At 44.2% G+C, this 71618-nt stretch overlaps 2 protein-coding genes across 4 annotated transcripts; both read left to right on the plus strand.

Annotated features, from left to right (window-relative positions):
• Positions 1 to 28941: 28941 nt before the first annotated feature.
• On the plus strand, positions 28942 to 40202 carry CBY2 (chibby family member 2). 3 transcript variants are annotated; one of them, XM_061171166.1, is made up of 3 exons: positions 28942 to 29016; positions 29327 to 29407; positions 39000 to 40202. In XM_061171166.1, exons 1-3 carry the CDS (start codon positions 28942 to 28944, stop codon positions 40200 to 40202), a joined length of 1359 nt encoding a protein of 452 aa, XP_061027149.1. The 3 variants fall into 3 exon arrangements, with proteins under 3 accessions (XP_061027149.1, XP_061027150.1, XP_061027151.1); XM_061171167.1 differs by lacking the exon at positions 29327 to 29407; XM_061171168.1 differs by lacking the exons at positions 28942 to 29016; positions 29327 to 29407 and adding an exon at positions 30075 to 30128.
• A 22171-nt stretch (positions 40203 to 62373) lies between these two features.
• On the plus strand, positions 62374 to 62865 carry LOC133076295 (non-histone chromosomal protein HMG-14-like). Its single transcript, XM_061170853.1, has one exon. The coding sequence runs from the start codon at positions 62472 to 62474 to the stop codon at positions 62775 to 62777; it is 306 nt and encodes a 101-aa protein (XP_061026836.1). The 5' UTR covers positions 62374 to 62471; the 3' UTR covers positions 62778 to 62865.
• Positions 62866 to 71618: the final 8753 nt, after the last annotated feature.

Below are 71618 nucleotides of genomic sequence, written 5' to 3' on the forward strand. Positions count from 1 at the left end.
TGGCCGCATGACCCTGGGCAAGTCACTTACTCTGTTCCTCTTCCTTCATCCATTAAAATGAGGACAGTGACATGCTCATAGGGTTATGTGACGATTCAATTAAATCTTCATACGAAATAGAGTATTCCAGGCACATCACAATCTAAGTATTTAATAAGCCACTTCATATGTTCATTGATTCTCATCAAGCATTTATTGAGCTCCTTCTGGACATTGACAGTCAGATCAGGGGCAACTCCTACCTCCAGAGTTCATGACCCGTGGTCTTAGTTTTTTCTCGAAGTAGCTGGGAGCATGGAACATTCACCGGAGGTGTGCTCCCGGTTTAAGTGATTGGCTGAATTGTAATGAGCCTGATCACATGGGCCAACGGGGTGGCAGCCCCCGAGGACAGGCCAGGGGACAGACGTAACTAACAGCACTGTGTTGTTACCCGAATGCTGTGTTTGGGGACCTCCAATCCCCGAGCCAGTTGTCTTGGTTAGTGAGACTGTGCTTCCCACTCGAAGGTGCCGCTGGTCCGTAACGCTTATTCCACCATCGTCCATTCACAGAGTGCTGATGACGGTCGTTCATTAGTCCCCTGAGAGGGCTCTTCTTCGGCTCGAACTGCAGAGAATGGGACCCGCGCTGCTGATTGGGGAGGGCAGACGCATAATCACTCAGCTTGTATTAGCACAGAGCGGGGAAAGTGACAAGTCTGCAGTTCCTGTTCTTACAGAGATGTTGAGCTGTGTCGAACCAGCAATTTGGCCAGAGAAGAGTCTGCAAGACTCCAAGTAAATTTGTCACTTTATGTTCCCCTCCTTTTTGCTAAGTGTGAATGCAAGTTTGCAGTTGAATTTCAGATATTCTGAAATTGTGTTTCTTTCTTGGCATTCATTGATGCTACACTGAAAGCAGAGTGGGAAGTACAGTATATTTTTCTTTTGCACCCAAAATGAATCTTGGAACTACATCCATAGTATATATCTTTCTTCAATTATCCTCTTTGCTTTGGCTTTTCAGTCTCCTGACCCAGACACCATCCCATCTCATTTAGTTCCTGAAGTTTCTGTTTAGCCATTGCTACTGCACCAACATTACCACATGAGTTGTACCCAGACTTTTAAAATAGGAGGCAAATGTATTTTTTTGGAGTCGGGTAAATAATGTCTGATTTTAGGATTTGTCCTGGCATTCTTTAGGGTCAGAAAAGACTTCAAAGACAATATTCAAAAGAGAGGGCCTTGAGAAGAAATCAGAAGATATCTTTTAGAAATACAGTCTTAAATTGCCACTGTATTTCTGCCACTGCCCAGAAAGGGCAATGTTTCAGATCAGAGGAGGAATCAGAGCTGTCCCAAGGAGGAATTTGCCTGTGGAATTCTAACCGAGCTGAAAATGATGTCGAGTGACAGCAGTCAGATCAGAGAAGAGCGAGGAGCAGTCACCATCAGAGGCAGGTGACAAAGTTATGGGCTGGAGCCCGGCGTCTCCTTGAGATAGATAATGCAGGCTTCCAGAAGGTGTAGTCTTAAAAGGGTTATGAAAAGCCATGACAGCTTGATGGATGTGGACATCATATATATATTTTTCCAACATAAAGAATGGGATCCTATAAAAGCATTTCCTAAGTAGGAAAAGGATGATCTTTGTGTGGACAAACTGTGGATGCCTCTGGGCCCCGTGTCACTTGCTACTGGCTCTCCTCACCATATACCTGTTTACCCTGCTGTGCTGTTGGGTGTTTCAGGCCTCCTTTTTTTGTTGCTGTTTTTTTTTTTTTAATTTTATTTATTTATTTATTTATTTATTTATTTATTTATTTATTTATTTATTTATGGCTGTGTTGGGTCTTCGTTTCTGTGTGAGGGCTTTCTCCAGTTGCGGCAAGCGGGGGCCACTCTTCATTGCGGTGTGCGGGCCTCTCACTATCGCGGCCTCTCTTGTTGCGGAGCACAGGCTCCAGACGCGCAGGCTCAGTAATTGTGGCTCACGGGCCCAGCTGCTCCGCGGCATGTGAGATCTTCCCAGACCAGGGCTCGAACCCGTGTCCCCTGCATTAGCAGGCGGATTCTCAACCACTGCGCCACCAGGGAAGCCCTTGTTGCTGTTTTTTTGTTGTTTGTTTGTTTTGGTGGCATGTGGGATCTTAGTTCCCCAGCCAGAGATTGAAGCTGTGCCCCCTGCAGTGGAAGCACAGAGTCTTAACCCCTGGACCGCCAGGGAAGTCCCTCAAGCCTCCTTTTAATGGCAGTGGTGATGATGTGTTGTTTTCAGCCTTCTTGGAGTCTTTCTGCATCTTGAGAACTCTTTTTTATCTGGGTTATTGGAGCTAGTGATATCCATGCCCCCTCGCAGAAGACAAACTCATGAGCCTAGCTGCAGCTCCAGTCAAAGGCCGGGCAGGTGCCCGAGTCTTGGCTGTTCGTTGGAAAGCCTACAGCAGTTCCTTGCCGCCGTCAATAATGGTAATTATAGTTACAGAGCCCTGGCCCCTGAGGAGCTCAAAGCACTTACTGGACGCTGCGGCATTGATCCTCATAACATGAGTATAATGGGCAGGAGCAAGCGTTGTCATCATTTTATAGATGGCACACTTCACCAAAGGAGGCAGAAATGACTTTCCGTTCACGTGGAGCAGGTTATGGTGGCGAGGTTTTATGGATTCTGACGTGCGCGCTAATCGCCTCGCTAAAATGCACCCCTCTGCCCCCCGCCGCCCTAGATCAGCCTTTCTCCAGAAGGATGTCATCACAGGCACATCGCAAAGACTTTGCTCCACAATGCAAAGTCATTTAAAGATAATTTAGTTCTTTTTCTTTTATTTGTATTTTCATGAAACAAGCTATAGGGTAGCTTGTTGTAAAAGTTATATCCAAGTAAGGGTAAAAGAACAAAGGCATAGCTTTGTCACCTACCTCCTGACGGTGACTGCTCTCCCTTCTCTGATCTGACTGCTGTCACTCGACATCACTTTCAACTCGGTCAGAATTCCACAGGCCAATTCCTCCTTGGGCACGGGGTGGGGGGCAGTGGTGGGACAGGGGTGAGATAGTGGAGGCAGAAAATGTGTGCCAAAGCCAGTTAGTGCAACTGAGCATAGCATTTAGCTTTGCGATTCCTGGCAGCCAAGGCTAAAAGGAAAGCTAGACAACGTATGAAGGTCTCTATCTAATAAAATAAAATGTGCTGTGAGACGAGAGGAGTTCAGGTGTGTGAGCTCAAGCAGACAAGTTAGCCTAGGAATAAAAGTTTAATTTTGCACCTTATGAAGGAACATCTTAAGGCCAAATCACAAAGCGTGGCTGCTCACCCCAATACACCACACATGCATGCACGTGGACGCACACACCACACACACACCCCCTTGTGTTCCTGTGCTTAAAAGTTGAAGGTGAAATGTGGTTAAAATTAGCATCAAGGGCAGACTTGAAAGGGGCAATGGGATTAGAAGGCTGTAAGTGGCCGCTTGGTGACTGACAGGTGGAAGGCAGTGGAGGAAACACTTTTGCCAGCCTCCATCTTTCTGCAGTATTCCATGATGAACCATAGATTCTTCTTACATCAGTTCTTTCAGTTTCCTTCTCCCTGACTTGCAGTACTGCTTGCTTGTGTAGAATCTCCAACTGTGAATGACCCTTGGGGGCAGTTATATCAACATATACCCTAGGGGCAAGCTCTGCTCTCCAAATGAATACCAAATTCCAGAAAGGACACCTTGCAAAATAACCAGGTCTCCAAACTCCCTGCAAATTGGAGGCTGTTTAAACAGTGTTTAAAAAAGAGGCAGCTGGGCAGTTCTGTCTTTCTTGTATATGCTCTTTACGCTGAACTGTCTGAGAATAACCTTGAGGGTTATGCTTTTAGAGGCTTAGCTTTTTCAGTTCTAGAAAATGGATGAGGATGTATTGCCCAAACGAAACACTGATGTTCCCAAAGTGTTCAGAGATCTCGAACATTCTTTCAAATGTCATCTTCATGAGCAATGCCCCGTCCATTAAATCCTGCCCATGGTGTGTGTGTGTGTAAGAAAATTTGACAGCTAGAAATGGAGCAGAAAAGGAAAAGATTAGTTAATGTCGCCTTAGATAATAGTGCCTCTCAAGCCACTTGCCGCCTTTATAACCAGGGGTGAAAAACAACTTGATTTCAGTATTATTGATATTATTTCTGTCTCTTGAAGACCTATGAAATGAAAACTAAGCTTTAAAAGCTTTGCAATTAATTGCTGCTGAGTTAAGTGTTTTTTTCAAACACCTTTGTGCTGACACATAGTTTAGAAAATCAATCAGGGAGATGAGGATTAAAAATATGGGTCTAAAATACTCCTGGCTAATTACAAAATGCTGTAATAAACTATGAATGGCCCAGAGCACCACGGAGAGGGGCCGAGGCTAGTGTGGAGAGCTGCTGGAGAGCTAGTGTCACAGCAGGGACAAGGGCAGAGGCAGAGAACAGGGCAGAGGAAAGGACCCTGTCTGCCCCGACGAAGCATTTCTTATTACTCACAGTCAGTCCTGGCATAACATTTTCTGTAAAGACTGAACCTGCCAAAGTGTGGGGAAAGCCAGTAAATTTAGAATTGGGGGCAATATTTATGCCTTTCATAAATGAACGGACACTGTGTCGGTAAATAAGGCCAAGTTTCACGCCTCGCCCTTGACAGTATTATAAAAGATGTAAGTTGGTCCCCTGCTTCCTCTCTACCCTTTTCCCCCTAATTGACCCCCTTTGCATTAGGCTCTCAGTTTTCTCCATTCAACAGGACATGCCTTGATAGCAAACCATCACACCTTTACGTTACCGAAAGTGAGGTCCGGCTACTTGCCGCTCAAAAGCCAGTAAAGAGGCAAGGTTGGTGGAAAGGCAAGTTTGCTTTATTTTGGAGGCTGGCAACCGGGGTGGCGGGGTGGCAGGGGGCGGACTCCACAGGCCTCCCCTCCCCCTGCCTCCGACAACCCGTGGGCAAGAGCTTTCGTAGACAGAGCGAGGGGGCTCCATGCAGAAACAGCACAGTCAGCTCTGACTCTCATCTCGAAATTAGTCATGCGGTGGTCTGACCAGCGTCATCTTGATTGTTTTAAGTACAGTTAGTCTTCAGTTCCAGGGTTGGTTTGTTCCCATTTCCTTGAGGCCAGTTCTTAGAATCGTGGCAGCTTATGTCATGGCTACAGTCTGGGCATCATGTAGTTAACTTCTTCCACCTGATGGGGGTTTCAGTGTCTACAACAGCTCACAGGATAGGGCTCAGAATATTATCTATAGCCCTTGAGGAGGAAGTAAAGGTCCTTGACTTTGCTTCATGACTAAACTATTATTATTTGGTCTGGTTTGACTGTTTTCCTTTGTTTCTGCATTTTCTCACTTCCCTGATTAAACTTACTGTTTGGCTAAAGTTTTTCCACAGACAAAAGGCAGGCGGAGGACATGGGGGGCAAGCACCATAGGGTCCTGTTCCATTTCCTTTAGTGTGAATTTAAGCCTGTATTTTCCTTCCCAAACAGGGAGATAACACTCCCAGGAGGGCCAAAAGTTATTCTTGGGAGGCAAAAAAACCCTTATTCTTGTTATGTGTAAAGCTCAGATAGATACACAATGCACAAACAGATTCATAGTATCTGTATGTCTGTGGCATTAAAATTCCATAGATGGCAGTGGGGGGGGGGCAATTAGGAAAAAAATGTTTAAGGCTCTGGAATGGGAGGGGGTGAGATCCTGAAAATAAGGTGGGAAAATACTTCTATAGATTGAAAGGCTTTGGCCTAAGTTAAAGTAGGCGGCCATTTCCCAGATGGCCAATGCTTCCACAAGACTCTTTGCCAGTCTTTCATCTGGGGGTAAGGAGATTGAAGAAATCTATTGAGAACCATTGCCTTGTCTCAGTCATCCGTGAGTGGGGATAGGGTTAAAATTAGAATTCATCGTGCAGTGAGTGAGTTATTCCTGCCCAGGAACTGAAAAATTTCAGAATCATCCAAGAGGCGTTGGGAAGAAAAGAAGGAGGAGGAAAAAGAAGAGGAAGAGGAGAAGAGGGAGAAAAAGAAGAAGAAGCAGAAGTAGCTGTGACTTACTGGAATTTGCTTTCCTGTGAAGATCATTTACCCCTCTTTCTTGGCTTTCTGTGATTGAACACACTGGACTGATAAAGAACACTGTCTTGGGAACAGAAATTCGGGAGGTAAATGCCTGCCTCCTGTGGTCTCCCTTGCAGGAGTTTAAGCACATCCTTCCCACTGCCTGGCAAAGTCCAGCTCTGGGCTCCTTCAGAAAACAGTGCAAAGCTTCCCTTCCCCGCCTTTGGCATCTTCTGTCTAGTTGGGTCCTCAGTTTGTCCTTAGTCCTTTCTTTTAGCTGAACAAGTTTCCTGGTGCCTGATCTTGTGTCTGCATCAGCCAGGGACATATCGCCAGTCAGTGAGTTTTGATAAGTCTTACAGATAAATAATCAGCTCTCCAGTCACCATCAGGGCATCCAAGCAGCACAGTGTTCTTACAAGGATTAAATTAGCACCAAACTTTAAGAAGTGAAGGAAGAAGTATACAGGAAATTACTAGCCCGTAACTCTAATTCCCTACCTGGTAAATTGCTGAAACAATCAATGGCACAAATAGTTTGGAAGCCCCCTTGAGAAGTGAAGGTGATAAATGTGTTGTAGTCCCATAATGGAGGGGATGGGGTCTGCAAATGGAGGCCCTTCTCAAGGGAGACATTGAGGGGCTGCCATGGTAACCTTGGCAGTGTGCTCCTCGTGTCTTGCAAGTAGGTTTGGAATGTATTGGGCTAATTGGTTGGAACAAGCAAAGCGAAGGGTTCACTGAAGGATTGTCTGAGGCTTTTCTCCAGTGGGTCACATGAACAGAAATCCATATGTGTTCAGGCGACATGAATTTTTTATTGGTAACAATACTGAGTTGGGAGAGTCCCTTCTGGGCAGTGAGGATCAGACTTGATTCAAACACGAATCAAATCTGTTCCGGGCCTTATTCATGCCTCCATGTTGGTCATTAATCCTTTATAGTGTCCCAAGTTTATGGTATGCTCTTAGTAATATTGGACATTAAGGACTTAAGTTTGCATGATTAATTACATTGAACTTGGTTTATACTAACTAATTAATCTATGTTGGCTGGCGTGACATCTGGTAGTGGTCAGTCATACAAGGATAATGGTGGACAGATGGTCAGGTCCTATGGCCCATGTATCCATGTGGATCAGAGTTTGGGGGAAACAGGTTTTTTTTTGCTCAGAATCTCAAATAGGATGTCTCTTAGAGACAGGTGGGTTTGATTAGTCATTCTCAGATCCTGTGTTGGATGCATGGGTCTTTGAGGGTGACAGCTGAATGACAGTTAGGGATCCCTTTGGGCACACTGTCTAAAAGAGGAAGCTGTGGAATAGTGCCACCATCACTGCCTTCAAAGCCGGAAAACCTGGCTTCAAACCTCAGCACTGCTGCATTTGAATGACCTTGGACAAGTTATTGCATCTCTTTGACCTGAGTTTCCCCCTCTGTTAAATGGAGATAATTCTACCACTCTTAAAAATGAGATTTTGTATTTGCATGTTAAAGATCCTGGCATATCATAGGCATGGAATAGGTGCCTTGGTCTGACTTTTAAAGAGGCACGTGTGCATCCTGGAAAAGGAGTCAGCGACATTGATTCTCAGGGACGGATGTGATGCTAAAGGACTCATAGGAGAAGAGGCCCATGTCTGTTTTCTCGAACTGATTTAAGGAATCTCTGTGCTGAACGAGGCATCCTCTTCCATTCCTCGTCTTTCTAATGACCAGGCAGAGATGGTCCAGAAGTAGTATGTGTCATTTCTACCCACAGAGTTGGATAGCACTCAGTGACCTGGCCTCACCCTAGCTCATGGGGGCTGGGAAGTGCAGGTCCTGGCTGGGCTGTCACTTCCCAGAGACATGTTCATTCCATGGAGGTGCAGGAACACACTTCTTTGGTGATCTGTAAGCTGTCATTGACAAAAGTAGTAAATGCAGAAGGTCCAAGAGTCATGGAATAATGGGAATTAAGGGGAAAGGAAAAAAAATGTTGGTTAGTCTACCAAAAACATCTTGCTACAGTAATAAACAGAGCTGTCTGTCTCTAGAAACTGGCCTTTTAGCCACCCTCATAAATAAGTGCTTTTAAAGTCAATTCTCTGGGAGTAGTTAACAACCACTTGACAACCACCTGATCTCTCATTCATGGCAAGCATTTCATTGCAGTTTGGGACATATCTGCTGGGCACAGTGGGACATACCTGTAGAAAAAGGAGTTTTGGCTCTGATAGGATTTGTAAGGTAGGCATATTTTTCTTCCTATTTATCAATCTGGGAAATTGATAGAAGACATTTAAGAGCCTTGGTTCAAGGTTACATGGCAGATTAATAGACTGTCAGGGAGCTGGACCCAGGAGTCTAGCAATGCCAACCACAGCCCTGGGGACCCATTCACTACGTGCATTAAACTAGGCTCCACTTTCCAACTCCAGCACCTGCAGTCAAAGGAAGTCCTTTTGTGACTCTGGCCATGTAAGTAAATAAATGCCTTCCGCTCCCCCTGCCCCGCCTCCCAAGCTTCTTTTCATATTGGGTTGCATTACTTATGTGGAAAATAACTTGCCATTTAACTGTGCTGTGTGGTTGGAAATTCTGAGCTGCTTCCTCCATGTAATTCCCTAGGAAAATGAACAGTGGCTAGAGCCAGAACCTGCATAGCAGGCACACGCACGGTCCCGGCTGGGTGTACGTCTTCTGTTTCCCCTCCTTCCAGGTCCAGTGTTCATAAATAGCATTCTGTATTCCTGGACATAACACTTTTCTTCACACCCTCCCTATTAAGAGTTGAGTTAAAATGGAACTTTCTTTAATGATAGTTGATGAAAGCAGTTTCACAGAATCAATTTCAATTTTAAGAGCACCTTGAGGATTACGGGGAGTTTGTAAGTTTTATTGTATTGAATTAATAGGCATTTCTGAAGTCAAGAGTCTAGAGTTCAGACTGTCTACTTTTTTTTCCCCCTCTTGGCTTCACTTCAATGATCATAATAGAAAGAATGATCTTTTTTTTTTTTTTTAGAAAGAATGATCTTTAAATGAAACTTCTGAACGACATGCCTTGCCGATGGATGGTCCTCGTGGAAATACAGTCCCTTTTGGCCATTAGAGCCTGCAGCCATTTAAAGTTGATGGTCTAGATTCGTATACAAAGTTTTCAAGGAACCGGGTCTTTCTTTTGGAGCTATTGCTTGTATTTTCTACTCAGGGAGTAAAGGGACAATCATGTTCGCGTGTACAAAACTTATCCCTTGGCTCACCTGTCCTAAGGATTGGTACTTGAGGATAGAAAGTGACACAATTCTCTCTTTGACTGATAAGTGCTGCTGCAGACCTGACACTGTAATAGTACAAAATGCAGTCCTTTATGGAAGATTCTTATGGTGATTTGGTCTTGTTGCCTTGGACTTACGGTTGAGAAGGGATTTTGTGACCTGTTTTGAGATCTTCAGGGTCATTTGAGATTCCAAACTTGGTTGTGCATTGGAATCATTTAAGCAATTTTTTTAAAAAAAAGAAAACAGATTATTTAGGCTCCACCCCTATATACTAACTCTGAATTATTTGCGGGGAGGGGGGTGGCTCTGGGGAATTCACGTATTTTTTAAAATGTGCCTCAAGTAGACTCTGAGGTAGTCGGTTCCTTCCATTTGGGAATCGTGTTGGTTATTCTGTTTGTTCCTTAGGTCCAGGCTCTGCCCTTCTCTTTGCTCCAGGATGCTGACTCCATCGAGGAGATCTCTTGCTCTCTGGCTTCTTGAATTTGATCAGGAGACAGGAGGGCAGGAAGGTGGTACAGGCAGGGCATACTTTCTCCTGACTCCCCTGTGGCATCTCCTTGGGCTAGCTGTGGCCTGTACTGAAGACACTGCTCCTCTCCCGGTGGCAGTCTCCCATACTGTCTTCTTCCACGTTCCCATAACCACTCCCTTTCCTCACCTCCTTGGGCCTTGGGCTGGAAGCACTGGCCTATGTGTAGCCCAAAGGGACTGCACTATGCCCTTGGGTGTCCCTGCACCCTGCCCACCATCTTGTAAATATGTGGTCATTCTGAACTTATCTTAAATTTGAGTGGCCATCTGCTTTCTGCTGGGACCTTGAATGGTATAGGAATCACTAGAAAACTTGACTTTCTAAGTCAGCCCTCACGTTCTGAAAGAGCTACTGCTTCTTTAAAGGTGCCTGGTAGAGCCGAGACTGTGGGCTGAAAGTGAAAGGACCAGGAGGAAACCTGATTCCCCTGCAAGAGGCAGTGCTGCAATGCCAGGCAAGGCATGAAGCCATCACTTCCTTTCAGTGGGTTTGAGATGCTTCATTTACCCTTAGGGAAACTCCTCTAAGTGAATGATGTCTTTGCTTCTTGGAAAAATATCCAGACATTTGCCCTCCTGCTTCTGCCTCCCTTTTATGAGCACCACACTTGGGTCTGTTGTAGGTTTCCCATCATTCCATGGAGGCCTTGGAGATCAGCAGCCTCCTCCACGCGGAGTCGAGATCAGGGTAAACCTCGAGCCACCCATGCAGGGTTTCTTCTGGGGGTCCAATCAGCCGATTCCACTTTACAGGGAAGTGTCACCCAGACGCACGTGACTGGTGTTACCCTGATGCGGTGTGAGTGCTGGTTAACACCTTTCAAAGGATTGCACGCTGGCTACTTTGTTTGACAACAGTGCAAGAGAATGCCCACTGGATGGCTGCTGCCTTCTCGGGTTTGGGTTTCTAGGAAGAGGAAGGGAGGCCTGGGAAATGTGACCTTGAATTTGGGGTCCTGCCTGTGTCGGTTAGCACCCAAGGTAACCTGGAACCAGGTAGTTGAGAGCCACCTTGCCGTCCCTCAAATCTCAGTCTTACTGTAGAAATAAAGGTGTTTCATCTTATACTGACTTCTTAGTTTCCTCTGAGGAGGGAACATTTCTTAGTTTGTTGCTGAGTGAAACTCAGTTTCAGATAGAGCCTAAAAGAAAGTTCACTCAATTTTTGACTATACATTAGATGTAACACTTTCCTCGGGAAAGAAGTTCAGGTTCTTAATCTGCCTTGAATAGCCAAATTGACTCAGGAGGCCGTGAAGACATGCGAAAATAATTTTTTCTAACCAACCTACGAAGATAACTTAACACCAGTTACTTCAGGCAAGAAAGTCAGCATAGTTTTATCATTTTAATAGACTATAGGCAAGCCTTTAAAGTTTCGCAAGAGTTGCTGTGGCTTTTTAGTGTTTTCTTTTTTAAGTTTGGGAACTCAGTGTGAACGTTCACTGTTCGGTGCCCCGGGGGCGTGTGATAATGGAGGTGTTAACAGGAAATGTTTATTCAGAAGCTGGGGCCAGTCTCATTCTGACTCTGCAACAGTGTCATTGTCATCTTCTGTGACAGTGACATGGACCCGATCAAGGCAGAGTGTGCGCACTGCAAAGGACACACAAGATGCGCTAGGCGGGGGATGGGGGGTGGGAGGGTGGGTGGAGAAACTATTCCAATTTCTATTTATGTTTATTTTCCCTAGAAAAACTAGAAAGAAACTGAGTTCTACGAATGCATAATGCATGGCCTGGCATGGGCACCTTCCTGTGGCCTGAACAGTGTCACCTTCTTGTTGGAGAAGGGAAGTGTCCTAGGGGAAAGCTGGAGTTTCTCAAGGGGTTGTGGTGACCCCTTTCTTTGATACGTGGTGTGATGGTGGATGGCAGTTCTCATGTGTCGGGGAGAGAGGATCTGTGGATGATATCTAGTCTCACATAATGTGAACACGTGCCTTGAGGAGATATCTGCAGTGATCATGGGTAGAAGATAATAATAAGGCAAGAATAAGTGCACAAGAAGAGAAGCATCAGTGACAGCCCCACTGCTAGAACTATATCTCTTTTTTAATTTTAATTTCTTTCATTAAGATACTTTTTTGGTAGCAGTTTAAGATTCACAGCAAAATTGAGGGGAAGGTACAAAGATTTCCCCTATGACCCTTGCCCTCACACATGCACAGCCCCACCCCTATCGATGGCCCCATCGGAGCTGTGTGTTTGTTACAACTGATGAACCTAAATAGTTACATCATAATTACCCAAAGTCCATGGTTTACATTAAGGGTCATTCTTTTTATTTTTCCCCCCTGTGCTATATAGTAGGTTCTCATTAGTTATCTATTTTATATATAGTAGTGTATATATGCCAATCCCAATTTCCCAATTTATCGCACCCTCCCTTTCCCCCTTTGGTGTCCATACGTTTGTTCCCTATGTCTGTGTCTCTATTTCTGCTTTGCAGATAGGTTCGTCTGTACTATTTTTCTAGATTCCACATATATGCATTAATATACGATGTTCGTTTTTCTCTTTCTGACTTACTCCACTCTATATGACAGTCTCTAGGTCCATCCACGTCTCTGCAAATGGCACAATTTCGTTCCTTTTTATGGCTGAGTAATATTCCATTGTATATATGTACCACATTTTTATCCATTCCTCTGTTGATGGACACTTAGGTTACTTCCATGTCCTGGCTATTGTAAATAGAGCTGCAATGAACATTTTGGTACATGACTCTTTTTGAATTATGGTTTTCTCAGGGTATATGCCCAGTAGTGGGATTGCTGGGTCCTATGATAGTTCTATTTTTAGTTTTTTAAGGAACCTCCATACTGTTCTCCATAGTGGCTGTATCAATTTACATTCCCACCAACAATGCATGAAGGTTCCCTTTTCTCCACGCCTTCTCCAGCATTTATTGTTTGTAGATATTTTTGATGATGGCTGGGTTCATTCTTGATGTAGTACATTCTATGGATTTGGACGAATGTATAATGGTATGCATTCATCATTATGGTGTCATACAGAGTATCTTCATTGTTCTAAAAATCCTCTGTGCTCCACCTATTCGTCCCCCATACCTCGTATCCACTGGTAACCAGATATTTTTACTATCTACACTATTTTGCCTTTTCCAGAATACCATATAGTTGGAATCATATTGTATGTAGCCTTTTTAAATTGGCTTCTTTCACTTAGTAATATGCATTTAAGGTTCCTCCATATCTTTTCATGGCTTGATCGCTCATTTCTCTTTAGTGCTGAATAATATATATTCAGCACTAAATAATATATAATATATAGTAATATAATGTGTCTGGATGTACCACAGTTTATTTATCCAGTCACCTACTAAAGGACATCACGGTTGCCTCAACTATCTCTTTTTCAGTGAAGTTACTAAGTATGTGTACAAATACAAATTTACACCCACTATCGCTAATGATGACCTTCACCTGAACTGTGGTATGTCTTGGAATACTATCTAATAAGAGTATGACGCCTTTAAGATTGGAAAAACAGACAATAAAGATGTCTACAATCTTTTTTATTGACTTAAAATAATGTAGTGTTCAATGTAATATCTTAAAAAATTTTAATTAGTGTAATAGAAAGTGCTTAAAAGCCACTTTTGAGGTTTCTTGCTTAGTCGTGAAAAAATAAAAGCTGCATACTGCTGGGGGAAATACTTGTTCTTCCCACGGCAATAAATACCGCTGAAATAATACATGGGAAAATATAGTGACAAGGCTTTTAATGCCATTTACACACTGACAAGTCTCAAGTTTATATTTCCATTCCAAATGCCTCTCTTGTAACTCCAGACTCAAGTGGCTGGTTTCTTGACACCTTCCCTTGAATGTAGTCTTTCTCAACTTAGTGTGTCTAAATGAATTCTTTTTTTAATGTATTTTTAAAATAAATTTATTTATTTTATTTATTTATTTTTGGCTGCGTTGGGTCTTCGTTGCTGCGTGCGGGCTTTCTCTAGTTGCGGTGCGCGGGGGCTACTCTTCATTGCGGTGCGCGGGCTTCTCATTGCGGTGGCTTCTCTTGCTGTGGAGCACGGGCTCTAGGCGCGCGGGCTTCAGTAGTTGTGGCACGTGGGCTCAGTAGTTGTGGCTCATGGGCTCTAGTTGTGGCTTGTGGGCTCTAGAGCGCAGGCTCAGTAGTTGTGGCTCACGGGCTTAGTTGCTCCACGGCATGTGGGATCTTCCCGGACCAGGGATTGAACCCGTGTCCCCTGCATTGGTAGGTGGATTCTTAACCATTGCGCTACCAGGGAAGTCTCTAAATGAATTCTTAATCTCCATTCCTTTCCCCACCGTCAGTCTTCTCCACCCCTGTAAATGACCACTACATTTTCCAAGTGCTTAGGTGAAGAGCTCTAGCTCCCTTCTCACTTACCCTATATCCAAATCTATCAGCAGCTCTCACTGGTTCTATATCAAAATATATCTAGAATCTTATGATTTCTCGCCCTCTTACCATGGCCATTTGAGTCCATCTCTTATCTGGACAATTGAAATTTGTCCCGTTCCTGCCTTGCTACGTTGCAATCTATTCTCCTTGGTGTGGCCACAGAAATCTTTTTAAACCTAAGTCAGATCATGCCACACTCCACTGAGCACCCTCCAGTGGCTTCCTATCTCAGCTGGAAAACAATCCTCTGACCTCTGGTCCTCTCGCATCCCCACCCTCACTGGCTCCAGGGACACTGGCCTCCTTGTGGTTCGGCTGCACCAATCAAGCTCCTGCATCAGGGCCTTTGCCCCTGCTGCCCCTCTGCTGACGTGCTCTTCTCCCAGATATTCCGTAGCTTACCCGCAACACCTTTGGTCAAATGTCACCTCCTCAAGGAAGTCTTCCTCATCACCTGAAATAGCTCACTCTGCCACTCTGTCCCAATATCCTGTTGAACTTTTCTTTAGAGTGCTTACCCTGACTTATACTTGGGTTTTTAGTTGCTTACCATCTGTCTTCGTGCACAGGCACACAGCCCCGTGAGAACTTAATTTCGTTCATGACATCCTCACACCTAGGACAGCGACTGGCACAGCCCAAGTGCTCAATAAATCCTTTCTGAATGATTGCATGAAATGAATATTCATTCCTTAGCCGGCAAAACTGCTGATAGATGCAGAGAAGACTTTGAAGAAACAAGTATTGAAACAAATCAAGTAGTATTTGTTATACAGCTGAGTGAAGCACAGATATAGCTTCCCCTTCAATAATAAAACAAAGTGCTATTCTTTTGTGAACCAATTATAGAAAGACATGTCAGAAAAGATCTCAACTGTAAATAACTTTACTAGAAATAATGTTCTGATGGAACAATTGTTTAAAATAACATGTGATGGGGCGGCTGCTTTAGACTATCAAGAGGATGCTGGGGTGAGGGTACAGGGATAGCATCACTCATGAAATTTATTCACCGTAGAGTAATTCATAGTCAAACTATCGCTGCAAAGCAATCAAAGCCAAGAAGTGCGCAGTGAACTAGATGATATCATGGATGCAACTGATCTGATTTTAACAAGTGAGAGAGCTGTACAGAATGCCAGAATTTTTGCAGTACTTTGTACCAAGATGGAGAATGACCATAAAAATCTGTTGTGTCTCAGAGATTTTGCAGTTGTCGCTTTTTACAAAAGAGCAGTGTTATAAGTTTGCTAACCTTTTCTTGTGGTGACCAGTGGCTGTTAACAGTGTGCTATATAGGAGCCATTGTTTGAAAGATTAAAAAAATACATTTCCCCCTTCATGGAAATGATGGTGTTTTAACAGGAAGCAAGAGAATTTAGAGTGTTTTTTTTTTTTTTTTGGAAAAACCTCACTCAATGAAAAGAACATTTTGGATGCAAATTTAAAATGTTAGCAATAACCATTGCATTATTTGGGGATAGGACTGAATATTCAATATTGTTTAGAAATTGCAGTCAATAATGTATTTTTCCACTTGGATATGTACATCATTGTGAGGTACCCTCTTCAGCAAGGACAGTCATTAAATCCAAAAACATAAGTAAACTGAACTTAGAACTTGACTTTTGGCTCACTGGGTTAAACCAAGATTTTAAGAAAGAGGGAACCACACTTTTTTAAAATTACACTGTGCTCACTAAAAATATTACTATCGATAATTGTTTTTTGTGGAAGCAAAACTTGTTTTGTGTTTTTAATGAATAAGATAAAATAACACTGTTATAAACAGTTATTTTTCTTTGTTTATCCTATAAAATTTCAATTTTGGGTATGTTTTAGAATATGCATACCATAATAATTGGTTAGAAAAAGCATCAAATTTATAAAATAAGAAATATAGGTTTAGCGGTTTGCACTTAAAGTATTTTTTTGGTGGGATTTACTATGAAAAGATTTTGTAGCTCACTGACTGTAGATTAGCGATGTTCATATTGTAATTCCTTGATACAGTGTTCAAAATAGTCTGGGTCAACTTTATGAGAAGATCGGAAGCATATTTACTGTCCAGGTTTTATCTGGGGGGATCAGGGAATTCTTAGCTGATGGAAACTCTGGTTTATAAACAGTGATCAGATGTATCTGAACTTTATTAGACACATACCACATGCCAGGCACTGCACAGAGCACTTATACTCACCTAATTTCATGATCACAACAAACCATTCAGTGGGGACTGTTAATTCATTTTACAGATGAAGAGACTCCCACTCTGAAACTCCACTGTTTTGAAGTCTGAAGTAGTTAGGACTACACAGATGGTATGGATGATTCAAATCTAGAACTCCAAGTCTAAGTGTAGGACCACCCCCTGCCCCCAATACTACAGGCAGTATTAAGGGTGCAGAATTGGAGCTCATATCCTAGCTCTGGCACTTACTGAGTGACCCTAGGCAAGTTACTTAACTTGGGGCCTCAGTTTCCATATCTGTGAAATGGGGCTGAAAGTTACATTACCTACCTTACAGAATCGTTGAGAAGATTAAATGATGCTTAAAAGGCTATAACAGTGCGTGATACAAGTGAACATTCAATATATGTTGGCTATTATGATCATCATATCTCCTATTTCCTCAAATTCTGCTCTCTAATTAGATTACAGTCTTTCTGGGAGTGAAGAATGGTATCTGATTTCTTCTCCTCTCCTTTCTTTCCCTCCTTTCCTTCCATATCCCCACTACCAAGTGCAGTGTCTTGCTCAGAGGTGATGCTTACGTGTTTATTAATAATGATTTCAGTTCACCTGAACTTTTTTTTAGGAATTATTTTATATTTTTAAAATTGTGGTGAAATATACATAACTTCAAATTTAGCATCTTAATCATTTTAAGTGTCTAGTTCAGTGGCCCTGAGAACATTCATATTGTTGTGCAACCATCACTGCCATTCACTTCCAGAACTCCTTCCATCTTGCAAAACTGAAACTTTGTATCCATTAAACAATAGCTTCCCATTCCTCCCTCATAATTATAACTTTTAAAAAATTTTATTTATATTTATTTATTTTATTATTGGAGTATAGTTGATTTACAATGTTGTGTTAGTTTCAGTCACCTGAACTTGTCAATCAGTACATATTTATTGATCACCACTATGGGCGAAGTCTGCTCACCACTGTTTTGAAGTCTTTCATCTCCTATGTTATCTAATTTGATCCTCACCACAACCCTAGATTTTAAGGACTATCACACCCATTCTATCACCAAAGAAACTGAGGCTTAGCAAAAGTAAGTGGCAGAGGTCACACTGCCAGCTGGGGGTGGAAAAGGGGTCCCATGTAGGTGCTGACTTTGCCTTTTCAGTTACCCAGTGTGGAGGTGAGTGTTTCTCTGACATGGTTACCTTTAGAGGTTGTCCTTCCTTATGGTGATGCCAGCCTGATCTCGGACCCACTTTTCAGTGGCCTGAATGCATTAAGATTCACTGAGAAAGCCGAGCAAACGGAACCCTTGTTACTTCTTGAAGAAATATTTTAATCACTTTATTTGGCACTATTAAGAGATCACATGCTATTTGGTAAGCATTCCATTATCATTAAGGAGCAACTAATGGATAATTAGTTGAAGGGATTACACATTTAACTACTTTGCTGATTAAAAAATTTTGCTTAGGGGGGCTTCCCTGGTGGTGCAGTGATTAAGAATCCGCCTGCCAATGCAGGGGACATGGGTTCGAGCCCTGGTCTGGGAAGATCCCACATGCTGTGGAGCAGCTAAGCCCATATGCCACAACTACTGAGCCTGCGCTCTAGAGCCCACGAGCCACAACTACTGAAGCCCACGCGCTCTAGGGCCCACGTGCCACAACTGCTGAGCCCACATGCTGCAACTACTGAAGCCTGTGTGCCTAGAGCCCATGCTCTGCAGCAAGAGAAGCCACCGCAATGAGAAGCCCGCACAGCACAATGAAGAGTAGCCCCCGCTTGCCGCAACTAGAGAAAGCCCGCGTGCAGTAATGAAGACCCAATGCAGCCATAAACAAACAAGCAAACAAATTAATTAATTAAAATATGGAATCTAAAAAAAAAAATTGTTCTGATGAACCTAGGGGCAGGACAGGAAAAAGATGCAGACATAGAGAATGGAGTTGAGGACACCAGGAGGGGGAAGGGTAAGCTGGGACGAAGCTTTGACATATATACACTACCAAATGTAAAATAGATAGCTAGTCAGAAGCAGCTGAATAGCACAGGGAGATCAGCTTGGTGCTTTGTGACCACCTAGAGGGGTGAGATAGGGAGGGTGGGAGGGAGATGCAAGAGGGAGGGGATATGGGGATATGTATACATATAGCTGATTCACTTTGTTATACAGCAGAAACTAACACAACATTGTAAAGCAATTATACTCCAATAAAGATGTTTAAAAAAAAAAAGACACTGAAGCCACTATTATAAAAATGTCATGAGGGGGACTTCCCTGGCGGTCCAGTGGTTAAGACTCCGTGCTTCCAATGCAGGGGGTGTGGTTTCAATCCCTGGTCAGGGAACTAAGATCCTACCTGCCAAAAAAAAAAAAAAAGGCATGAATAAGTATGAACATGCTTGAAATGAATGAAAAGATGAAAAGTCTCAGTGAAGAAATAGAAAGTATAAAGAACCAAATGGAAATTTTAGAACTGAAAAATACAATAACCAAAAATTTTTAAATGACTGTTTGGGCTTTGTATTAGTTCCTCATTGCTGCTGTAACAAATTACTACAACTGTAGTGGCTTAAAACAAAACAAACATAGTAACTTACAGTTCTGAGGGTCAGGAGTCTGAAATGAATCTTATAAAGTTAAAATCAAGATGTCAGCAGGGCTGCATTTCTTCTGGGGACTCCAGGGAAAAATACATTTTTTTGCCTTTTCTACCTTGTAGAGGCTGCCTGCATTCCTTGGCTTATGGCAGCCTTCATCTTCAAAGTGCATCCCTCTAACCTCTGCTTCTGCTGTAGATCTCCTGTTTTTTGTCTCTCACGTTCCTGTCTCCCTTTTATAAGGACCCTGTGATTACATTGGGCCCACTCAGACAATTCAGACTGATCTCCCTATTTTAGGATCCTTAATTTAATTAGCATCTGCAGAATCCCTTTTGCTGTTAAGGCCACATATTCACAGGTTCTTGGGGTTAGGAAGTAGACATCTTTGGGTGGCCATCTGTCTACCACAGGCTCAGTAGCAGAATAGAGATGACAGAGGAAAGAGTCAGTAAACTTGAAGATAGATCAGTAAAAAACTATCCAATCTAAACAACAGCGAGAAAAATGATTGAAAAGATGGGGGCCAGGGTGAGTCTATGGGAAAATATGAAAAAAGGTCTAACATTTGTGTCATTAGAGTCCGAGAAAGAGAGGAGAAGGAATGTGATGCAGAAAAAAATATATATTTGAAGAAGTAATGGCTGAAATGCTCAAATTTGATGGAAAATATAAAAGGCTCAGTGAATCCAAAACAGGATAAATTTAAAGAAATCCCAGCCTAGACACATCATAACAGCTAAAAACTAAAGACAATGAAAAACATCTTGAAAGCAGCTGCAGAGAATATGATATATTACTTACAAGGCAACAATGAATCAAATGACTGTGGATTTTGCATTAGAAACCATGAAAGCCAGATGGAAGTGGAACAACATTTTTTGACTACTACAAAGATCATCTAATTTACCTCCTTCGTTTTGTTGATGTGAAAACTGAGGACTGGAAAGATGAAGTGGTTGTCTTGAATCTCAAGACTCTTTAATCCCGTATTTAATATAATGACCATTTTTCCACTGTCACGGTTTTCCTGGCTTTTCTGATGTGTTAATCACAAAATAAAAAAACTTGCCTTAATTAGCTCAACCAAAAAGAGAAATAATTAAAAGAAGTTGGGGTCTCTCAAGATCAGGAGTGCAAATAAGCATCAAGAATAAATTAAAGTTGAAACGATGGAAAAAAAATTTTGCTTAGACTGAAATGTACAGAATCACATACATCATGATTAGAGTTGTGCTAATAAACAGAGCCTTCAGTTTCGCCCCTCCTGGTTGGAAGTGGAGTGGGACCGCCCACCTCTTCATTTGGAAGCATCCACTCCCGGAACATCTGCCTGCCTGTGACCAAGGTCAAGTTTTGTTTCGGAATGGGGCCAGAGACCAGGCAGTTACCTCTTTTGACTTTTTCCAAAAAAAAAGAGAATTTCTTAGAGACTGATAGTCTTTTCCATGAGATGTCTTTTGATACAGCCTCACTCTTGGATGGAGTGAACAAATTAACTAGTATTAGGAAAAAGTCTGAACTTTGGGGGGACTTCTAATGGCTTCCAGATTCAGAAGGGAAGTTTGTAAGGATGGTATGCAGCACTCGAGACCCCCAAGCTTCGATGTTACCTATGGGGACCAGCCCTGCACATGGTCGCCTTTCTGACTTCACTAAGAAGGATTCTTTTAAAATTAATTAATTAATTATTTTTATTGGGGTATAGTTGTTTTACAATGTTTGTTGGTTTCTACTGTACAGTGAATTGAAGTAGAGTTCCCTGTGTTATACAGCAGGTTCTTATTATCTATTTTACATGTATTAGTGTATATATGTCAATCCCAATCTCCCAATTCATCACACCAACACCCCCCCCCCCCACCTTGGTGTCCATACGTTTGTTCTCTACATCTGTGTCTCTATTTCTGCCTTGCAAACCAGGTCATCTTTACCATTTTTCTAGATTCCACATATATGCATTAATATACGATATTTGTTTTTCTCCTTCTGACTTACGTCACTCTGTATGACAGTCTCTAGGTCCATCCACGTCTCTACAAATGACCCAATTTCATTCCTTTTTATGGCTGAGTAATATTCCATTGTATATATGTACCATATCTTCTTTATCCATTCATCTGTTGATGGGCATTTAGGTTACTTCCATGACCTGGCTATTGTAAATAGTGCTGCAATGAACATTGGGGTGCATGTGTCTTTTTGAATTATGGTTTTCTCTGGGTATATGCCCAGTAGTGGGATTGCTGGGTCATATGGTAATTCTATTTTTAGTTTTTTAAGGAGCCTCCATACTGTTCTCCATAGTGGCTGTATCAATTTCCATTCCCACCAACAGTGCAAGAGGGTTCCCTTTTCTCCACACCCTCTCCAGCATTTGTTGTTTGTAGATTTTCTGATGATGCCCATTCTAACCAGTGTGAGGTGATCTCTCATTGTAGTTTTGATTTGCATTTCTCTAAAAATTAGTGATGTTGAGCAGCTTTTCATGTGCCTCTTGGCCATCTGTATGTCTTCTTTGGAGAAATGTCTATTTAGGTCTTCTGCCCATTTTTTGATTGGGTTGTTTGTTTTTTTTTGATATTGAGCTGCATCAGCTGTTTATATATTTTAGAGATCAATTCTTTGTCCATTGATTCGTTTGCAAATATTTTCTCCCATTCTGAGTGTTGTCTTTTCGTCTTGTTTATAGTTTCCTTTGCTGTGCAAAAGCTTTTAAGTTTCATTAGGTTCCATTTGTTTATTTGTGTTTTTATTTCCATTACTCTAGGAGGTGGATCAAAAAAGATCTTGCTGTGATTTATGTCAAAGAGTGTTCTTCCTATGTTTTCCTCTATGAGTTTTATAGTGTCCGGTCTTACATTTAGGTCTCTAATCCATTTTGAGTTTATTTTTCTGTATGGTGTTAGGGAGTGTTCTGATTTCATTCTTTTACATGTAGCTGTGCAGTTTTCACAGCACCACTTATTGAAGAGACTGTCTTTTCTCCATTGTATATCCTTGCCTCCTTTGTCATAGATTAGTTGACCATAGGTGCATGGGTTTACCTCTGGGCTTTCTATCCTGTTCCATTGATCTATATTTCTGTTTTTGTGCCAGTACCATATTGTGTTGATTACTGTAGCTTTGTGGTATAGTTTGAAGTCAGGGAGTCTGATTCCTCCAGCTCTGTTTTTTTTTTTTTTTCTCAAGATTACTTTGGCTATTTGGGGTCTTTTGTGCCTCTATACAAATTTTAAGATTTTTTGTTCTAGTTCTGTTAAAGATGCCATTGGTAATTTGATAGGGATTGCATTGAATCTGTAGATTGCTTTGGGTAGTATAGTCATTTTCACAATATTGATACTTCGCATCCAAGAGCATGGTATATCTCTCTATCTGTTTGGGTCATCTTTGATTTCTTTCATCAGTGTCTTATAGTTTTCTGAGTACAGGGCTTTTACCTCCTTAGGTAGGTTTATTCCTAGGTATTTTATTCTTTTTGTTGCAATAGTGAATGGGATTGTTTCCTTAATTTCTCTTTCTGATCTTTCATCATTAGTGTATAGGAATGCAAGAGATTTCTGCGCATTAATTTTATATCCTGCAACTTTACCAAATTCATTGATTAGCTCTAGTAGTTTTCTGGTGGCATCTTTAGGATTTTCTATGTATAGTCATGTCATCTGCAAACAGTGACAGTTTTACTTCTTCTTTTTCAATTTGTATTCCTTTTATTTCTTTTTCTTCTCTGATTGCCGTGGCTAGGACTTCCAAAACTATGTTGAATAAGAGTGGTGAGAGTGGACATCCTTGTCTTGTTCTTGATCTTAGAGGAAATGCTTTCAGTTTCTCACCATTGAGAATGATGTTTGCTGTGGGTTTGACATATATGGACTTTATTATGTTGAGGTAGGTTCCCTCAATGCCTACTTTCTAGAGAGTTTTTATCATAAATGGGTGTTGAATTTTGTCAAAAGCTTTTTCTGCATCTATTGAGATGATCATATTTTTATTCTTCAATTTGTTAATATGGTGTATCACATTGATTGATTTGCATATATTGAAGAAGGCTTGCATCCCTGTGATGAATCCCACTTGATCATGGTGTATGATCCTTTTAATATGTTGTTGGATTCTGTTTGCTAGTACTTTGTTGAGGATTTTTGCATCTATATTCATCAGTGATATTGGTCTATAATTTTCTTTTTTTGTAGTATCTTTGTCTGGTTTTGGTATCAGGGTGATCACCAAGAGTGATTTGCTATCCTGTTATCTCTGGAACCTGGGAGTGTCAATTGCCCTGCTTTCCAACACCTGACACTTCTGTTGGTTCCTTCAGTATTCCCACAAATGTGAGTGATTCAACAACAACTATTCACCTCAACCAGCCACCTCTGAGAGCAGACATTGTATTTTTCTACTTCCTTCCCGCCCAGACTTTTCCAACAGTTGGGCTGTATTTGTTGCCTGACAGACTTATCTGCTGCTCTTTTGCTCTTCCTGGCCGTTGCCTCCTGCTTCCTCAGAAGGTGAGAGCTCCTAGCCTGTCCCAAGAGCAGCTTGGCCCAAAGCCTGGCTGGGCTCGGGCTGCTCCTCTGGCTCCAGAGTAGAGCTGCCCTCTGCCCTATGTAGCAAAAATAACAAACCTTCCCAAACATGTCATGCAATTTGGAGAGGACAGGCATCATGATAATTTACTACACCCACGCAACTCCCCATCCCCTTCTCCACAAATGAGAAGGAGAGAAAAGTCAGAACATATGCCCCATGCCCACCTCTGACTCCTGGACCAAGAGCTGCAGTTTCTGTGGCTCTCTGGGGAAGGGCAGGGGGCCTGTGCTCTCTAATGGACCCTCCTGCTTGTTGAATTGCCCCCTGTGATTCATCACCAGACAAGCTGCAGACGTGGACAGCGGGGAGAGTCTTGGATGCATGCTTGCCCTTTCCTTTGTCTCTGTTCTACCTGTCTGTTTAGATCAGAAAGCCACGAGGCATGTCTACCTCTGCGCTCTGTGCAGTACCCACCAACTGTGGATGCTCATGGAACGTGGGTGATTGATGACGGTGTTAATCTGAGTAATAACATTTGGGGCACAATCTCAAGGAAGTTTTTCAGTACTGGCTTACAGATCTGTGTGTCCTGCTGAGGAGGAAGAGACCCAAGTAATGGGCAACTGCAGAAGCCGGTACCAGGATTCCCAGTTCAAAATGCTCTTCTCTTAAAAACAAAAGGCAAATCAAGCAAGCAAGCAAACAAACAAGCCCTCACCCAAGCTGTAGTATCAAGCCATTTTAACAGCCGCACCAGTTGTGTGTCAGCTGCTTGAGATTTTAAGTCAAAGGGAGCAAGGCAATTTTGTCCGAAGGCACCAAAACAATGATTATTGAGAGGTTACTGTTGGCTTCTTTACATATGTGATCTCAAATTAGATGTAATTTCCTTATTTTGGAGATGAGTAAACTGAGCTTCTGAGAGGTGGGGTAACTTGCCCAGGTCACATAGTGATATGGACTGAATGTTTGTGTCCCTCCAAAATTCATATTTTGCAGCCCTAATCCACAGTGTGATGGTATTTGGAGGTTTGGCCTTTGGGAGGTAATTATGTTTGGATGAAGTCTTAAGGATGGGATTAGTGTCCTTATAAAAGAGAAAGAGAGACTACAACACACACACACACACACACACACACACACACACACACACACTCTCTCTCTCTCTCTCTCTCTCTCTCTCTCTCTCGTGTAACGACACAGTGAGAAGGTGGCCATCTGCAAACCTGGAAATGGGCCTCATGAGGAACCAAATCTGCCAGCACCTTGATTTTGAACTTCCCAGCCTTTAGAACTGCGAGAAATAAAAGTCAGTTGTTAGGCCATCCAGTCTGTGGATGTTATAGCAGACAGAGCTGACTAAGACACATAGTAAATAACTATTTCTGGGCCTCCAGATTTGCACACAGGTCTTCTGTGGCCAGTGTCCGTGACCTTGCTATCTGCAGCCTCATTTATTCTTATCGGTGCCTTTCCTTTGGGTTCAGTAAAAGAAGTTCTTTTCATGCTAATGTGGCAGGCCAGTGCATGTGCCTATTTGCTTTGTTTCCTTCCCTCAGCACTCCCCCTCCTAGGATGAGGTGGGGAGGGGCTTTGACCAGATAGCGGTGGATAATGGGTCACCTGCGTGCTGTGAGGGCCATCACTGTCAGCCACAGATCTGGTGCCTGCCCCTTGCCCTGGAGCCAGGCCTCTGCGGAGAGAAGGCAAAGGACTATGGCAGAGGCGAGGAAGGAGGGAAGTAGTACCCTAGCTCCTTTCTCGCTTACCCAATATCCAAATCTATCAGCAGCTGTCTTTGGTGATTTGCACCATGGTCTGGACCCAGGGAGTCTCCGTCATCATCCAGTAGCAGGACTTCCTTTCTAGGAGTGAACTGTACCATGAGCTCCCCTGATATCATGGGTCTGACTTTGGGGTCATACTAGCAAACCACTGAGTAACTTAGATGGGTGGTCTGTTTCTTTCTCCAGATATGGCCTCAGGGCAGGATTGGGGTAAGGATTTTCTCACCCCAGAGGGAACTAGGGGACAAATGGTCAAAACTATGGAGAAGGCAGGGGGTCTAAGAGCAGGCAAAATAATAGAATGGAAATGATAATAAATATGAATAATATATAATATGTGTAATAGTAATAAAATACATCAGGCTTACTAGCAGGTTCCTTTGTTCATGGGGAGCCTTACAGGGCAGAGCTTGTGTTCCTTGGCACTAGAGGTGGGAAAAAAGGGGATCAACTGAACTTGCTGGAGATGGGCCAGGGTGATGGGCTTAGGGACCCCAAGGGTGGGCTGTATCCCAAAGGTGGTAGGATCTGCATATTTGCCAGTGACTCTGATTAAGTGAAAATAACATAAAGTACCTGGCACAGTGCTGGTGTTTATTATATGTTTGATTAATATTAGGTTATGTTATGGGTTGAATTGTGTCCCCCCAAAATGATATGTTGAAGGCAGAACCCCCAGTACCTCCGAATGTAATCTTATTTGGAAAGAGGGTCATTGCAGATGTAGTTAGTTAAGATGAGGTTATACAACAGTAGGGTGGGCCTTAGTCCCATATGGTTGGTGCCCTCTTAAGACGAGAACAGATACAGACCCACGGGGGAGAGCGCCATCTGATGCCATAGGCACAGACTGAAGCACTGCAGTGCAATCAAGGCAGGCCAAGGACTGCCAGCAGCCTTCAGACGCTCGGAGAGAGGCGAGGAAGGTTCTCCCCTACAGGTTTCCGAGAGAGCCTGGTCTTGCCAATACCTTGATTTTGGATCTCCAGCCTCCAGAACTGGGAGACAATGCATTTCCGTTGTTTTAAGCCATTCGGTTCATGGTCCTTTGCGCATGGTCCTAGGAAATGAATACAGCCACTTCCCTCTCTGTTTAGTCTTTGCAGCTCAGCCTCAGAGGTGCATGTGCAGGTGCTTCCATGAGGTGTGTGTTTAAGGAAAAACCGAATTGTGTTTTCAGGCAGTGTGGGAGTTAATCACTTATAGAAACACTTGGAGAAAGAGAAAACAAGTGTCAATGAGGATGTGGAAAAATGGGAACCCTTGTGCACTGTTGGTGGAAATGATGGTACAGCTGGTGTGGAAAACAGTATAGAGGTTCCTCAAAAAATTAAAAATAAAACTACATATGATCCAGCAATCCTACTTCTGTGTATATATCCAAAAGAATTAAAAGCAGGATCTCAAAGAGATCTTTGCACACTCATGTTCATTGCAGCATTATTCACAATAGTCAAGAGGTGGAAGCAACCCAAATGTTCATCAATGAATGAATGGATAAAGAAATAAAATAAAATGTGTGGTATATAAACACAAAGAAATATTATGCAGCTTAAAAAAAGGAGATCCTGTCACATGCCCCCAAATGGAGGTTTTTTGAGGACATGATGCTAAATTAAGTAAGCCAGTCACAAAAGGACAAATACTATATGATTCCACTCATATGAGGTATCTAAAGAGGTCAAAATCATAGAAATAGAAAGTGGAAAGGTGGTTTCCCAGGGCTGGGGGTAGGTGGGAGAGGAGGTAGTGTTTAATGGTCATAGAGTTTCAGTTTTGCAAGATGAAAAAGTTCTAGAGATCCATTGCACAGCAATGTGGATGTACTTGGCACTCCTGGACTGTATACTCGAAAATGTTTAAGATGGAAAAAAAAATTTTTTTAAATAAATTTATTTATTTATTTACTTATTTTTGACTGCGTTGGGTCTCGTTGCTGCGTGCGGGCTTTCTTTAGTTGCAGCGAGCAAGGGCTACTCTTCGTTGTGGTGCGCAGGTTTCTCATTGTGGTGGCTTCTCTTGTTGCAGAGCATGGGCTCTAGGCATGTGGGCTTCAGTAGTTGTGGCATGTGGGCTCAGTAGTTGTGGCACATGGGCTTAGTTGCTCCGCGGCATGTGGGATCTTCCCGGACCAGGGCTCGAACCCGTGTCCCCTGCATTGGCAGGTGGATTCTTAACCACTACACCACCAGGGAAGTCCCTAAGATGGAAAATTTAATGTTTGTGTTTGTAACCACAATTAAGAAATAAAATAAAAATTAAAAAAGAAACCCTAGGAGAAGTTCCCATTGAAAATGAGAAATTCTTTGATAATGTGATTAATTACTTTCTTGGTTTTTGCATATGTATGTCTTTGATTTTTTTGTACACTGGATTTTCTTAAAGCGAGGCTTGCATGTAACTTGTGTCCCAGAGCTTCCGGTGGGTTGTTACAGTGACCCTGGTCCACCACTTCTTTCCCTGCATGTGGCATAATAGTGTGGGGTTGGAGTTCCCTGCCTAACGGGAGACTTAAGGTACATAGGAGGGCTCCCACTGGCAGCCTCTAGGGGCAAATGATTTGACAGAATTGAGGCCGGGGAACTAGGCTGTCCCTTTCGTGAAGCCCAGGTGTCAGTAGTTTCTACATATGGTCTAATAAAAATATATGTTTGGTCTTTGTTCCCAGTTCCTGGCACAGAGTAACTTAAAACCCTTGGGATTTCTTGACTGATAGATGTATCTTTTATTATTCAATCACCAAAGGCCAATGAAATAATCAATCATGACCATATAATGAAACATCCATAAAAACCTCTAAACGACAGGGTTTGGAGAGCTTCCGAGTTGGGGAGCACATGAAGATGCAGGGAGGGTTGTGTGCCCTGTTGGGTATGGAAGCTCCGCCTCCCTCTCCCCTCTTACCTTGCCTTAAGCATCTTTTCCATTTGGCTGTTCCTGAGCTGTATGTTTTATTTAAAAAAAAAAAAAAACCCAAAACCTGTATTTGTAAGTAAAGTGTTTTCCTGAGTTCTTTGAGCTCTTCTAGCAAATCATCAAAACTGGGAGCCTCTGATTTATAGCTGGTTAGTTAGAAGTACTGGTGGCCCAAGACTTGTCACTGGCATCTGAAGTGGGAGCAGTTTTGTGGGACTGAGCCCTTTAACTCATGGGATCTGGCACCAACTCCAGGTAGGGTGTGTCAGAATTGAATTATAGGACATCCAACTGGTGTCAGAGAACTGAAGAATAGATTGGTGTCAAAAAACATCTCAGACTACATTCTTTCTCTTGGTCTGGGTTTCTTCCTTCTTGAGTAATCCAAGTAGAAGATGCCACCCCTGGAGAGAGGATAGTGGTCTCGGCCCAGCCTGGCAGTGGGGATGTAAATGTCAGCCAGGATGACCAAACTGGGGTCCCGTGTTTGGGCTATTGTGTGTCACACCGACCTTGACCGGCCGTGTGGACACAACCAGGGTGAGCTCTTGCTGACCATCAGATGCCTCATTCCCACCTGTCATGCTCAGAGAGAGACCATGAGCCTTGAAAAACACCATATTGTTTTGTGATGTCACCCCTGGAATGTTCTGAGTGTTTTGGTGACCAACTTCTGCATAGGACCTATACCTGGCACCTAACATTGGTATGGCTTTTTACTTGAGATAGAAATAATAATTTTAGAAAAAGTAGTAGGTATCAGTATCTCTGCTCCACAGACTTTCAGAAAGCTTTTCCATCAACTATAATACCTGTCTTAATTTCTGTTCAGAGACTGATAAAGCATCGTATCAGATATCATCTTCACATTCTTTCAGACTCAGATTTTCATAACGTACATAATTAACAAGAGGGGATAAGTGAGTAGTAAAAAGTCCTCTGTTTTTCAGGTGAGAAGTTGAGGCCCAGAGGATTGGCTGGGAAGCAGAAATCTACTTATTTTCTCTTTTCCACAGCACTCAAGGCCAAATTTTACAAGAAAAAGAGATACCAAATCTGAAAGCCTAGAAATTCCAATAAATGTGGTTCTACCTCAGGTAGGGATAATCACAGAAGGATGCAACATCTCAGTTTTAGCCAGAATAGCCCTCCTCTGTCAAAACTCTAGCAGTATGTCATAGAAGGAGCAGAGTAGCCAGGGCCTCAGATTCTAGTTCTAGGTCAGCTGCCAGCCAGCTGTGTACCTGGGGGAGGCCACTTAGTCACTCTGCGTCTTGGGTTTCTCATCCCTCGAATGAGGGGGGTGGGTTAGGTGATCTGGGAAGACCTTCCAGCCCTACCACTTGACGCTTCTGTGACTCTCGGAAATAAGCCAGTCTTTTCAAAATTAGATCTTTTGGTGCTAGCTGTTGTGCAACTACTCTGGATTTATGGGGGCAGAATTAGAACTGAGACTTGCAATCAAAAGCCTACGACTGAATCCATGAACCTAGGATATGGGCTGAGGGGTACAGGGTCATGCGGAGGGGTCAAGAGAATGAAGGCCTGCTGTACACCAAAGACAGAGAGAGTGTAAGAGGGGTGGGCCTGAGGGGTTCAGAATGGAGGCCAATGAACGGATGACAGGCTGGAGATTCTCAGTTCTCTTCCTGCTAAGCAGCTGTTTCCTGGGAGGGGTCCTCCCGATTGGATTGTTCCTACTGCTGTGTCACAAAGGGGGCAGCCTTGCTTCTCCAGAGTCACCTAAGGCCCTGTTGGAAGATCATGGCAGTGCAACCAGAGGGGCTAAAATGTAGGGTGGAGGAATCCAATGCAGAGGTAACTATCTGAAAGCTCTGTCCAGGGATGTGTAGGAACAGGATTGCTCGCCAGTGGGCATCCTGGGATCTTGGAGAGCATGAAATTAGAGGACACCTGCTACCTGGGCACATGGGCAGATGTGCCTCATGGGTACACCCCTTGGCAGGTTCCTGCGGCAGGTTCCAGACACCTGGCAGGGTACTCTAGGCTGGTGCTCGGGGTGAAGGGGGCGTCTATAAGTTTAGAGGATCTGAACTGGGCCATCGCTAGAGCTGTGAGAGGGACCAGTGTGCTGACTGGACCTCCCCAGGTGAGATGGTTACAGCTGGCAGCACTGGGAGGACTGATCTGGTTAACAAGGGGAGGAAGGGGGACTTCCCTGGTGGTCCATTGGTTAAGACTCTGCGCTTCCACTGCAGGGGGCATGGGTTCGATCCCTGGTCGGGGGACTAAGATCCCTCATGCTGCATGGTGTGGCCAAACAAACAAAAACAAAACAAAACAAACAACAAGGGGAGGAAGGGAGATTGAGCACTGATTTGATCATGTGGCAGCACTGGGCCATGCATTGCGAGGGAGAGATTGTATAGGAACGGGAACCGGGAACCCTAGGAAGCCCACTAGTAATGGCAGAGCTGGAGTTAGAGGCTTGAAGCCAGGTCAGTGCCCACTTCCTCTGCTGTGCCGCAAGCTGGGCACATGCCACCTGCTTCTTCCCTTGCTCTTAAGAGATGGTGCCTCTTCTCCGCCCATCGTCACCGCCTACCTTGAGCTCCCTGCATGTATCTGCCACATTCTGCTTCGTTTTGAGGCTGAGCCCATTCATTGGGGAAAGGGATTGCAGCAGCAGCTCTGTGTTTCCAGAAAGTACCTCTGGCCTCCCAGCTCCCAATCATGCCTGGCGCTTCTCATTTACATTGCAAATGCCTATGATTCACTCTTTGTTTCACCCTTAGGTCTTTTCGGGTCTTATTGATTTCCAGTTTTTCTTCCTCACATTAAACATTTGTGTTTTCTGATCTATATCCCTCCAACACATTAACTTGCCAGCCATCAATGTTACTTCCTGCCCAAGCTCTCTGCCCTCCTGGTTCCTTTTGTACATAATGATTCAGTTCTCACCAGCATTCCCATTTCCCCAGTGAGCGCTATCTGTGAGTTTCATAAAGGCACTGTTTCCTGTGAGATCATTAATGAAGGATCTATACCAGGTCAGAATGAGCTCCCACAGCACCTTCCAGGGCCCCCCTCATCCCTCGCTGTTGCCTCTTCTCGGTCCCCTTTGTTTGGGTTTGTTCTTCAGAAGCTATGGAATCCACCAACGATGCCTGTATCTCTACCAATTTGAATAAGTGTTAGGAGGAAGATTTCAGAAGATTGTGTGTTAAACAATTAGCTAAAACTACCAGATACATGACAGATGACATCTTTATCCTCTTTGCTGTTAGTGTTATGATTCTATCAAAATCAATCACACTGACCTGTGAATTATCCTCTTATCTGTTCGCATTTATTAAAACCAACATTGACTTTCTCATGGTGCTCGGGAACGGAGTTAATTTAAAAATATGATAATGAGACTCAGCCTTGTCAACCTGGTCTGAAAATTAGTGGCGGATCTGGCTTTTCCTTCCAGCATTCTGGGCCTCTCAACTTCACATGCTTGAAAAGTAACCCCAGATGGTTGAATGCTCTCTGACCGTAACCCTCAGTAATGCTGGCAAAGTAGGGCTTTAAAAAACTTGGTCAACAGGCTTGAAGTCTGCTGGGAGCATTTGGACCTCTCTTCTGGTCTGTCGTAGCCATACTTCTCCAGGAGTGGAGAGAACCTCAGCGCATGTCAGCTAAACTGGCTAGTCATTGTCTAGTCCTGTTCCCGAACTATTTAGATAGGAGGCCAGCAACCCCAGAAATTCCTCCCCAGAAGGTCCCACTCAGAGTCCTGTTCCTCAGGCACCCCTTAGCATCAGAAAGAGACTTTGGTCTTATCACCTCTCCTTTGCCTTTGCCCTGCCCGCCCTTCCACTGGCTACTCCTCCTCCACGGTCTCCACTTGCCACGCACAAGGCTGGTGATCTGATAGAAGCACATAGTTGGTGATTTCATGCATTTTCCTTCTAGGACCAAATGCATTTAAAAAAGAGATGCCAGGGAGAAGGCCAGGCCTGATGTTAAGGACGGATTCCCAACCATAGGCGGGATTCAGGCACCTGTGAGGGAGATGTTGGTGCCCAGGGCCCTTCCTGGATCCTCAGCACTAATGCATCTTACTTAGGTCACAACTGGGGGCACATTGCCCTTGAGGGCAGAGTCTCTTGGTCACCTTCCTAACAAAGCCAGATGGAAGGTATGATGAGCGCCATGGCCATTTGTCTTCCCCTCCTGCATCCTTTCTCGTATCCCATTCTTTCATGAGGAAGCCCCCCTTTTCCTCTCCCACCTACTGGGTCTGCATCCACATGTGAGGGCATTTCCCACAGGTCAAGGAAGAGACCGTCCTTTCCTTCATGGGGAAACCAGGCCAGGCTTCTTTGGGGGCTTGGATCATGCTGCCGTAGACTCCGCCTCCTAGGCTGAAGAGAACTTTCGGGGGTGTTCCAGGGGCTTTTCCTTGGCCCAGACCTCTTGGCGGGGCTCAACGACACCAAGGACAGATTAGTTTAGCCCATGAAACCAACCCAGTGATACCACTGGTTGAGGAGACCCACCAAGGAGGAGCTGGCTTCAAACATCGGCTAAGGGGGCCTGGGATTTTTTACCTCAGGTACCTCGAGGGTTCGCTTAGCTCAGATGCTCACTTTTTGGAAAGTCCTTTTGTAAAGAAATACATTCAGCATTTGCTATAGTGTTTTAGGCCAGGAATGTTTAAGCTTTACTAGTAGAACTGGCTATCTGTTTGGTCTTTTTTTTTTTTTTTTAAATATTTTGGCTGCGCGGCATGTGGGATCTTAATTCCCCGAGCAGGGATCGAACCCGCGCCCCCTGCATTGGAAGTGCGGAGTCTTAACCACTGGGCCGCCCTGGAAGCCCCTGTTTGGTCTTTATGACAGCTTACCGACCACTTTCTTAGCGTCTCACAACACCACCAGGAACTAGGTAGAACAGCTACATTGGGGTTCATTTTAGAGGTGACATTCAGAGAAGTTAAGTGACTTTCACAAGAGCAGTCAAAGATGGGACTTTTAAGCCCAAAGCTACTGGGAATTTAAGACCTCTAGCCTCATTGGATTATAGGTTCAAGATGGCAGTGTGGATAACCAGCATGCTTGTGTGCAGAGGGCAGCTTCCTTTAGGGACTGTGTAGATGGACATGGGGAAAACCCCCTGATGTAACAGCTCTGCATTTTAAAAATGTGAATTGAAATGTGGATACCGCTTTCCTAAATAGACTAAAAATATTAAGGCAAACAAAATCACCACTTTTGAGGGCCAAAAATAGTATAATGTTAACAGTTTTGTGTAGTTCAATCTGATATCTCCTCCTTACCTTTCAGTGCACTTTAGTTGATCAGTGCATTGGCAAGGACTCATTACACCTTCACTGTATGTGAAATGTGTTGTTCTAACTTCCAGGACTAGGGATGTCAAAAAAAGTAAGGGATGGGTCATTGTGCTCAGATAATTACAATTTATTCATCTGGGGACAAGATGGGACAAGATATACAAGAATCACTGCAAAGGAATGATAACAACACACATGCAAAATAAAATATCTGGGCATTATAAAGAGCTAGAATGAGCCTGCAGTTCGGAGTCAGATATCCTGGTTTTAAACCCTTGCTGGCTATGTGATCTTTGGTAGAACCATGGTAGCTCTTTTCAGTAAGATATTACCTATGACTATGGAAATCAGTTAGCATATCATCACATAATAGTCATTCAGTGTTACTTCCTTTTCCTTGCTCTATACAATCGAAGGAAATGCTAAGCAACTTCTCTTCTGAATCCACAGTAACCATTCTTGCATGTCTGTAGCTCTCTATAAACAAAGAAGATGTCACATATTCTCCTTTTATTTTTGAACTCTACAACAAAGCGTCTGAAATAAATAGGGCAGATGTTAGTAAAGCTGCTGTGGATGGTTGCACAGGTTGTGCACTGTAACACCAGTTGTGAATGGCACCCTCTAGAGTTGGGCATTGTACAGCCTGCACAAACATAGGGGGTGGCTCTGAATCATGCTAGCATCCACATTTCCTAGATATGGAAACTGAGGCAGAGAAATTAAGTGATTTTGTAAAGGCCATGCACTCATACAGCACAGAGCCAGGACTCTTTTCAGTTTTATGATGTCCAGTCCCCTGTTCCCCATACTTTACTGCCAGAATTAATGCTTGCTGCACATCAACCTCCCTCACTTACACCAAGAAATAATGGTTGCTATGCATTGATTTTCAAATTGATTGGAAGGTCCCTGAGAACAGATGCCAAATTAATGTTAGTTGATTCATTGACATAAATGTGATTTGGTGCAAGAATGTTTAGAGTGGGAATAGATTAGGGTGAGAAGTTTTCACAAGGCCAAGAAAGAGATTTCCTTGGAGGGCTAAGTCCAGGTAGGTCTGATTGGAATCAGGGAAATATGGGAAAGAAAGAATTTGTCTTGCCTCAATGCCTTCCCAGAGTTTAAGCATGATTCTTGGCATATCTGAAATCCTGTATATTTAGTATTTTCCCTTAGATGGTCTTATTTTCAGAAAAAGAAAAGATGCTGCTCTACTTTAGCCTCATCTTAATCCTATCCATAGGATTGTGGGTTTGATAAAATAGGTATATTTTTCTAATACCCATTAAAATAAATATATGACTATTAAAATTTTTACAGTATTTAAGTGTTTTATCTAAGAAACTAGGCCATGAGGCAATGCTGGACTTGGCCACCTTCTGGGTCCTGTCTGGGGATAAGAGGAAGGATAGAAGGACTTAGTCATAAGAGGAGGGTTTGGTCTCTTGGTTAAGGAGGTAAAGGAGACCTATCAGTCCATCAGTATTTTCTGGATTAGGTGCATGGGCATGGAACAGAGACAGCACAGGACTTGCTTGGAAAGTGTTGGTCATTTAAGGGAGGGGACATGATGTCAGCTAGGTTGATAAAAGAGGACTGCTGGGGCCATAGTGGTGCCAGTTTATAAACATGGATCCCTTCCACCAGAGGAAGTTAGACAAGAGGATATTAGAGATAATGCTACTGACCTTTCATTGTACAGAAGTGGAAGCCAAGGTCAGAGGGTTAGAGGATGTAACCGAGGTCACCCAATGGCATGGGTAAGGACAAGGGCCCAAATACCCAAATCGTCCATAGCTAGGGATCCGCCACCCACATGTTAAGTTTTTATTTAGTGCCTTTGTGTTTAGGGGATAGTTGAAAATCCCTTGGGTACCCAGTTCAGGATATGGATATAAAATAAAGGCAGCTGACTGAGTAGGATGATTTAAAGGCCATCAAGGATACTATGAACAGGTATAAAGCACTAGAGGTTTCTCTTTGGTTGTTCACCTGGATCAGGAAGAGTATCTTTCTGATAGAAATCAATCATAAAAAAGAAATGAGAGAGTTGGGGAAATTTGAATCAGTATTTGTTGATATTAAGGGATCATTGTTAAATTTTAAAGGGAAGATAATGGTATTGTGGTTTTGTTAAAAGAAATACGCATTGATGTATCTATGGATAAAACAGCACAATGTCTATACTTTGCTTTGAAATAACCCAGCGGCAGGGGAGTGGTTCTGGAATTGGATGAAGGTATAGATGAAGCAAGTGTGGCCTTGATTTGATAACTGCTGAAGCTGGGTACATGGAAATTTATTAGACTATCCTCTCTCTTTTTGTGTATGTTTGAAATTTTCCATAATAAAAAGTCCCCAAGTAGTGAAAGTCCTTTGCTTAATTCATGGAGATTTCCTACACGTGTGCTTCACATATATAAGTTCAGGGAGCCAGAACTGGATTTGTGACTTACTGAGTGAACTGGTGCTGGTTATTTAACTTCTCTGAGTTTCAGTTTCTCCATCTGTAAAATGGGAATAATAACACCTTATTAAATCAGTGTCGTGAAGATTAAATGAATTCAGTAGCACACAACTTCTTCCCTTTCTTTCTCTTGATGGGTATACACATCATTGACTAAAACTACATTTTCCATAGTAATATCTTCAAGAGCAGGATATTACTGCTGGGATGGAGTCCTGTAGTGCTTCATCCTTGGAGGATGAAGAGGACCTCTCAAGATTTACTCCTTATTGACCTTGGCTAATCTTCCCAGTCTGGGATCAAGGCACCTTAAATTTATAAGAAAACGGTCTGGGCTCTTCACAGTGGGGTTCATTCTGATCACAGGTTCAGCCACAAGAGCCATTGTGCTTCTCCCATTGAGAAAGATGAACACCATGGAGGCTGGATTTATTTAAAGTAAATAAGGTTCTGATTGCAGAATGTCCCTGCACCCTCGCTCTCTGGAAGATTAAGCACAACCTTACAAAGTTAATGACGTGCTTATTGGAAAGTTAATAGCATAGAATCATGCCTTCTATTTATCTAGCTCTTTGGGTCTGAAAGAATTCTAACCAGCTTTATACGCTGTACAAATTATATATCTCTATATATGCCTATATATATAATGTGAATAACCTGACTTGTTTTCCATCTTCTCTATCTGTAAAATTTTGGAAATAACCTAAGAAACGAGAAATTAATATTTGGAGAGCATTGCAATGTACTTGGATGAAATAAATGCTTTTGGTGTATTTAGAAGCAGCTCTCATGATCTTATTTTTATTTAAATTCATTGCTGCAATTGTTACCTCTTCTCCAGGATGCGTCCCACTTGTTCACTGCTTTTTGAATTCATCTCAGAATTCCTCCATTAGTGAAATCTCCTTTTCTTGGTAACAATACCTTACATTTACATCTCTTACATGTAAGATGGCACCTGGCAGTTTTAAAAACACTTACATTTCTATGGCACCTGGCAGTTTAAAAAACACTTTTGCATTCATTATCTCATTTAATCCTCACAACGGTGTTGTGAACTAAGCAGGGCACGTGTTATTATTTCCATTTTACAGGTACAATTTGCTGACTTTCAGTGTTGGAAGGTGGTGCCTTTAAGATCACAGAGTCTGACTCTCTTTTGTACTAGTGAAAATCTGGGTCTCAGAGAGGGTGAGAGCTCTCTAGTTTCACGCTGCCCATCAGCAGCGGAACCAGGATGAGCATCTGTGTGACCCCAGTCTTGACCCCTTGGCCTTCAGCCCTGGTGTAACCCTTACCTGAGCAAACTGCGTTCTACCTGGCTCAGAGCAGTTCTGACCACCGGAAGCCAGAATCACCTGAGGGAGCTGGTTAGAAATACAGATGGATGAGTGAATGAGTGAATCAGTCTTGTAAGTAAAGGCTCCAAAATCTGCATTTAAAACTCACTCAGATTCTTCTTCTGTATTGAGAAGTGTGACAGTGGTTTGTTGGGTTTAAGCTCTGTGGCTCTGATCCTCTTTTTATGTGGTGGTTTTGAGGTGCATGGCCACCATCATGAATTCCTCTGTATGAATCCCTTGGTATCCTTTGATGTCTTCACTGCCACATGTTGAACTCCCATTGCTCGGTGATATGTCTGTGATGGTGCCCTTCCTTTCCAAAATTATCAGCTGGACTCTGTTTTAAGCTTAGCACCATGTTGGTTGGTGTTAAAGGGGCTGCTATCAGGGATGGCTAAGAGTGGAGGATAAGCCTGAATGGGGCCAGGAAGAAGGTGGGACTTACCAGTAGCACTGCCATTTGGGACAATGTGAGTGGCTGTTGGGTGATGCCAATTGTGGGGACACATCTACAGCTCCGGTAGCTGGAGAACAGTGTTTATTCTTCCTCTAGGGTGACAGAAGTGTGCCAGAACCCATGCTTAGTGCTTTCATACATTACCTCTTTTAATCCTAAAATATTTCTATGAGGCAAGGCAGTAGGTGCAGTTATCCCAGTTTGAAAGCGTGCTAACTAAAGCTCACATAATTTGTCCGTGTTCTTGTAACTAATCAAATAATGGGGCGAGGACTCAAACAGTTGGTTGACTCCAGTATCGATGCCTTTATCCTCCATGATATATTCTTGATTCTCATTATTCATGGATTCCATATTTGTGAATTTGCCTAAATTTTTTTCACTAAAATTAGTTTGCAACCCCAAAATCAATACTCGTCTCACTTTCGTGATTATTCATAGACATGCACAGAATGATGAAAAATTTGAGTTACCTGATGCACACATTTCCAGTTGGAGGTGCCTTCTTGTTTCAGCTCTCAGACTGTAAAATAGTGTCCTTTTCACAGTTTATTTAGTGTCACTGTTTTCACACTCTTGTGCTTTTTGTTGGTGATTTCACTGTCTAAAATGGCCCTCAAGCATAGCGCTGCAGTGCTGTCTAGTCGTCCTAAGCACAAGAAGGCAGTGATGTGATGTGCCTTACAGAGAAAACACCTGCTAGGTAAGCTTCCTTCCCGCATGAGGCACAGTGCTGTTGACCGCAAGTTCAATGTAATGAATCAAAAGTACATTTTAAATAAGGTGTCTTTCAACAGCAGACAAAGTTATTTATTGATTGGTTGAGGAAAATGTGACCAGAGGCTAGCAGGAACTTAACGCCGTGCGTCTCTTCGGAGCAATGGTACAGTAGTCGCGAATGCTGTGTTCGCGGGACTTTATAGAACCGTGAATAACGAGGATCAATGTCATTTCCTCGCGAGGAACCCAAGAGGCCAAGCGCAAAAGCGCCCTCTGTGGCCAGTCCAGACCCCCAGACTGGGTTTCTTGTGGGGTCTCCCGGCCTCTCATGCGGTCAGCCAGCCTCGGGTGCGTCTGCTCCTTCGCTAACTCTGGGCTTCCCTGTTCTCTCCCGCAGAGGGGTACAGCCGAGCCCTTCCTGAGGCTCCACAACTTGTACCCCACCCCGCACTGCGCCAGGCAGGCCGCCCTGCCCAGGCTGAGCCGCCGGGCGGTCAGCCAGCACTCCTACCCGCCGGACCGCTTCCCCTCCGTGCCCCTGGACCCCATGGAAAGCCCCACCTCCCAGGCGGACCTGGCGCTGGACTACGACCCGCCCCGCGTGCAGCTCAGCGACGAGACGTTCGTCTTCCAGGACGGGCGGTGGGTGAGTGAGAACTGTCGCCTGCAGCCCCCCTACTTCTCCCCGTCCTCGTCCCTCCACCACAAGCTGCACCACAAGAGGCTGGCCAAGGAGTGCCTGCGGCAGGAGGAGAACAAGCCCCTGCGCGCGGAGAACAAGTCCCTGCGCGCGGAGAACCGCGCGCTCCGCGAGGAGAACCAGATCCTGCAGGCCTTATGGGAGGAGCGCCAGGCCGCGCTGGGCCGCGAGGACGGCCGGGCCTCCTCGCCGCTACTGCGCAGGGACAACGCCTCGTCCCTGGAGGCGGTGAAGAAGGACCCGGAGCTGCAGGTGCACCGCGGCCGGGAGAGCAGCACCCTGCAGCTCCTCCGGGAGGAGAACCGGGCCCTGCAGCAGCTGCTGGAGCAGAGGAAGGCCTACTGGGCCCCGCCGGACGAGCAGGCGGCCTCGACCGAGATCAAACCGGCCCCCTCGCCCCAGGAGGCGCCCCACGGGCTGCTGCCGGACCAGGGCGCGGGCCTCTCCTCCCCCTTCGAGGAGCCCAAGGCCCACCAGGGCCCGCAGGAGGACTCCAAGACGCTCCGGGCCCTGCGCGAGATGCTCAGCAACCTGTCCGGGCAGCCCAGGGAGGAGGCAGGCAAGGCGGGCCCGGGCCTGCCCGACGGCGGCCAGTCCCTGGAGCTGCTGCGGGAGATGAGCCAGGCGCTGCAGGCCCTCCGCGAGGAGAACCAGAACCTGCAGGAGGAGAACCGGGCCCTGCAGGAGGAGAACCGGGCCCTGCACGTGCTGCGCGAGGAGCACAGGATTTTCCAGGAGGAGAGCAAGGCGCTGTGGGAGAACAACAAGCTGAAGCTGCAGCAGAAGCTGGTCATCGACACGGTGACCGAGGTCACCGCCCGGATGGAGATGCTCATCGAGGAGCTGTACGCCTTCATGCCGACCAAGAACAACAACCCCAAGAAGCCCAGCAGGGTCTGAGGCTCCCCGTCCGAGCCGCACCGAAGCCCCGAGCTGGGCCACCAAACGGCATCGCCCGCCTTCCCGTTGTCGCCTCGCCTGCCTCCACCAGCTGGTGCCCGTGCAAGAGCAGAACGAGTGGCCTGGTCAACTCAGAGAAGCAATAAAGGCGTAGGAGGCTAGGGCCGCTAACCGCGCGTGCTGCTCTGCCTTCTTTCTCATTTTTCTTTGTTTTGAGCACTTGCAGGCTCACAGGAAAATGGAGCAGAAAGTACAGAGATTTCCCACATACCCTCTACCCCACACACCAACCCGCAGCCTCCCCGCTGTCAACATCCTCCGCCAGAGGGCACACTTGTTACAACTGATGAACCTACATTGACACATCATTGTCACCCAAAGCCATGGTTCACATTGGGGTTCACTCTGGGTGGGTTCATTCTATGGGATGGAACAGAGCGTATACAGAGTATATTCACTGCCCTAGAACTCCTCTGTGCTCTGCCTGTTCATCCTTCCCTGCCTCCCACCCCTGGCAACCACTGATCTTTTTACTGTCCCCATGGTTTTGCCTTTTCTAGAGTGTCATATAGTTGGAATCGTAACAGTAGGCAGGCTTTTCAGCAGCAGGCATTTAAGTCTAAGCCATGTCTTTTCATGGCTTGACAGCTCGTTTCTTTTTAATGCTGAATGCTGTTCCACTGTCTGAATTTACTGCAGTGTGTTTATCCATTCACCTACTGAAGGACTTCTTGGCTACTTCCAAGTTTTGGCAGTTATGAATCTGGCTTCCTTTTCTTCTTTTTTCTCTTGTCTCTTCCTTACCTCAGCCTTCATTATCATCTGTTTTTCATTTCCTCCCTTTTTCCTTCCTTGTTTTCCTCCTCTTTCTCCTGTCCTTCTTGCTCTCTCATCATCTGATGAGGTCCTAGTGTGGAGGAGAGGATGCGGGAGAAGAGCTCACTCAAGGCCAGGACTTTTCACCTGGGCTGCTGGCGACATTGGGCTGGAAAACTCTGTCTAGGGCTGTCCCGTGTGTTGTAGGATGTTTAGCAGCATCCCTGGCCTTTGCCCACTAGATGCCAGTAACAGCCACCTGACCCCCAGCTGTGACAAGCAAGTGTTTCCAGGCTTTGTCAAATGGCCCCCCGGGGGTGGGAGGTAAAACCCCTGCCCCACTCCCAACACTGCTCTCAGAGCATCTTTCTTGAAACAACAGTCCTTGAAATGCTCTGAGAAAGTGAAGGTTTCCATGAGGGGAAGACAGTCCTTTCGGGCAGATTCATGGTCACACTCCAACTTAAAGGGTCTGAGAGGTCCTGCGATGAAGAAGACCGCTTATCTTCGGTGAACCCAGAATTGGCCAATTTTATCTGATCTTGAAATCTTTTTTATTTTTTTCTTTGAGATCTCTTTTTATGTGACCCTGCTGATCACCCAGTCTGGGAAGGGGTGCCCTGTGCACTCCCGACCCCTAGACTCGCCTTCCTCTCGAGTAGAGGCTCAAGACTGGGTGTCCTGGGCCCCAATTCCCATTTCAAAGGCGGACGTACTTTAGAACCAAGAGGTTGAAAGGTACCCTCAGGGGACTGCGGGAGGGAGTTGGACAGAGGTTCCCCAAACTTCGCTGTGGAGTAGAGTCACCTCAGGGTCTCTGAAAAATACTGTTGCCTGGACTCCACCCCCAGACTTTCTGACTTAAATGGTCTTGGGTAAGACTGGACATTGGGAGGGTTAAAAAGCTCTCCAGGTGGTTCCAATATGCAGCACAGTTGAGGAATCACCATGGTAAGGTGAGCGAAGACACCTGATTCTCAATAGAATGCTCCATTCCCTAGTCATGGGTATAAGTGAGCAGGTGCATGTGAGGGAAAAGAGTTTACTCACTTTGCTGATGGAAAACTAATTGTGACGGATGTGAGCCTGAGACTGGAATGTCCTTACTCCTAACTCGTTGTTCACGCTGGCTCGATTTCTGAGCTTTGAGCAAATTCCAGAAGGTGAGCCAAAAGCAGCAGCCCCCACCTGCAGAGCTCTTCGCCCGTCACTTTTCACTTGGTTGACCCCCGTGATCCTCGGCACTTGCACGGAAGGCGTTTATCGTTCCTCCTACGGCTCTGAAACTAACATGCTACGTGATCTGCCAGAGGCTAGCCAGCTAGGAAGCGCCGAACTGGGACTTCAGCACAGACCTAATGATGGTGGGTCTCAAACTCCTATTAGATCACATTGCCAAGTAAACCTGGTCTCCAAGAAATGAAGTTTAACAATGGTTTGGTGCCTGTTTTCCAGATTTAGGAACTTGAGTCTTATCCAGAATAGCATCAGAAATTCCGAATGAGGGAGAACAGAGTATTTCCTCTCTCCAGGCAGTGACGACACATCTAATCGTACACAAGGGTGGAAAGTGACTCATGGGCATGCAGAGGCCACGTCATTTATTCCCCTATTGCCACCAAAATCTGATAAATAGGAAGTTGTTGCTTCCTATTTGCAGTTTTTCCCTTCTGAACTTGGTAAATGCGTCATGCCGGGCATCATGAACTGGTCCCTGGTGCCAAAGAGGTTGGGGACCACTGCCATACTTCGTTTAAGTCAATGTACTAACCCCAGGGTGTAGGGCTTTTTTCATTTTTGTTTCTTGATGAAACCAAATTGATTTCTGTGATTCTAGACAACTGGAAGGCACGCTGTCACTGTGTTTGTGTTAGAAATATTTAACTTGGAGTAAGCTATCTAACAGCAGTCAGAGTGTTTCTTGCAAGCTGAGGGAGCTCGGAGGACTTAATACTATTTAACACTGTCAACTTTCTCTGTCATGCAGGATCTAAATGGGTGAAAAATTAGCAAGACCAACCATAAAATGTTACTTTTATGGAGTGGGGGAGCTTTACTTCAAAACAATGTTTCATTGTGTAGTGCAATCTGTCATAGATTAGCTAACATCCAGTGGCAGCTAGCCTCTTGGAGAACAGAGTTAAATTTCATTCTTCGTGGAGAGCTTCCTTTAAGCATCTCTGCGCCTTTTCCAACTCTTTCTGTTGCCTCCTGGTCCACCCTGAAGTCCTTCTCTAATGGCCAAGTTTGTTTTCTCTATGCAAGTCAGGTCTTGGCTCCAAGCTTCTAGGGTTTGCCTTTAGAGAGCTAAGCATTCTACCTTTCCTAGCCTCTCTCATGTGGCCCTTGGCTTGGCTGGCTGGCACTCTTGGTTGCTGGAATCAACTATAATCCTCCTATTGAATTGCCTGAGTCCTGGCCATTGGCCTATTTTGTGCTTGTAAATTGAGGGTCAGGTCAAATAGGGAACACTCACAACCTTAAACTAGTATTTAGTTAATTGAAACTAAAGAATTAGAACAAATTTTTTCAATAGGAAAATCATCTGTGCAAGACTAATCCTTCGGCCATAGGAATCAGAATCAAAACAATTGTGGAGAAAATCTGGTAGGCTTTTGTATGCTCAGATTCTGTTCTTGAACTCTTCCCTTTTCTAAGGACTTTTCATAAAGTGGAGTGACCTCCACCTGCCTGTGGGGAATGCTTGCAGGAGCCAAATGGTAGGTTGGGCAGCATGGGAAGCAGCTGGGAGCTGGGCGCGTTAGGGTAAAGTGTCTGATGGAGGAAGTTGGAGAGCCTTATCAATAACCATCATTATATTGTCCCCTGAGTTGAATTGCTGATTCATCAGATGGGAAGTGGCTTCCACCGAGAAACCAGTCAATTTTAGAATATTCTGGATATGCCAAGAGCAGCTACTGGAAACTGCATTCTTTCTGTTTATAATATTGAGTCCCTGAGTTATTTGCAGCAGACAGCACGTTTGTGCTTGGAGCTGCCCAGCGCCCTCCTCATTCACATGCAAGTCTTCTTCAGCTTGAGCTCTTGTCAGTGTCTCTGAGTAAACAGTTCTTTCCAGATTCCTTACCCTCTTTGTTCATTCAAACAATGGCCTTTGTGACCAAAAACAAAGTTAGGAGCAGGTGACAGATTATTTTTAATGCTGTCAAGACAAGTGGCTGTTTAATTTATGACACGTTCTCTCTCCAAGCCCGCCTTTATTCTTTGCAAATAGGGTGATTCAGAGCTCTCCATCAGGAATCCTTGCACCATGGGAAGACTAAGTCCTAAACCCTTTTCAGAAATTGGTCAGTTGTCACTCAGTAAACACTGTGAGGGATGGAATAGAACTTCCTGGTTGTCAGTTACTTTTCGTGGACCTATGGTTGGGTTGTCCTCACCTTTTCCCTTTCCTTCACTCATTCATCCAGTCATCAGGTTCTGTTGGTGTTATCTCCTAAATAGCCCTTGAATCCTACCTCTCTCTGTTCCCATGGGTGTAACCCTAGTCTCAGCCACTGTCATCACCTGGGTGACTGCTCCAAGTCTGAGTTTATCTCCATATGGCCAAGGTTACTTTCAGCCCATTCTTCATGTTGCAGCCAGACTGATTTTGTTATATATGTGAATGTTACATTATTTCCTTATTTAAAATTCATCGTTAGCTTTCCATGGTCTTTAGGGTACAGTAAAACTTTACTATGGGTCTCTGGCTTAAGTGTGGATGCTACTTTATAGTCTTCTGAATATACTGAATTCATTTAACACGTCAGTGCTTCTCAGGGTCCCCAGTGGGCTCCTTCAGAATTCAACATCATTTCATCAGATGTCCACCTCGTCTCTTGGAGGTTACATCCAGAGACGAGAGATTCCTTCTGGGAAGGGCAGGCAGAGCTCTAGGGAAGATGTACTCAGGGTAGTGAGGAAGGATGGAGACACCTCTGTTGTCAGGTGGTCGTAATGAATCTTTCCTGGCCATGATTGGGCCATTGGGTGTCAAAGCCTAATAACCTCTCACCTTGCTCCTTTGTCCTTACTCCGAACAGCCGTGCACCAGCAGCATGGACTTCAGAGTCAGACTTCTGGGTGTCTGTCTCAGCTACCCCACTTACTGTGTGACTTTGGGCAAGCCTCTTAACTATTCTGTGTCATGGTTTCTTCTTCTAGAGAAGACAGTGACACCTGCTATATCAGTTAACTCTTGATGCATCATAAACCCATTCCAAAACTTCGTGGCTGCTGAACCACTTATTTAGTTAGGCTGGCTTCAGCTGGGCAGTTCTGGTTGCAACTGGGCCCACTCGTGCCCCTGCGCTTGGCTGGCAGGTTGCTAGGTGGCTCTGCTTCCGGTGATTGTCTGACTGTCCGTTACGGCCGTTTCGTTCTCCTGCGTGTGGTCTCTCATCCTCCAGCAAGTTACCTAAAGCATGGTCTCACAGCAGAGGCCCAAGAGAGAGAAAGCAGCAATGTGCAAGACCTCTTGAAGTCTAGGCTTGGAACTGGCCCATCCTTATTTCTACTGACCACTTTCTATAGGCAAAAGCAAGTCACAAGTTCAGCCCAGATTCAAGGGATGGGAAATGCATTCCACCTCTTGATGGCAAGAGCTGTGACAGACATGGATGCAGGGAAGCATTTGGTTGGAGCTCCCAGTGCACTTCATCCACTATACTACGTTATAGGTGGTTGTGCGAATCAGGCGAGATAGTACATACAAAGTGCTTATTAGAACAGAGGCTAGTAGGGAATTCCCTGGTGGTCCAATGGGTAAGACTCCGTGCTCCCAATGCAGGAGGTCTGGGTTCAGTCCCTGGTTGGGGAACTAGATCCCACATGCGTGCTGCAACTGGGAGTCCGCATGCCGTAACGAAGACCAGGTGCAGCCAAAAATAAATAAATAAATATTAAAAAAATAAAAATTATAGATACATTAAAAAAAAGAACAGAGACTAGTACATTGTAAGCACTCAATATGTTTTACGCATTATTATCATAATATTTTTTTGTGTGTATCTTTAAAAATATAGATAGAAATTAGAGCAATTCATAGAAAACTACCTCAAAGACTCTTGAGGATTTTTTAGTTTGTTTAGAAAAATTTTTTTGTGGTCCTGGAAGAGCTATCTAAAGTCAGCACCTGAGCTCCTCTTTACGCTGTTTTCTTTTTTTTTTAAAGTATTTATTTATTTGTCTGCGTCGGGTCTTCGTTGCGGCGCATGGGCTCTTCTTTGCAGCTCGCGGGCATCTCTCTAGTTGTGGCGTGCGGGTTTTCTCTCTCTAGTTGTGGCGTGCAGGCTCTAGGGCACGTGGGCTCTGTAGTTGTGGCGCACAGGCTTAGTTGCCCTGTGGCATGTGGGATCTTAGTTCCCCGACCAGGGATCGAACCCACGTCCCCTGCATTGGAAGGCAGATTCTTTACCGCTGGACCACCAGGGAAGTCCCTCCTCTTTATGCTCTTAAACACAGATTTATTGTGAGGATTGAATAAATTAGTGTATACAAAATGATTAGCTCAGTATCTGGAATGTAATAAACACTAAATGGTATCTATGATTATTATATTATGGCAACAAGGTTAATGCTTTGGAAAAGAATCTGCGTTTTACACAACCCCACTTCACTGCTAAAACAAATACAAGTTGACATAAGCATGATGCTGAGAAATCTAATAGGTGATCAATGCCTGAAGTAGAAGCAGAACAAAAGTGGAAATTTTCTCGCATACACATAGGTAGAGAGAAAACATAATAATTCCCCATACCTCCATTATGCATCTTCTGTAGATCAGTGGGTCTGTCTTCATTTACTCCCCAACTTTCTTCTTTTTCTTTTTTCTTTTTTGGGTAGAGTTTTTTAATGCAAATCCTAGATGTCACATAAATGTTTCAGGATGTATCAGTGATAGACATTTGAAATATAATTACCATATTATAATCACACCTATCCAAATTAACCATAATTCCTGAATATCATCTAATACCCAGTCCATAATAAAATTTCTCCCATTGTCTGATCCAAACAAGATCCACACACTGCATTTGTTGTTATGTAAGAAACGTAAGTTTGTTTTATAGGAGGAGAATCTTGTGCAGTTCTTGGAGCATCCAGAATTGGCTAGTGTTATTTGAGGTCCAGCCTGCCAGGGACATGAAAAAGGCCTAATGGACCCAGGGTACATGTACCAGTGTGGTTTTCTGAACTTTTTTCTGCATCTTCCAGGAAACGTTGATGATGCCGTTTGGTGTGTTTAAAGACACCCTGATTTAGAACTATTCAGAAATGTGCTCTCGAGAGCTATGACATGAATCAATAATGCCTAAGTGACTAACTTTATTAATCTCAAGGTCATCTGAAAGATTTCAGACCCACACCATTATCTTGAGACCTGAAGTCTTGGGAAGAATGGAAGCAAAGACGGTGACAGATGGCGAGCTGTCCCCAAGCTAAAGAGAGTTTAATATCAGGCTGTCACACAGGAAACCAAATTTCTTTTTTTTTTAATTATTATTTTTTTATTGGAGTATAATTGCTTTACAATGGTGTGTTAGTTTCTGCTGTACAGCAAAGTGAATCAGCTGTACGTATACATATATCCCCATATCCCCTCCCTCTTGCGTCTCCCTCCCACCCTCCCTATCCCACCCCTCTAGGTGGTCACAAAGCACCGAGCTGAGCTCCCTGTGCTATACAGCAGCTTCCCACTAGCTATCTATTTTACACATGGTAGTGTATATATGTCAGTGCTACTCTCTCAATTCGTCCTACCTTCTTTAAGGGTATTGGCTCTGGTAGTCAGATAGGACTTGGGGAAGGAAGAGAGGATGCCAAAAGCCCTCAGTATTTTCTTTGCTTGTCAGAAATAGGAAGTCTTAAAAAACAAGCAAGCAGGCCCTCTAGTTCTCTATGTGTGATGTGGTTAACGGGGAAAGATCTTAATCTTTTGGACAAAGTAGATTTATGTATTTACACATTCATTCAATATCCAGGCTAGAAACCAGAAAGCTGCTCTAGACCATGTTTTCTCCCGTGTTTCCTCCATGTAGTAAATCACCAAATTAGGCCAATTTTTCTTCCTTAATGTTTCTTGAACTTGTCCCTTTCTCTTTATCCATATGACCACTGACCCAGCTCCCATCCTCATCAGCCTTTGCCTAATCTGTTGTGGTCAAATCCTAAGTAAATCCAATTTCTGCACTGCAGCCAGCGTGAGCCATTTGAACTACAATTCTGACTGTGTAATAACCCTCCTTCAGAGCTTTCAATGGATCCTTATTTCTTTCAGTGGGCCTTCCCCACCAGTATGCTGGGTTGGATTACGTGTGTATGGAAATACTGATCCCTTTGGCTCCAGGAGTGTCCCGGTTGTGAGCAGCCTCGTTTATCTACCTCCATATTCCACACAGGTGTCATTTACCATGTGTACCACGATGCACAAAGGCTTACGGAATAAAATCCAAGCTCTTGTCTTCAGCCCTCTTGGTATCATTCTTTGCCCACACAGTTCTCTATCTGAAACATTCTTTGAACACTTCTGTATCTTGCAATTCTTATTTATCCTCCAAGACTCCATTCAAGAATCATCTGTTTTAGGAAGCCTTCTTGGAAATTCAAGTTTAGGCCAATGGGCCATCTTTTGTGTCACCCCCCCAAACCTCTGGCCATGAGTATTCTTTTACCAGATCACTCACCATACTACCAAGAAGTAGTTTGGTTTTGTATGTGTCCCCTCTCCCAGCCTGCGAGTTCCTTCAAGACAACATTAATCATCTAGGAATTCCTACTGCCTGGTGCAGTGCCTGGCACACAGTAGGTGCTCAGTAAATAAGAAACTCAAGAGAGAATGTGGAGGAGAGCTACAATGCTCATTCATCTGCTCACAGTTTAGCTAAAAACCCAATGCTTTCCTGCCCTTTGCTAATGGGGTTTGATCGAAATTCTCCACCAGCACTGGATTATGAGGTGTTAAGTCCAAAATATCAGAATGCCGAAGTCAATGTCATCAAAAACAGATACAGTTGAACACTCTTCTCTAATCTCAGTCATGCAAGCCGGGGGTGGGTGGGGTGGGTGGGGTGGGTGGGGACGGACAGAGAAGTGAGAATTGTTACATTAGAAAGGAAACCTCTGGATGCTGAGGCGCACTGTGGTCTTATGTCGCCATTTCTGCAGCCCTGAGAGTTTAGTGTTATTTTAGTTGTTAGGGTTGGTAGAAAATAACCACTTCCTAAATTAGATATGTGTAAAGAGACCGGTACAGGGTCAGAACTAGAGAATGATGCTGCCAGTTAGAGAGACCAAAAGTTTGTAGAAATCTCACATCTTGATCTTGAAAATACACACACACACACAAACACACACACACACACACACACACACACTTGAGTTCGGAGGACGTGCTCTCTGTAGAAATATGATTTGCGGAGCCCAACAGCTACAGAAGTGTTCACCTAGGGCTCTGTGTCCCGAGGTCTTCAAGATGGAGATGTTCTCCATTGGTGTCCTTAATAGGACACCATGGTTAAGTTACAATGGCCTCTTTTCTTTCCTGATCTTTCTTAGTGGAGCAAAGGTCAGGGAGGAAGGCAGTGATGCGTCTGGATATTTGAGTAAGAAAGAGGACAGAGTACAGCAGTGATTTTTGATAAAGGGGCCCTCTTGGTAGGGAGGAGTTAGCTTTCCCTGGAAGAGTGTTACAAACCGTGGGAAGGTATAATCAGAAAGCATGTCTGTACACCATCTGCTAGTTTCAGCAGATTCTTAACAGTGTCAGCAAGGGAATGTTTGATCATCAAAGCCTAACTCATCTTCCTGATCTTGTGGGCTCCAGGGGTTTACTAATGTTCAAAAGAGCTAGGCATTCTCCAACATTAACAAATTTTAATATCCAAGAACTGATATACTACAATGTAGTGAAAAAATAATCTGTCTGAAATAGAGCAAGTGGCACTATGACAAAAAAATATTATTATGGATATGAGGGGGGAAATGAACTGAAGTCTTATTCTAACCCTAAGTCTTACTCCCAGCTACTAACATTCCGCTTTCTCCATGTCTGTGAAACAGATAGCGACTGCCCAATGGCTGTGGCTGACATCTTTCAATATGGAAACACTTTTGATGATATGTGTATGCATAGCTATATTAAGTTATCATTCATCATAAAGAGCTGGAGTAGAGTGTACACATAAAATATATGCATATATACACACATTTTATATATGTGTATATATTTTTTTTTCAAGAAAAATGTAAAGCATCTTAAGAATATCCAAGACAAAGAAGAGGAACTGATCAAAATATATGTTCTGAGTGTGAAAGTCATGCTACTGATGCATAGACCAACGGGCTTGTGTTTATTCAGTTATTCAGTAATTTACCAAATATTTTCTAAACACCTCACTCTGTTCCAGCTTTGTTACAGGTACTGGAGTTTCACTGAGGAGCAGGGCAAACATGGAGTTTATATTCCAGTAGGAGAAACAAACAATAAACAAGTAATCATGTAAGCAAGATGATCTTAGGTAATGCTAAATGCTATGAAGAAAGACATAGGAAATGGGCTGCTGGACTGGAAGGTGTGTACAGTTTGAGACAGCGTTGTCAGGAAAGGCCTCTTTGAGACTGCTTAAATAAGGTGTGAGATGTGAAGTTCTTTACTGCATTCCCCTGTTTTTATACAGGATGTGTACTGATGTGTTGGGAAGGTGTGATGTGATGTGATATGATGTCAGATGTGATGTGATACATGATGTGATGTGATATGATATGTGATATGATGTGATGTGGGAAGATGTGATGTGATGTCATATGTGATGTGATATGTGATGTGATGTGTGATGTGATATGTGATATGATGTGATGTGGGAAGATGTGATGTGATGTCATATGTGATGTGATACATGATGTGATGTGTGATGTGATATGTGATATGATGTGATGTGGGAAGACGTGATGTGATGTCATATGTGATGTGATACATGATGTGATGTGTGATGTCATATGTGATGTGATACATGATATGATGTGATGTGGGAAGACGTGATGTGATGTCATGTATACTGATGTGTTGCAAAGGTGTGGGGGAGGGGAAGTGGTCTGTTGTCCTATGGTGTCAGCCTTTTGGTGATTCTGGGCTGTGACCTTCACAAGTGCTTCTCAGTTTTCCCCCTCTTTAGGTGGGACAGGATGGCTAGAGGGGGCTGGAGTTGGGTATTTCCCTTCCCCAAGGTAGGCCGGGCTCTGATAAAACCCCAGCAGGTTAGGTGCTGGTGAAACAGTGTCTCCTCAGGGCAGGCCTCGTTAAGAAGAACAGAGCATTCTGGTGTATTTCAAAATGGCTACCTTTCTCCTCCCCCTGCCGAAAGTGCGAGGGGATTTTTCTCTGATCTCCACCATGAGAATCTGATGGAGCTCCTAAAACTCTCAAAAGTGTGATGGTTCCCCAATGGCTGGGTCCCTTTCAGAGTTGTCCACTCGGAGCCTCCAGCGATTCATCAGTTACAGTTCAGAGTTTCTTACCTCAGCACTCGTTCTCACGCAAGTTTCTGTTCCAGTAATTTGTGATTCTGTTACACTCTTCCTGTCTCTCCAATTTTGGGGGCAGTGATTTTCCCTGCAACCTCAATTCTCTGACAGGTCTAAGAAGAGGTGTTGATTTTCAGGTTGTAAAAAGTTGTGAGGATGGATGGGAATGACAACTTCCAGGATCCTCGCATGCTGACTGGAAACCAGAGTGAAAGGCCCCTTTGAGATGTCTTGAGCTGAGATTGGAATGAAGAGGAGGAGCTGCGGAGGGAGGAATGGGTGGGGGCACTTTTCCAGGCAGGTGAGTGGCATGTTCAAAGGCCCTGAGGCAGCAGCAGCCTGGTGTGGAGGCCAGTGTGGCTGAATGAGCATCAAAGCAGAAGGTGACTATGAGTGACTCTGGAATTGCTTATCATGTAAAATCATCGTGGTCTATGAGTTTACGATATTGCAGCCTGTGTTGTTTCATCTAATCCATTGCTTCATTAGTGTGTTGCTTTTCTATGAATGATTATATTGTGGTTAATATGTTAGCATGGCAATATTTCAGATAGCTTTTTGTTAGGAGCTTGGGGGGGTTTGGGGGGGACTGGGGATTTCTTTGAAGTTTTTGCATGAAATACTTTATGATGATGGAATTGCTTTTTCTTTTGTCTTGTGATTTTTTTTTAAAAAAGAGATTTAACTTTTTGTGTGAGTAGTAATATTATATCCATCTTGAGTGTCTGTATCACATTCCATACCCTCATTTAATTCTTAATAAACTGTTCACTTGTTTAAAAAAAAAGGCAGAAGGTGAGAGGAGGCAGGTTCAGGATGGAGGCAAGGGCTGGATCACGGGGCATCTGCGGGGCCACGTGGGAAGACTGGAAGGTCTTGCATTTTATTTTTATTTTTATTTTTTAAAAAATATTTATTTATTTAATTGGCTGTGCCGGGTCTTAGTTGTGGCACGTGGGAGGTTCCTTGTGGCGTGTGGGAACTTTAGTTGCAGCACGCGGGATCTAGTTCCCTGACCAGGGATGGAACCCGGGCCCCCTGCGCTGGGAGCGTGGAGCCTTAGCCCTGGACCACCAGGGAAGTTCCAGGTTTTACCTTTTAAATGGAAACATTTATCTTGGCGATATAAGTAAAAAGGATTAAATGGCACGCTCCTGATTACTTCTACACATACTATAGAGATAGAAAATTTACAGTAGGTATTGCCCACCTCACTTCCTTTTTGCATGCATCTCTTGGAACACTAACACGTGACCCAAACAAGAAGAATGGAAGAGGACACAGTGCTGATGGGAATCGCTCATTGCAGTAAAGGAGCTTGTGCAAAGCGTGGGTCAAATCTGATTTTCGAGGAAGGCAGAGTACATTCCTGGCTGAGCCTCATGGGGGAGGGTGACTGGGACTGAGTTCTGGGAGGACGGAGAGCGCCCTCTCCTGCCTCCTTCTTCTACAGACGACATTGGTTAGGTGACCCCACAGGGAGGGGGTCCTTCAAGCAATGACATCATGGCCCTCAGAATAATCTGCCCTGTGTGTGGATGAGGGGGATGGAGAAAGATGGTGGGGCTGCAGGAGCCACAGGCCCTGTTCACAAACTCCCCCTGCATTTCACCTCTCAGAGCACCTAGGTGGAGACCTTTGGTTTCCAGAACTCTTGGAATCTGTTGAAATTGTCTTTACGGTAATTTGATTGTCTTGCTGGCACAGGATGTTTTCCTAACCTCAACTAGGTACTCCTAAGAAAGTTAAATGCATTTAAAAATCTGGGTGTATACAGAGAAGTAGACAAGCAATTGCCAGGTAAATTCAATCCCCATGAAGATCAAATGCAGATTTTTCAGACAAGAGAACTCTTTTAATCCCAAAGAGCGTTTTTCTTTTTCTTCCTGAATCATTTGAATAATGGCCTGGGTGATGCATCTCGCTTCTCCTATGTGTATCCTGCAGACTGATTTAGCTTTAAATGTTCTGAGTGACAAGTCTTCCATCATCTACCTATAGAAATCATTTTGCACTCTAATTTTAGTTCTTTTTTTTTTTTTAATAGAGAAGAACAGTAGTCCTTGCTCTAACCTGGTTTTCCTCCTGTTTTCTTTCTTTTCTTTCTTTCTTTCTCTCTCTTTCTCTCTCTCTCTCTCACTCCCTCCCTCCCTCCCTCCCTCCCTCCCTCCCTCCCTCCCTCCCTCCCTCCCTTATTTTTGGCTGCGTTGGGTCTTTGTTGCTGCGCGCGGGCTTTCTCTAGTTCCGGCGAGCAGGGCCTACTCTTTGTTGCGGTGCACAGGCTTCTCATTGCGGTGGCTTCTCTTGTTGTGGAGCACGGGCTCTAGGAGTGACGGCTTCAGTAGTTGTGGCACGCAGGCTCAGTAGTTGTGGCTCGCAGGCTCTAGAGCGCAGGGTCAGTAGTTGTGGTGCACGGGCTTAGTTGCTCCATGGCATGTGGGGTCTTCCCAGACCAGGGCTCGAACCTGTGTCCCCTGCATTGGCAGGCGGATTCTTAACCACTGCGCCACCAGGGAAGTGAACTTGTGAACTTGTCCAAGTATTTCTTTTCTCATTTTAATTCCATTATTTCTTTATCCCATCAGTTCCCTTTGTCATATTAAACCTTTCTTCAATATCTTAGGAAATTGTGACTTTCTCTCTTAAGCATGTCCTGATGGTATAGATTTTATTCCTCATGATCCACCCTCCCGATCTGGGGTCTCAAGAATGTTGGCATTTGCTCCCCACCTTCTTCCCAGTGTAAGCACGTGGGTTGGTAGGGAAGAATGCCATGAATAATACTGGGCTGCAACCTGGGAGACAGCTCTCCAAGAGCGTGTCTGAAGTCTGAAAGCTCAAGGGGGAGAATCCTTCCTTGCCTTTTCCAGCTTCTGGTAGCTCCAGGTGCTTCTTGGCTTGTGGCTGCATCACTCCAATCTCTGCCTCCATCTTTACATGGTGCTCTCCTCTGTGTCTATGTCTCCTCTTCTGTTTCTTATAAGGACATGTTATTGGATGTAGGGCCCATCTGGGTAATCCAGGATGATTTCATCCTGAGATCCTAACTTAATTATATGTATAAAGACTCCTTTTCCAAATAAGGTCACCTTCACAATTTCCGGGGGTTAGAATATGGACATATATTTTGGGGGGCCACCATCCAACCCACTAGAGTGGTCATCTCTCCCCCCACCCCTTTCTCTCTCAACTTGTTGCCTTGGCCTGAAATTGCCACCGTTTAGAAACACAACTGAAATTTAAGCGCTGTACCTCTAGAGAGCTCCTATTTAAAAGTAAAATATCTCTGCAAAAGGTCACCTGAACTTTTTAGTGCCCATTAGCAGAGGATAGAGAGCAGGATCCTAGGGGAAGGGGACAGATGAGGCCAATTTTAGTAAAGCAATAAGAGGCAAGAATGGTCTGGTACATGGAGCATTACAGGGTAAAGGACTGGATTATGTTTAGCTGAAGACCTTAGGTCCCCCGCAGACTGAAACCATGAAAGGGCACCCCGAGTGAGAAGTCAGAGTTTGACCTTTCCTAATTTTGCATCTTATATATGTGGGGCTCACCTTCCTGGACGCCATGGGGAAATAGACCACTCTCTTGCTCTCATCTGTTTGTTCCTGGATCATTACAGAGCAAGCGTGGAGTCTGCAGTGGAACTGAGTTAGGCTTTTTTTAATTTTAATTTTAATTTATTTATTTAATTTATTTTTGGCTGCGTTGGGTCTCCGTTGCTGCACACTGGTTTTCTCTAAGTTGCAGTGAGCAGGGGCTACTCTTCGTTGTGGTGCACGGGCTTCTCATTGCGGTGGCTTCCCTTGTTGTGGAGCACGGGCTCTAGGCGCATGGGCTTCAGTAGTTGTGGCACATGGGCTTAGTTGCTCTGCGGCATGTACGATCTTCCCAGACCGGGGCTTGAACCTGTGTCCCCTGCATTGGCAGGCGGATTCCCAACCACTGTGCCACCAGGGAAGTCCCCTGAGTTAGGGTTTTAGGAGTGAACCGGATGTCAGTAGCCATTTATCCCATCATGGAACATAGGTCCACGAGCTGAGGGTTGCGTGCTTAGCAGGTGGAGGAATCAATAGACCCTCCTCCAGGTGTATGTTTCTCCTACCGCATTTGTTGCCTCTAATGAGCTCAGTGAATTTTAGGAATATGTTTCGCATATACGAACCTTTCTGTTAGAATTGAAGTTTATTTAGATAACCAGTTGACATCACAAAACCCCAAATTTGTAGAGATTCTAGTGGTGTACGTTGCTTGCTCCCCATGGGGTATGATTTTGACCTCTCTGTTATATCTTAACTATAGCTTACAAGCCCTATTGTAATGAATAAATGAGTGAATGGATGAATAAATAATTTACATCAACCTTTCCTTTAAGGATTTTTTTGTTTGCCCAATGTAAGAATCAAGGTTAGCAAATACAGCCCTGGGTTATGGAAGTCTCATTTTAAGCCTCTTCTTATTTCTATTAATATTTGGGAACCTCAGGTCTACTAGTAGAACTCTCCGTGTTGTTTGCTCCAGGAGACTGTGTAGAGCAGGGTGGATAAGCACTTTGTATTCTGGAGCCAGACAGACTGGGTTCAAATTCTGGTTACTCGATTTAATGCACTAGGGGGTTGAGGGCTAATTACTTAACTTCTCTAGATCTCAGTTTTCTCATCTGTAAAGGGTGGTGGGCCAGTAATAATTGCTGTCTCTTAAGGCTGTCTGAAGGAATGAACAAAGCAAACTTAAAGAGCTTGAGTTTTCAGGAAGTGTTCATTTGCTGTGACTTCTTGCAGGAACAATGCTGTTCACCAGGGAGCTGGTTAGGATCAGATGCGTTGGAAGGACAGGAAGTATTTGGTCAATGCACTGCCCTCTGCGTGGGGGTTGGGATAAGGAGATAACAGTTCCTTATTGAGGGTCCAGTTCTGCCAACCCGGCTCCCCCCCTTGAGCATTTGCTCCCTGTACCCCTCCAGGCTCTGAACGTGCCTTGCCTGTGATCAGCTCTCCCTGGAAACCAGCTTTATGTGCACAAGTATTACAATGAAATTCATCATTAGAAAGATTTCCTCCAGGCTCCCCAAGCACATGGTGTGGTACGTTGCTAATTATGTGTGTTGTTTGGAATGTGAGGCATTAAAAAATTGAAATGCCATAAACTTTATAGAAGTGAGGGTGAGATTATCCATGACTGTAATGGTTTCCAAATGCAAATTCAACGTCTTTCTTTTGATCCCGAATGATGGCAAGAAGCGAACATGGATCTTTGATCCTTTGCCAGTGTCTAGAGAAATTACGAGGTCTCCAGGATGGGATAATAGATCCTCATCAAGACTTCTGGCTTTAGGAAACTGTTTAATCTCCATTCTCAGTGGCTGTGGCTTTGAGGCAGCTGTGACTGAAGGCTCCCAAGAGCTATTGAAAACAACTCGTCAGTTCAGAACAAAGCTGATTATGTAAATTGCACATTAAGATGCAGCTCCAATTTAATTTTACTCTGTAAATAAATATCCCATTAATATCCATCTGTTGAAAGTCAGGTAAGACATTCTCTAAGACTATATGGCTAGGACCTCAGTGAATGCTCCATAAATACTGACAAGGGAATGATTGCCACATCCAGATTCACTATGTAGAACTTTATTATTATTATTTTTCTTTAAATGGCAAGTCATCTCTAAGATCAATTTAGAGCAAGAAGAAGCTCTGATTGGCTGAGAGGTTGGCATCTATTTCTGGTCCTGCTCTTTTGAGGGTACACGAAAGCTTTCTCTGATTGCTGTCACAGAGATCAATAATAATTATGGCCCGCCAATTCTCTCCAAAAATAAAAACATTTCAGCTGATGAGACGCGAACGCTAAATTAGCCCCAGCTCTTTTTACTGCAGGGCAATTTTCCCAGCCAGAAATGCCATTTGTGAGAGTTGTCTTTACAGAATGGGCGCAGCTTCTCTATCCGAGTGGGGGGTGGCAGCAAATCCCATCTGGCCTCTGGAACCGGAACCGGAACCGGAACCGGAAGTGGGATTGCAGGAGTCAGACAGCCTGCCTCCAGAGAGCTGCCCTCTTCTCTCAGCCCCGTAACTACCCTAGGCCCTCGAGCTCTAGGAAAAGCTTTGCTACTTCCATGGTAGCCTCTTAGTATCAGGGGCTCCCAGGGGCATAATGCTTGGTCATTATCTGCTAAGATTTTGGTGGGAATGAATTGCCAATCAGCTGCCATAAGGAGAGGTAAGAACCTGTTGTGTTTCTGGATGTTGCTGGTGGTGGTGGTGATGGTGTGGGAAAGAGGTGGGGATTAAGATTAACATGGGGCTGGAGATATTGCAGGGATGACCCATCGTGGGCTACACACTCTAACCCCAAGGCACTGTTTTCCAAACTGTTGGTCACTTTTATAGGAAAAGTGAGCATTAAAGCCAGCTAGGGGCATCCTTGGAGGGTGAGAAGCAGAGGCCCTTCAACTGAGGGTACTAGGTCCAAGTCTACCAGCATAAATAGTGCTTTGTGCATATTACAAAAAGGAGATCCCTCTGAGCAAAAAAAATTCAAAACGGTGACCAGCTGATGAAACCCTGAGTCAAGCCCTGTGGATTTAGGAGAAAAAGGTGCATCTCCCCCATACCCACCTCTCTAAAGTATGCCCATTCTTCCCCAAGTGTGAGGCCTGCGCATCTGCCCTACCTTTTGTACCACAGGGTTGGCACTGAAGCTAATTCCTCCCCTTTTCTTCTTCCCATCATGAAGGTAGACATGATGCTGGAGCTAAAGCAGCCATCTTACAACCATGAGGCAATGTAGCAACCTGCTTAGGAAGGTGAAAGGAAAGATGGGTGGAGTCTGGGTCCTTAATGCCATTGTTGAATTGCTACACTTGCCCTGGACTGACTATCCCTGAACTTCTTGTTATGTGAAAAAGAAATTTCCTCTTTTGAACCACTGTTAATTAAATATTCCGTTACAGCCGTAAACACCTGTAATGGAAGCAGGGAATGAGGGCGGTAGCAGATAGGTGAATGGTAGGGGAATCTAGATTTCTGATTCTTGGCAAGCCCATTTTTGGAAACACCACTCACACCTCCTTTACGACAGGACTTTATGATCCCCCTTCCTGAGTGTTCATTGAAGACCAAATGTCTAAGTCCACCTTTGGTATAACACCCTTTTCAGAATTCCCTTCAGTTGTTCATCCCAGGATTATTCTTCCCTACACTATCACCATGGGTCCCGACTGAATCAAGGATGCAGGTTGAATGAGGCATTATGATGATTGTCAGCCCTAGAAGTAAAATATCAGAGGTGGTTCCATGGATAGGAATGAGGTAAAAACAGGCGGGTGCTACACAGCCAAGCCCAAAACCCCAGCGTCAACCATTCTTACAAGACAAGTTTTTTATAAGACCCATGCAGCCTTGTCTGCTACTGGTGGATTTGAAATGTCACTGGACAAAAAGAGTGTTTCATGTCCTGGCTCCTCTTCCATAGGACATAAACAGGTGTGTGTGTGTGTGTGTGTGTTTGCACACGTGCAGGGATGATTGTAGGCAAGACACGACATGAGAAACATCTCCTCTGTGTCCCTTTCTTACTGTATGTCTTACCCCACCTCTACCCAGACTGGCTCCAAGTGTCTTCATCCTTCTTGTATCAGTTAGAATAGACTGCTGTGGTAATGAACCAACCCAATCTTAGTTGCTTAGATTAATAAAAGGTGTATTTCTTGCTTATGCTGTATGTCCTTTGAGGGTAGCTGGAGGGCTCTCTCCACATCATTGTCATTCCCACCTCAGGACCCTGGTCATCAGGAGTAATCTTATCTGGCACATTCCCAGTCATGCAGAAGAGGAGAGAAAAGCTCTAGGGCAGCGCTGTCCAATAGGAATATAACACGAGCTGCATATATAAGTTCAAATTTTCTAGTAGCCACATTAAGAAGGCAAAATGAAGGTGATTAAGGTGAAATTAATTTTGATAATGTATTTTATCTAGCCCAGTGTTATAATTTCCACAAGAGTATTTTATGCTTGTAGCACATCTCTGTTTGGACCAGCCACATTTCAAGTGCTCAGTAACCACACGTGGCTGGTGGCTACCATAGTGGGCAGTGCAGCTCCAGGGTTTTTCTTCAACAATTACACGCTTGGTCTAGAAGTGACTAACACACATTCTTCTGCTTACCATTCATTGGGTAAAACTTGTCACATGGCTCCATCCGGCCACAGGGAGCCAGCAAGGACAAGCCTTCCCTACGCCTTAACACAGAGAACTGGGAATATTTGATATACAGCAGTTATGACCAGCAAGCCCTCCTCTGCCACCACTGCCCTTCGCTAGGACATCCCACTGGGTGGTGCCTGCTCTGGTATGAATGTCTTCTGGGCCAGCAGTCTGTTTTGGCTTGACTTCATTTCTTGGCCAAAGAATGGAAGGCAGATATGCCAAATCTTGCAGGCTATGACCCAGAAGACATCACTAGGGTCACACTTTTTTTTTTTTTTGGAATAAGAAATTCCTGGAAGTTTGAGGTAAATACTAAAAACTGAGGTAACTGGGCAGGCCAAAGGCCAGAGTTTCAGGAAGCAAGGGAAGGTATTCATGGAGCAGGAGGGTCTTATTCATCTTTTACATCTGCCAATACTTTAGCTCCCTTTCTGGCAGCGTTGTTGCTGGTGCCCCCGAGCTTCCCTCCCCTACCACTCATGACACCACAACTAGGAGGCCAGGAGCACGTTGACTATCTGCTATATTCTGTAGAATATGAGGTGATGTATGGGTACCATTTTTTTATATTAGAAGCTCTTGGAGGTCTGGACCACAACTTATTATTGAATCTCTAGTACTACCTGATACATTGTAGATGCTCAATACATATTTGAATGAATGAATTTTATGTTAACTTTTACCACACCATTTCCTGAGCTGTTTATATTTTTAATGGCACCGTGACTGGGAGTCAGAATTGGCCCATGTGTCAGCTGTGCAGGTGGTGTTGAAGGTCATCCAGGTACTCATTGGCATGCCTCTCAGTGAGAGCCTTTCACACAGTCAGTTGGACATGTACTTTGTGAAATGTCTATAATATGCAGATGTATATTGTTTTAAATGTAGATTTTATTACTGTTGAGGTATGGTGAGGCCAGAAGCTCGGGGACAGTTACAATGGAAAAGATAGCTTTTTACTCACAGTTCCCAGGAGGAGGGGGGCATGCCATTCAGGGCCACATGGGAAAGCACCAGGGTAGGTCAGCAGCAGAGGGAGTGAGGGGAAAATGTGGGCAAGAGCCTTTACTTGGGTTTTCACAGGAAATGCAAGGCAGGTTAAGCAGGTTAAGATTGACTAGGGTTCCGGGGTGCAAGTGCTGTCTTTATTTGTCTGGTACCTGGTCCTGGGGGGTTAGGCTCAGTGTGTGACAGCCCAATAGAGGAGATGATGGGGGTGTGGGCTGTGGGCTCTGGATTGGTTAGTTTGCATATAAAAGGCACACTTGCAGGCAAGTGTTTTACTATCTCTAGGAACTGGCTAGCCCTGGGAGGGGCAGTCCTTCTAGGGTCAGCAAGACCCCAGATGTCAAAGCATCAGAAATACAGAAAACAAAAAGGCATGATTAACACATATATAAATGACTCTGCTGAGCTGGAAGGTGCCATTTCAGTCTCTTGGGGCCTAATAGAAAACTAGAGCTTATATGCCCTTTACTTGTAAGTTTTCAGAAGTGGTTTTTATCCTTGTCTGGGGGATTGAAGGGTGAGAATGCAAGACCAGAAGTGAGAGACCAGAGCTGTATTTGTGCATCTGAGCTACTGAAGTGGATTCCCTGGCATCCCCAGGAGGACCCTAGAGAAGAAGTTTGTGGATCTTTGGATTAAAAGCAACAGAGCTGTGTACCCCTAAAAAGGGTAAATGTTATTGGATATACATTTTACCTCAATCCATCTGACTTAAAAAAAAAATAAGTAAGCAGAGCTCTCCAAACTTTCCAGGGACAAAATAAGGGTTAATTTATTTTCTTCCTTTTTCAGTGTAACCCATAGAACAGACTCACATTTGGGCAAGAGACCAAAACTGGAGGAGTTGAGTGGGACTGAGGGCTCAGGCATGATTATCTGCCAAAACTTCCTTGCACGGATCGGGCTGCCAGGGGCTTCACATTCTGAGTGCCGTGCGATGGGTCCCTAGCACCTCGGAGAGCACCTGGAGGGCCAGCAAGGGAAGCTTGATGTTCTGTAAGCGCATGTGTTTGTGAGCACGCTGAGCTCTGGGAGTTCCTCCAAGTGTATTAGGTGCTTTGGCGATAGCTACTCAGAAAGTCAAGTGGGACCGAACATTCCCTGAAAAATGTCGATGCACCATTTGGTTGTCCCTTGAGCTTCCTTCTCTACAACTCTTAAGCCCATGATCATTCAACAAAATGGAACACTGAGTTCAATCAGAAGTTAAAAATTAAGCCTCCGTCTCAAAAGGTCTGAACGTTTCAATATGTCCCAATATTCACGGGGACCTGTGAATACTATGCAGCAAGGAGAACTCTTAAAATGATGGTGTCTGGAGCCAAAAATAATAGCCACTTATGGCCAATAGCCCAATAACGAACATTGGCCTTGTGAATCATAGAAACCCCCGGGCCGATGCATGTGTACTGTTGATGGCTGCACGGTGTTTACAGTGATGCCTGCCAAGGCATTGCCATCTGAATGATTGCAGCAGAATGGCTAGCAAATTCTTAGGGACTGAAAAAAATATGCTTAAAATCTGTATTTTCACTTAAAAAATACTTTTTACAGCCAGGAAAAAGTTTTATATGCTTCCTCAGATTTACCTGTCTAATAAAAAAACAGTCGGGCGGCGGGAGGAGCGGCAGCGGCCAGGCAGCCCAGCTTCGCGAAGGCTCTCGGCGCGCCGCGGCCCGCAGGCACCCGGCACGCGCCCGCCCCGCCGCCACGATGCCCAAGAGGAAGGTCAGCTCCGGCGAGGGGGCGGCGAAGGAGGAGCCCAAGAGGAGATCGGCGAGGTTGTCAGCTAAACCAGCTCCTGCAAAAGTGGAAACGAAGCCAAAAAAGGCGGCAGGAAAGGATAAATCTTCCGACAAAAAAGTGCAAACAAAAGGGAAAAGGGGAGCAAAGGGAAAACAGGCTGAAGTGGCTAACCAAGAGACTAAAGAAGACTTACCTGCAGAAAATGGAGAAACTAAAAATGAGGAGAGCCCAGCTTCTGATGAAGCAGGAGAGAAAGAAGCCAAGTCTGATTAATATCACACACCTGGTCCTATCAGTGGTCCCTGTTTCCCTTCTTGTACAATCCAGAGGAATATTTTTATCAACTATTTTGTAAATGCAAGTTTTTTAGTAGCTCTAGAAACATTTTTAAAAAGGAAGGAATCCCACCTCATCCCATTTTTTAAGTGTAAATGCTTTTTTTTAAGAGGTGAAATCATTTGCTGGTTGTTTATTTTTTGGTACAACCAGAAAATAGTGGGATATTGAATATGGGAGGCTTTGATTGTCTTGGGTGTCAGCTGAACATTCCACAGATGGGTGGTAGCTTTTCTATCCTATAATACAAAGCATACTAAATGGCAGTTTGGAGTCAGTTGTGCATTTAATGTCTTAAACACTTTAAATTACTTCTCTTCCCACGTTGTTTTTGGTAGAATTGTTTCCTAAAGCAAACCACTCACCCCTTGATCTTGGCTCACCTGGGCAGAATTTTGTGCACTCTGTATGTAACAACTTTGGTCGTGGTAGTCCAGTTCTTCTAGTAACTGTTAATGTGCTGTGAACGATTGACAATTTGAGTATGTAGTGTATATGATATTAAATTGTGAATTAGTGGGACTTACGATGTAACAGCATATCAATATTTGAAGATATTGGTACTTGATATTCTGCGAAGGAAAATTTGCCCCCAAATTTTAAGCTGGAAAGTCACTGGAATAACTGTTCAGAAAAGAATCACAACTACATGATTTTTTAGGTTTTTGGTACGTATGTTGAGAATTGTGTACAAATTGAAATGTCTGTGTACTTATCCTCAAAACAACCAATAAAATCTCAATTATGAAAAAAAAAAAAAAAACATTCACAGATGGTGGAAAAAATGGACTAATGATAATATTAACAATAAATTGATAATATTAATTGTATATTAATATACAATTGTAATTGATAATATTAATTATATATATACACACACACACATATATATATATAGTGCTTACTGTGTGCCAGGCATTCTTCCAAGCCCTTAACTTATACCGATTCATGAATTCCTTACAACAGCGCTATGAGTAGACAGTAATATGATTTTCTCTTTGCAGATGAAAACAACTGAGATTAAGCAATTTGCCCACAGCTAGTAAATGATGGGGTTGGGATTTAAACTATTCAGTTCAAAGCAGTTCAGCCTGAGTGCATTTTTGCAATCCCGACACTGTGTTAAAGTGGGGGGCACAGATGCAAGGGCTGGACCCATCTTTGCCCCAGCTTTAGTCTGTATGATGTCTATTGAGTATCTCTACAGGGAGTCGTGGTATATATCACGTATTGAAAGTCATACCCTCTAGAATCATGAGAGGGTTTATAAACTCAAATAGGCTTCAACAGGGCTTTAAGATCATCATATTGCAGCACCCCAGAAATACAGGTTTTCTTGGAACACCAAAAATTTTAGGGAAACATAATTCCTCAAAGGTGGTGCCAGCAAAGCCTTCCTACAATCTCAAAGCTCCCAGTTTCCTTGCTTGTTCCTGGTTCAAAAGCTTGGTTGCTGAATTAATCAAGATAAGCTAGAGTATGCTGCAGTAACAAAACTCCCAAATCTCAGTGACTTAAAACAATAAAGGCGTATTTATTTATTTATTGAAACTTTTTATTTTATATTGGAGTATAGTCGATGAACAATGTTGTGTTAGTTTCAGGTGTACAGCAAAGTGATTCAGTTATACATATACACGTATCTATTCTTTTTCAAATTCTTTTTCCATTTAGGCTGTTACATAATATTGAGCAAAGTTCCCTGTGCTATACAGTAGGTCCTTGTTGGTTATCCACTTTAAATATAGCAGTGTATGCACGTCAATCCCAAACTCCCTAACTCTCCCTCCCCTCAACCCTTCCCCGCTGGTAACCATAAGTTCGTTCTCTCAGTCTGTGAGTCTGTTTCTGTTTTGCAGATAAGTTCATTTGTATCCAATAAAGGTTTATTTTTCATGCATGATACATGCCATAGGTCATGGGCATGTAGGAAGATACTCGAATGTTACATGCCTAACCCAGGTTGCCAAGGGGTCTCTGCTCCTAGCGATTATTCAAGAACCCGGGATGACAGAGCAGCCACCATCTGGAAGTTGGCAGTTGCCACGCCAGAGGAAAAGAATGCCTGGGAAGTTCTTGCACCTGCAGTTAAAGTTTCTGCCTGGAAGAAACACAATTCATGGGCCCAAACTGGTCTCATGGCCTCACCCAACCACAGGAGACCAGGAAGTGCATTTCCTATATGTGCTGAAAGGGGGGAGAACAAGCAATCATTGGCAAACAGCATTAACAACCTGCATGAAGCTCAGTCTGGACCACCATGAGAAAGAGGATTTCAGAAAGCGCCCAATACACTAATCAGAATCTGCTGAGATCGTGGTAGCACAGTGAACAGGGATCAGTGCCAAGCTTTATTGAGTCTGACTTAAATACATTAGATTAGAAAGCACTCAATTTAGCCTGTTGTTTTCTTGACTTCAGTGACTGCTCCATCCATTTGTCTCTGCTTCCCTCCTCCCCTCCTCCCCCATCCACCTGCCAGGTTCCAAAATTGTACTAGTGATGCTGTTCAGCTGATTTTATTGATAGTGATTTAGAGGGTTGCATGAAACCATGATTGCAAAGGGTGAAGAACAAGAATGTATTTGAAAACATTTTACGTACTATCCACTGATTAAGTGTTCACCAGAGGGGGCTCTGTGGGACTCCTTCCCTCCCCCTCATGCGGTAGAGTCCTTTAATTTCGTCTGCACTATTTTTGCTGTGTGTAAGATAAGAGCTCTTCAGCACACAGAAACTTGCCATCAAATTTGATTCTGGACTGACCTAAGCAGAGGAGGTGAGAGAACTGTCACTGCTTCTCAGTTTGACTGATTGTGGGAAAAGGCTGGTCGCAAACGTGGTTGATCTGGGTGTGTCCTCCACAAGGGAAAAAGGGAAAGGGAATTGATTTTGGAGTCGTACAGACCTGGATTCAAATTTTAGCGGTGCCACTTTTTAGTGGGTGATCTTGGGCAGATCTTCATCCTTAAACAACTCAGTGTCAACTGATCTCTTTAAACAGACATAAAATAAGGAAAGCAGTAGGCTGCCATGACCTTGTCTTTGATTCTGACATCTTAGAAACTGTAGGGTTATTACAGCAGTGAACCCACAGGGCTCTGCTTCGGTGCAATATGTAAGCCCAGGAGACATAGGTTTACATGAACTTGTCACCCCCCCACCCCTTCAAAGGACCATAGTTAAAATATTTCAATGTGTGGTTCATATTTAGGGGGTCAAAAAATAGAGCTCACTACTAAAAAAACCTTTCAAGGAGAGATACATGAAAATAGTCTGGGCTGGGGTAGGATGTTGTCGGGTTACTGAGTGTAAGCAGCCTGATTTTAAAAATTACAACACCCGAATGCATCAAAAGTAGGAAAAGTCCAACCAAAGTGGTTGCTTTTATTCCTTTGTTATTGATGCAGTGCTGGGTGAATATACTCCATTGCATTTTGCAGAAAATGGATTTAAACCATATTTGTTGTTTTCTGTTTCATTAGAGTGAAAAGTATAACAATATGTGGTTGGAATAGAACTCATGAGTTCTGAGTAAATCAGTGAATCACTAGTATCATAGATGAATATCAAAGCAAAGGCTTTCCCTTAGATTCTATTGACTGCTCCCTCCCCAAGTCTAATCCTGGGGGACCTGGTAGCTTTCCTGCTCATTCCCATCTATGGCTGCAGTGGTGAGTTGTTAGAGCCTGGGACTACCGGACTAAAGATAACTTAATGAATCAAAATCCCTGGAGGTGTGGTCCAGGACTGAATTTTTATAAGTTCCCAAGACACTGATGTTTGAAAACCATTGACGTGGAGTCCACATATGAAATCGTTCCTAAACTCCGTTATCTGCAAAGAGAAGCATCACACCTTTGAAGGCTTGTGCAAACCAGAGGTGGAGTGTTCTACAGCTTGACCATGGGCAGAGAGCTTCCTGAAATTCAAGCAGGTACCCACTTCCTCCAAATTTATACTCAGAACTCCAATAAGCACCCAGAATAAGAAGTCATTTGCTAGGGATTTTCTACCTTTATTTTACATTAGTTCATTGACTTTTTTGTGACTTTTCCTAGATCTCTCCTTAAATTTTCATAGGCTTATGTCTTTCCCCTCTAACTATGGATGACTGTCTTGGCTGTGTCTTGCTACTTCTTTGTGTTTCCTCCAGTGCCCAGCACATAATCTGTGCTCTGTGGAGATCTATTAATTCGTTGATTTGGGTGCAACTCAAGTGTCAGTTCAGCTAAGGGGTTAAAGATGCCCTGAAGGAAATATCCATGTCTGAGTCTCCTGCTCCGTCCCTCCTGTGCCTGGAACAGTGCTGCCACAGGGCAGGTGGCCAGAATATGCATGCTGATTGACTGATTGACCTTAGACTTGCTATCTTATTTTGATCATTACCTTCATATCTTTAGGAAAGGCTGCTCCTGCTGGCAGCCGCCTGTGAACATTCAGGCATTCCTTTAGAAATGGCTGCTTCCTGGGTGGTTCCTCCAAAAGTTAGTGTTAACACCATCTGACTGCCTACCTGACATCTCCTCTTGGATGTCCAGTGGACATCTCTAACTGAACGTGCCCCAAACAGGGCTCCTCATCTTCTCTCCATTCTGCTCCATTCCCATGCTTCCCCTCTTGGGTAATGAAAACCCCATGCTTCCAGGTGTTCAGGTCCAAAACTTCAGAGTCCTCTTCTATGCCACTCTTCTTCTCGTATCCCATCTCCATCTGCAGTCAATTCTGTTCACTCAGCAAATGCATGCAGAATCTGACCACATCTCTGCACCTGCACGGATGCCGCTCTGGTCTTGGCCACCATCGTGTCTCGCGTGCATTTCTGCAGTGCCCTCATAAGTGGTCTCCTTGATTCCACCCTCACCCCCTCTAGCCCATTCTCAATACAGCAGCCGAGGTAAACCTCTGAAAAGTTACATTATGTGACTCTGCTGCTAAAACCCTACAATTCCTTGTTTCCCTACTTCCCCCAGAATGAAAGCCAAAATCCATAATTGGGCCCTTCTATACCTCTGTGACCTCATTTTCAATGACTTGTTGATCAATCCGTCCCAGAATCATGCCAGGACCCCCCCCCCGCCCCCGCCGCCACTCCGGAGGTGGCTGTTGTCTCTGCCTAGAATGCTTTTGTGCCCCGTGGATACCTCCTTGCTTCCTTCACATTCCTGCTCTGATACCATCGTCACAGTGATTCCCTCCCTTACCACTCAGTTCAACACTTTACCATCCCACCAACACTTGTTTGCAATCTTCTTAATTTTCCCATAGCGTTTACCACATTTTAGCATAATGTATAAACTGTTTAGTGTACTCATTGGTCTTATCTTTTCCCAACCAGAATGAAGGCTGGGCAGGGATTTTTGTCTGTTTTGGTCACTGATCTTTTCCTAGTGCCTAGATTATCTAGTAAATTGTTCAGGAAGGAAGGAGGGAAGGGAGGAAGGAAGGAGGGAAGGGAGGAAGGAAGGAGGGAAGGGAGGAAGGAAGGAGGGAAGGGAGGAAGGAAGGAGGGAAGGGAGGAAGGAAGGAGGGAAGGGAGGAAGGAAGGAGGGAAGGGAGGAAGGAAGGACAGACTCCATTTTGTTAGAAGCCCTAAATATTAGATCGAGGTTGTTAAGCCGAAATCAACATAAGTCCATGTTGTGTGGGGGAAGAGCACCAGATGACTAGTGAAGGAGGTAGTTCTCGCACACCGACTGTTTCTGATTGAGCTCTCCGTGAGTGGTCTGCAGTGCCTGCTCAGATCGATTAAATGGCTTCCTGTCTAATCAGCTCCCCATCAGTTACGTGCTATGTTCTCACCTGTCCGCCATATTGAATGGTGCACGGCTCCCTGTGGCTCCTTGTCGGGCTTTCAGAGCCATGGGTTTTGTGACGTAAAGTTCCAGGGAGGGTGGAAGGCGAACATATCCTACAGAGGTTGAGAGAATCTCCTTATTGGTGGCAAGGGTCCCCACTATAAGTGTCCCCTGGAAGCCGAGACCTTCTTGGGGGTACTGGATGATGCCAACCCAATGTGGAAGCTTTTAAACCATCACAGCTGATCTAGGAGTCACTGCTGCCTATGGTGAGGAGGTGGATCCAGGAAGGATGTGGGTGGGTGGGAAACCGTTGATGCTCATCAGCCATGTCCTCTGCACTAGCATTCAACAGCAGTGCTGGGCATTAATGGGGGAGGGTCTGTGGTCATTGCCAGGCCCATGATTCGCTGTGAATGCAGTCCTTAAAGCTATCCTCTAGGGTGCATTAAAGGTGAGTTCATCCCATTGATGTCTTCCAGCCATCAGTAACTCACTCTTTTGGGTGGGGTCCAAGTAGACCCATGTTGTGCTAGTTGACATACTCATGGGCTGAGTTATTAAAAGTCTTCGATGTGGTTCCAAAAGGCAAGGGCCACCTGTGAGGGTGGTTCCTCTGGGTGAAAGTGATTGTAGTGGTTTTACGACATGGTCACAAGTGCTTTGACACACTCCCCATCAAGAGGTGGGGTCTATGTCTCCTCCCTTGAATCCGGGGGCGCTCTGTGACCATGGTGTACCAACAGAGAAAGGTGAAGCGATGCCTAACCCTTCCAGGGTTAGGTCATTACATGTCATGCAGCTTCCACCTTGCTGGTGGAAGCACTTACTCTTGGAGCCCCGGACCACTGTGTAGAGTCTGACTATCCTGAGACTGCTATGAGTGGCGCCATGGAAGGCACTCCAAATGACGATCCCAGCTGGACAACCTCATCCTTCCTGACTCGGGCACCAGACCTGTGAGCCAAGAAGCCCCCTGGAAGTGAGTCCTCCAGACGTTGTGGAGCAGAGAACCTTCCCCGCTGTGCCCTTTCTGAATTCCTGTCCTACAGAATCCTTGCGCGTAATCACGTGGATGTTGTTTCATGCCACTAAGTTTTGGGGTAGTTTCACAGCAATACGTACGTAACAGGGAAAACGGCATATGGGAAAAATACCAGCTTTGGAGTCAGTTACAGACAAGTTCAAATGCCAGCTCCTACTCAGCTAGCTCTGTGACCTTGGACAGGGTCTGATACAGCTTTAAAGGGGAGAATATCACCTATATTTCAGGCTGACGTGTGGATTAAATGAGGTAATACATGTACAAGGCTTATCATGTGTTAGGCTTTTGAAAAATAAAATCTTAGTTTCCCTCTTTTTCCCTTCCCTTCCCTTCCACCCTGGGAAGAAGAAAACAGTATAACCTATGCGAGTTTATCCAATGCATATTGTGATCCCAGGGTGGGTCACTCTGCATTAGAGCTGTCAGATCACTTGTCCCACTGCCCCGCCTGCCTCCCCCTGTTCCTCTAGGCAGGGCCGGCTCTCTACAAACTTGAGCTTGGCCCAGGGCCTGGCTCAAAACACTCGCTCTGTAAATGTCGTCAAATAACCGTGTTGAAGAAATGTCCACAGGCAGAAAGCAGAACCTGTGTATATGACTTCGTTGTGGGATAGCGGTGTATGAGGAATTATATCTCTAAGAATTAAAACTGATTTTTAAAAGTCAGACTCTAGCACTTGATTGCCAGGGATCAAATCCTGGCTCTGTTCCTTATTGGCTGTGTGACCTTAGCCAAGGTACAAAACCTCCTTGTGCTTACAACTCTCCATCTACAAAATGGTACCTACCTAAGAGGTTTGTTGTGATGAGTACACACTATGCATGAAGCACCTGTAACAGTGCCTGCCTGGCTCACGGTAACAACGTAACGTTGCTCCTCAAAGTGTGGTCCGTGGACCAGGTGAATCCACAACATGGATGAACATGTTAGAAATGCAGGAATCTCGGACCTCAACACAGACCAGTCAAATCCTCATCTGCATTTTAACAAAATCTCCAGGTGATTCATGTGCCTATAAAAACTTGAGAAGGACTGCCTTGGTAAGCCTTAGCTCTTATGATGGTGTGGAAAAGAATTGTCATGCATGGGGAAGACCCCTTCCTAAAAATTGTATGTTGCCCCAACATGCAGGGTTTTACAGAGTGAGGTGGCTTTGGGGATTAGGCCAAACGAAGGACAGTGCCAAGGGCCACCACACACTTGTCCAGCAGACTCTTCTCCCCTGGCCCCGCTACACTCCATCCTTCAGCCTTGCCTCTCTTCTCCATTTCAGGCTAATGCACGCCTTGCCACGTGGCTCCTGGTTTATTTCTGGGCCTGATTCCTCTCTGCAGTACAAGTGTGGCCATTGTCCAGTGCTTGTTCCAGATGAAGGAAGTGGTATCATCTGCCATATCCCATGCCATGCAAATTTACTTTACATTGTCAGAGGCACCCTCCTTTGTTACCACTGTAAGTGCACCTGTAATTTTGTCTGAAACCAGCTGCCCATTTACAAGTGTATTCCTTTGTGTAAAGCCTGAGACAGCCCCACGGTTAACACCTCTGCCACTCTTGTGCAAAAATAACGATCGTGGCCTATTTGTGGACTGGTTCTTTTAAAATTTTTATTAGAGTACAGTTATTTTCAGTGTTGTGTTACTGTTAGGTGTACAGCAGTGTGAATCAGTTTTACATATACATATATCCACTCGTTTTTAGATTCTTTTCCCATAAGGTCATTACAGATTATTGAGTAGAGTTCCCTCTGCTATACAGTAGTGGACTGGTTCTTTTAGTAATACATACCTCCCTAACTACCTGCATCGCTTGTGGAGACAGTTATTCACACGGTTTTTTGGAATGAAGATAATCATTACTTGTAAAATTACTGCAAGATGACGTCTCATTAAAACTTCAGTAATGCCTTTCCTTAGTGTGTTGAATCAGATACT

The sequence above is a fragment of the Eubalaena glacialis genome, chromosome 16, assembly GCF_028564815.1.
Source record: "Eubalaena glacialis isolate mEubGla1 chromosome 16, mEubGla1.1.hap2.+ XY, whole genome shotgun sequence".
NCBI lineage: Eukaryota > Metazoa > Chordata > Mammalia > Artiodactyla > Balaenidae > Eubalaena > Eubalaena glacialis.

Excerpts from the sequence above, each read along its gene's own strand:
- CBY2 (XM_061171166.1), top strand. The coding sequence starts at position 28,942 with ATGTCACCCCTGGAATGTTCTGAGTGTTTTGGTGACCAACTTCTGCAT. Across the intron at positions 29,017-29,326 it reads ATACCTGGCACCTAACATTG|CACTCAAGGCCAAATTTTAC; the intron begins GTATGGCTTTTT and ends TCTTTTCCACAG. Across the intron at positions 29,408-38,999 it reads TAAATGTGGTTCTACCTCAG|AGGGGTACAGCCGAGCCCTT; the intron begins GTAGGGATAATC and ends TCTCTCCCGCAG.
- LOC133076295 (XM_061170853.1), top strand. The coding sequence starts at position 62,472 with ATGCCCAAGAGGAAGGTCAGCTCCGGCGAGGGGGCGGCGAAGGAGGAG.